Source organism: Aegilops tauschii, chromosome 6 (assembly GCF_002575655.3).
Source record: "Aegilops tauschii subsp. strangulata cultivar AL8/78 chromosome 6, Aet v6.0, whole genome shotgun sequence".
NCBI classification, from domain to species: domain Eukaryota; kingdom Viridiplantae; phylum Streptophyta; class Magnoliopsida; order Poales; family Poaceae; genus Aegilops; species Aegilops tauschii.
Window position 1 is genome coordinate 163,408,630 of NC_053040.3, and position 72,089 is coordinate 163,480,718.

At 46.7% G+C, this 72,089-nt stretch overlaps 1 protein-coding gene and 1 long non-coding RNA gene across 2 annotated transcripts; one reads left to right on the plus strand and one right to left on the minus strand.

Annotated features, from left to right (window-relative positions):
* Positions 1–3,280: 3,280 nt before the first annotated feature.
* On the plus strand, positions 3,281–6,607 carry LOC141025918 (uncharacterized). The gene is made up of 2 exons (XM_073501854.1): positions 3,281–3,968; positions 6,405–6,607. Exons 1-2 carry the CDS (start codon positions 3,281–3,283, stop codon positions 6,605–6,607), a joined length of 891 nt encoding a protein of 296 aa, XP_073357955.1.
* A 5,599-nt stretch (positions 6,608–12,206) lies between these two features.
* On the minus strand, positions 12,207–29,433 carry LOC141025585 (uncharacterized). The gene is made up of 3 exons (XR_012187478.1): positions 29,138–29,433; positions 28,008–28,076; positions 12,207–12,483 (listed from the first exon to the last, which is right to left on the minus strand). It is a non-coding gene; the product is annotated as an uncharacterized lncRNA (long non-coding RNA).
* Between the last annotated feature and the right edge of the window lie 42,656 nt (positions 29,434–72,089).

Here is a 72,089-nt window from a genome sequence, read left to right on the forward strand (position 1 = left end):
GAACAGTCAAAGCCAAGCTCATCCTTGAGGGCAGTCAACGAGTCATCATGGCCGCTGGCAGCAGGCATGGGTGCAGTGTGACGTCCCATGGGTAAACCAAAAATGTGATGAACTGCATCACGATTGATTCGAAGAACCCTGCCATTCCCAAAGTCCATTATCATGGTGGCAGGGTCAATCACTCCCATCAGATAGCACATAAGAATGCGCGACACATTTTTCTTTACTGTCAGTTCAAAGACAACACCAAATCCAGCATCCCGAACACGACTACAGTGTGCCTCTTTCAACAAAGCAGCAGCCTTGCAAACAGTGGGAAGCGACAAACGTACGGTCTTGTTAAATCGAGAATCATCTCCCTCAGCATCATGTCCAGCTGCATTGCTCTTACTAGACTTCTTCCTCTGTGTAAAGGGAAATGCAATCCACATTAGAAGACTAGCCATAAAAAAAGAGACAGATAAAACACAGATAGAATAACAATGAAGCAAACAAATGCAGTCCACTTCAACAAACCTTTGGAACAACATCCACCTCCTCGCCAGAGTCACCACCAACATCTTCATCGACATCATCACGGGCACGCTTGGGTAAACTCTTAGATGAACCACAGTCTTTGCGTTTACCACTATGAACATCCCTCACAAAATCAGCAAGCACAAAGTCGTCATCATCAGAGTTGGGACCTTCAGTGACATGTAGTCGCTTGCGCTGAGGATCATCCTTTCCACCAGCTTCAGCAGTTCTCTTGCCAAGATTATTGTTCATGCCAGAAACACGTGGACTCCGCCGTGGTGTACCACCTTCCTCAGCAACAGTACTCAGCCTCTACTTCTGCAAAGAAGGCTTCTTCACCTTGGCAAATTTGGCACCCTTGACACCATCTGCAGCTCGCCTCTACTTCTTCTCCGCAAACTCTTTTGAGATACTTTCAAACCTCAACTTCTTATTGCTTTGCTTCAACTCATATTCACGAAGCTGTTTTGAGACCATCCAATCCTGTGTAACTTCCTCTGTACCATCAACAGACTGTGATTGTGTTTCAGAAAAAAGGGACGTCTCTGGTCAAAGCTCACACCAACATTACCCTCTGCAAAATAATGGTCAATCAATTGAGTAACCTCCTCAAACCCAGGCGCCCCGGCATGGAAAACAAACACTACGTCAAAATGAAGTTTGACTATGGTCGTTAAAAAGTGCACAAAAAGAACAAATGCGGTACACTTAGACATATAAAATGCAGTGCTCCAACCATAAGCTAAAAATAAAAAATAATGCATTGCACAAAAAAGTTGAATAAAACAACAATGAAGTTCACACATACATATAGTGGACTTCACATATACAAAATAAATGCAGTGCTGCATACACTAACTTCACGTTTGTTCCCAACAAAATGCCGGACTAGATACAGCAAGGCAACACCAATTGGTACAACATCAAAGTAACCAGCATACACAAAATAAACAAATCAATCACATACCAGAAGGAGGGGCCACACTTATGGGAGAAGATTCAATCGGCGAATTCAATTGATGTCCTCCCTCGACACCATGATCCTTACCACCAGGACAACGAGAGCCAATTGGTGTATCATTATGAGTACTGCAATCACCTACTGGATTCAAAAAGAACCAGAAACAGAAATTACAAAACATCACATGACAAAATAATGCAAACGAACGCTGACAACTAACAGAGCATAAACCAAATATGCAGGATGATTTAGGAAACTAGATAAACATCAAACAAAATAAAACAAAAGCCTAAAATAAGCACTCCACATACCCTGAACTCCTCCTCCCACTCTGCTCGGCGAAGACATGGCGTTTGCCTGCAGCACAAGGATGAACTGACAGATATAAGCAACAAAATCGGCGAAAATCTCACGAAACCCTAGATCCACCTTGCTACACACGAGTATCGACTTAAAATTGAGATAAAATCGACTGCCTACGGAAAAATTACACAAGGAAAAATAGCAACAGCAACTACGAGAATCACAAAACAAGACGAGGGGACGATCAAGACCGAGGACAAGCGGAACGTACCACAAAAAGGTGTGGCGACGGCGACGGCGGCGATGGCGGGGAGGGGGGTGCGGCGACAGGAACGGACAGGAGAGGGCTGCGGCAGCGCAGCGGCAAGAGCTCGCGGAGCGGACGATGACGCGGAATGCAGGAATAAGAACCTCTTGAGGGCGGCGGTTCCTCGGGCGATGGCGGTTGCTGCGGGTGACGGCGGTTTTGCTCGAGGGAGAGATGCCTCGGGCGAAACTGCAAGAGAGGAGAGGGCATTGTTCTCGGTCTCTCTCCCTGTCAGCGGAGCGGTGGGATCGCCTGGAAGGAACAGGTAGGAGGCCCGCGTGTGGCAAAGGGTAACATAAAACGGGCCGGCCCAAAAACGACCCGGCTAAAATATGACAGACTACATCAAAACGCACATGATGCAGTTCTCTGTGAAGAACAATGAAGTTCCAATGGTAAAACAAAATAAAATACATGCAGTTCATAAAAAAAGTTAAAATCAAAAACAACACGCATGTTAAGAAAAAGCATCCGAAAAGAAAAAGTCTACCTTCAAATAAGTGCCACACAAAAAAAGGGGGGCCAAGCCCCCTACCCCTCCCGTACCAGGGACTGCAGTAAGTACACGCAAAAATAGATGCAGTACGCAGCACTAGAAAAATGCAGTGCATTTCGTTACATGAAGCAGTACGGTATAGCAATCCAGTTCCGGATTACCTACATGAATAAATACACAGTATAGAACACAGCGAAAAACTCGTAAAATTGCGGAATACATTGTACTTTATTCAGGGGCTACAGCAAGGACACGGAAAAAACGGTGAAGTACGCACCTGTAGACAAAATGCAGTTCTCTATTGTAGACGATGCAGTGCAGAACTCTAACCAATGCAGTTTCATTATCATGCAGGATACATATAAACGTGACAAATGCCCGTTCGCACAGAAAGTGGTGGTTAAAAAAATTAACTGTTAAAAAAACCATGTTCGCATACAACCACCCAATCGGAGTGGTTCCAATGCCACAAGCCCACGATCACAGACGCAACACCAACCCACGATCTGCACAACCGCATCGTCAGCGAGATCGTGCAGTTCATCCGATGCAGCCATCCCACCCCGCGTCCTCCCCTTAAATTTAGACCCCTGCCAAAGGCCTTCTCATCCACAACAACACAAGTATCCATTGCGCTGCCACCAAATCGCTCCATCACATCCATCTCCACGCAAAACACCAAGCCCTACTACCGGCCATGGCGTTTGCCGACGAGTACAAGGGCGTGGAGGCCCACGGCAACACCAAGTTGCATGTCATCCACACCAACGACAAGAAGCAGATGGCGATCACCCTCACGCAGTACGAGCGCCACCTCAGCCTCCAGCGCCACAAGATCGTCGGCATTGATCTCGAGTACAACAACGAGCCTGAAGCGACGCAGAAACCCGCCCTCTGCCAACTCTCCATCGGCAAGAAACACCCGGTGCTGCTCTTCCAACTGAGCACCGCTGAAAGGTGCACCATCTTCGACAACTTCCTCGCCGACCCCAGGTACACCTTTGCAGGCTTCTCCATCGACGGCGACAAAAAAAGGCTAGAGCGCGTCAATCTGGAGGTCGCCAACTTCGTCGACATCCAGAAGGAGTGGAGGGTGCCCGAGGCAACCAAGGAGTTGGACTCCCTTGGAGACGTCTCCGGCATGCTCATCGATGACTACTACAACAACATGAAGAAGAAGATCACCGACGACGGACACAAGCACTGGGCCACCCTACCTCTGTCCATGAGGCACATCGAGTATGCGGCAAAGGACGCCTACGCAGCATACGAGATATGGAACCGCATCACCCTCACCCAGGACGGGCTTCGCCGTGCAAAGCTGGAGAAGGAGGAGCCCCCAAGAAGCGCGCCAGGAGCAGCTGGGGATGGGGAGACGCTACCTGGTGAAGAAGAAGATGGTTCCGGCCAAAGCGCCAACAATGCCAGCGTCGTTTTAGAATTATCATCAAATTTGCTTTATGTTGTTTGCTTATGTATCGTTAGTTTGCTTGTGATCATTTGCTTTTGCTGAACTTAGTTTGCTTGCCATGCAGAATCGCTTGTAATGATGAACTTTGATTATGCTAGATTGTTTTCTGTCGAAATTAGTTTGCTGATGATGAACTTGTCGTACAGAATGCCTGTGATAATTTGTTTTCTGTTGTTTGCTTATGTATCGTTAGATTCGAGCAGTGCACAAAACGAAATAAGATGCAGTGTGCAAATAGGACGCATGCAGTGCAAGTTGTGTACCAATGCAGTACAGACTCTGTCGACTGAAGTTTACACATACCCAACAAAGCAGTGCACGCCTCTAAATTTGAAAAAATGAATACATAAGAGAAAAAACACAAAAAGAAAAACGATCTGTATATGTAGTGCGGAAATATATGAACGTGCAGTACAGAAACATAATCAATGCAGTACACGTATGATTTACTAAGCAGTGCACTCCCCTACATTGGAAAAAAGATTACATAAGAGCAAAAACACGAAAACAAAAATGAGAACTGTGCATGTAGTACGGACTGCGTGCACATGTAGTACAGAACCCTGATCAATGCAATGGATGGATGATTTACTAAGCAGTGCACGCCCCTAAATTTGAAAAAACGAATACATAAGAGAAAAAACACAAAAAGAAAAATGCGATCTATATATGTAGTGTGGAAATATATGAACGTGTAGTACAGAAACATAATCAATGCAGTACACGTATGATTTACTAAGCAGTGCACTCCCCTACATTGGAAAAAGATTACATAAGAGCAAAAACACGAAAACAATAATGAGAAATGTGCATGTAGTATGGACTGCGTGCACATGTAGTACAGAACCCTGATCAATGCAGTGCATGGATGATTTACTAAGCAGTGCACGCCCCTACATTGAAAAAAATACATGACAGAAAATACAAAGAAAAAATTGACCACCCAGGTGCAGCCGGCCCAAGCCAGTCTCGTAGTAGATCTACGCCCACAGCAGGCGAGTCGTTCTGAGCCACGATGCATGGGGCCGGGCTCACATGGGCCCACAGGTCATAGAGCATAGAGCAGCGAGCGCCGTGTATAAGTGCCCAAATAAGTAACCAGAGGAGTTTGACACGGTTGCCTCGCCAACGCTTATAAACAGGTCGGGCGCGCCTTCCGCGGGCGAGGTGGGACTAAACATTAGGCCGCACACAACGCACCGGGAACCAACCGTACTCACAGGCCAACTTGGGCCCAATGCGTCTTCACTCCCCGAACACAGGCCCAACACACAAAAGAGAGACCACTAAAAATAAAAAAAATCCCACATACCATACACAAACGCAGGCCCAACCACGCGTTCCGCAGTTCGTCTTGATATGACAATGCAGTTCGCTATGTTGAACTAAGCAGTCCTCTTGGTACTCAAATGTATACGCAGACACTGAATCAGAACCAAGCCACCACCTAACACCAACCACAAACATTTATTACTTTCGTTCCTCGATTGGTTGCATAAAAACGTATCCATTCGTGCTCCAGACTAACAAAACTCCTCCCCCCGTTCCTCTTTTTCTTCAAATCGTAGATCTAGGGTTCATCCCATCCCTAGCTCTTCTCTGGAATTCCACTGAACCCGCCATGGACTATAAGTGCGGGTGTTTGGCAAGGATGGCGCCGGTAGCGGACACATGCGTGTACGCAGAAGGTCTAGAGCTCACCAACATCGAGTGGCGCAGCATGCTCGGGTGCCTGATGATACCCAATAGGGGGTTTCGGGCGCCATTTCTTCATCACCTCACAACCGCAGATCTACAGGAAAGTTGGGTATGTTTTTCCCCTCACAATTTTGGACATAATCTAGCCTGCAAATCCACATCTGAATATATATTTCAATCAATTTGTTCAGTAGTGTCAACAAAATACAAAACATAATTTGTATTGTTGTTCAGATTTGTTAGCTATTAAGACTAGATGCTTCCACCTATTTTTCTTCAGTACCACACCAGGAATCGACACTAGTTAGATCAGAATCCCAACACAAGAACAAAAAAAGGGTCAGTAGATCAGCGTTGCAGTTCTCTTAACATGCTGGCGAAGTACACTGTAACTGACCTTGCAGTACAAGCATGTTGCAGTATAATATATATCCTAGTAAAACTAGAGGTCAATTCCGTATATAAGTTTTTTCATACATTGCAACTACTTTAGAAAATAGCAGTCATATATATGTAAGTATTTAAGTCAACATAAACAGATCATCCTAAGTATAAAGAAAAACTTTTGCTGTTTACTTATAAAATTCTTTTTCCACCCATTCCAATATGCACAAACTGCCATCCACAATAAATTTTCCTGCTCCGAGTTCAGGGAAGGTTACTTTGGAGACACAACACAAGAATGGGTATGCAGACATGCAAGCTGACTACCACATCGACTCTAAAGACTGCATCAACATAACTACTGGTTGGAAAGATTTTGTCTCCCAGAATGGCTTTGAGGTCGGAGAAGTGGCCATGGTGTTTTTGTACAAAGAAGAAGACTCCCTCAAGTTTACAATATCTGCACTCTAGGCTATCTAATATGAAGCAACCAATATTTCTAATGCTTTGCTTATGATGTATGCTTTTAAAATTGTGTCCATCAGATACTTTGAACAATGCCTATTTAAAGTATGCAACCTCAACTGCATCATTTTATCATCCTTTTTAGACAAATTGCTGTTGGCAGTAATGCAGTTCTCTCAAACACATAGTGTGGTACTAATAATAAAAAAAGTAGTCCTCTGAAAAGTAACAAGGAAATGCGAATGGTCGAAACTTTGCAGTTAACATATGATGTTCAAAAACAATTCTCATAGTATGCAGTTCAAAAAAATCCTTATAATAACTATTCAGCTAACACAAGCATATAATGGACCATCCATTCTAATAGCAGAATAGAACATTAACCACACTGCTAATGCAGTACGGAAGTGCATATTATGCAGTCCTCTAGAACACAGAATTCAGTTTAAGAAAACAGAAATCTCATAAGCTGCCATAACCACTGTAATGCAGCTACAACGAAGTACACTACTAACGAAAATGCAGTGCACTACAACGTATGCCACAACTACAACAAATAAAATTAAAGCACTAGAACTCCAGACATGTGGTAGACTAACAGAGGTGTCAATTTCACTCGCACTTCCATAACTCGCCTAAAAATTGTCCAACCACAAAACTATCGAAAAATACCCCCCGCAAAAAGTTACATGGAAGTCACGGCAACTGGACAAACAGCATCAGCTTTCATTTAAAAAATGCAATTCAAAAAATGACAATTATACCCGCAATACAATGAATTCAAACCTATACCAACAGTAATTACAATATTCAAACACACATGGACGCGCAAAATCCAAAAAATCAAGAAGAACAGAGGAGCGGACGAAGCTCACCCGCCCGCACAATCAAATTAACAGGAATTGAAAACTAACTCCTACTAATTAACAAATTATAAAGTGAACGGACCGATTAAAAATAATGCAATCAAAGAATTCCTACTAAAAACAACATTCGAGCACACAAAAATCGCATCTGAAGCGAACACGGACAAACAGAGAAAGCTCGCCCGCCAAATCCCTCGATTTGCAAGCACTGTAGTAGATTTTCCTGTAAATTAGAAAGAATAAAGGTAAAATGAGATACAGAGACAAACTAAATCATCCCGCAACACCCGATTCCACACAGAAAACGCGGGCGGAACACCAGAAAATGAAGCAGTTCTCCCGTGAAGCATTGCAGTGCCCAACGTAAAGATGATGCAGTTCGCTTCTGTTCAGAGTACAGTGCGGAAGTGTTATCAGAATAACTATTCTGCTAATATATATGTAAGATTAAAGAGGAGTTGGATATCTTCATACCTCATATTTCTCTTCATAAGCTGGACTAACCCGGACTCCATGTCCCGGCTTGTGTGAAGGCGGCTCAAATAGCCCGCGTACACATCACCTGCACTAAATGAAGAATAGCTATCTAGATCCAATTTGGCCTTGCCTTTGTCCAATGAAGGTTATTCTTCTTTGGTATTATGCTTGGTGAGAATAGTGGAGGCTTCTGGCGCTGTATAAGCCGTCCCGGTGATAGTAACATCATCAGAGTTCTTCTCAGGAGGGATCTCTTAAGTTGATTGAGTAGGAGAGGTAGGCTTAGGACTTGGCGGGTCATGGATGGTTGCCAGCTTAACCTCAGTATCCATAGGCTCAAGGGTTGTAGTGTCAGTGTGGAGGCGGGTTATCTTGCTGGTTAATAGGATCTTCATGATTCTGAATCGGGACCTCAGGGGTCTCTAGCATCTGCTTTTCCGGATCAGACGTCTCGGGGGCCTTGGAACAGCCGCCCAACTTTTGTTTTTACTCGCCTTCGCTTTGCCCCTGTGACAGGAATAAAAGAGTTTATGAGTATATAGCCACAAAGTTTTTATCAACAAATGAAAAGACTTACCCTTGGGCAACAACGAAGGCAGGAAGCTGTGTTCCAGTTGAGTCGCCGGATGATGGTGGCATTCCCTGATAACTTGAATCAGAAGGATTAAGAGGTGGATGCATGAGACCAGCTTTCGGAAGGGATAAGGTTGGGCTATGAGGCACCTTGTTGCGATGTTTCCGAGGAGCCGGTGTGTTTGATAAGCCGGCTACAAGGTCTTCAGTGCCACCGCTCCGGCTCAGGCGCCTTGATTTGTGATGCTGCTTCTTCAAAAGAAAGTCGGGGTCCAAATGATCAAGAGGGTGAGAAAATCTTACTTTTCGGATGACCTGCCGTGTTTTCTTTCTTGGCAAACATTCCGAGTCGGAGGAGATCGGAATTAGCTCTGCTGCATTGGCATGGCTTGTCTCCTCTTCTTCCTGAGAGGAGTCAACATCAATAAGTTGCATAAAGAAAAGACCAAGGGAGTCAAGTTCTACTTCCGACTCATCTAGCTCAAGAAGTTCTTCTACTGTTTGCTTCTTACGGCGGCCCGTAGCACGAGTCTTTGCTTTAGGATTTTTAGCGGGCGGGGCGGCTTGCAGTTTCTTCTTCCAGAAGGGAGAGTCAGCCTGTATATACAAGAGCAATAAGTTAAAATGATGTGAAAATGCAAGAGATAGACAAACATGATAAAGATTTGTTCAAAATACTTACAGGAGGATCCAGGTTAAGAGTGCAGAACGGGTTCAGTCCCACTTTGCTGCAGTTCTCTAAAGATTCCCCAAGCAGCGTCTTAACTGAGTCGTTGATTTCTTTAGCAGTTAAGCATGTTTGGTTGTAACGCTGTTGATCCTTGTATCACCAGTATACTGGCACATTAAGCTGGGGCGCCGGCTTAGTGGTAAAATCCTCCATGCGACCCAGCAGCGGACTAGATTAACTCCAGTTAAGCCATTGGCTAGTAGAGCCCTTATCTTCGAAAATGTGGAGCCGTACTGGGCGCGCTCTCAGCAGTCAATCGACCTGGAAGCATGCCGCTGGTGGTGAGCCGGTAAGGGCGGTAACCCGGCAAGGGATTTTCTCTAGTCGGGGAGGTGTCCTTGCAATAGAACCAGGTATAGTTCTAGTCTTTGGGATGACTGGGCAGTGCGGCTGAGTGAAAAGTTACATCTCTCCGCCTCTGGATGGAAACACCTCCAAGCTCAAGCCTGGGCCCATCTGATATTTCGGTCTGGCGGTTGATATAAAAATAATCTCGGAAGTGGTCAAAGTGGGATCTTCTTGAAGGTACACCTCACAGAATACTTTAAAGTTCCATATGTTGGAGACGGAGTTGGGGCCAATGTCTTGAGGATGAATATTATAGAAGTGCAGAACGTCTCGGAAGAATTGTGATCCATGCGGTGAGAAGCCCTGGAGGAGGTGGTCCGTGAAAACCATAACTTCACCCTCTCCGGGTTGAGGGGGAGATTTGGAACCAGGAACCCGCCAGTGGATGACCTCCTTAGCAGGTAAGACCCCCATGGCCACATAATCATTGAGTGTGCCCTCTGAGACTTTGGAAGCAATCCAGTCACAAGTGGTGGGAGTCTTAGTCATTATTGCCCGGGTTAAAAAAGAGTCGTGACCAAGGAGTAAAGATATGGCGGGTTAATATTACAATGCTAACCGCCTAAAGTGATTGCAATGATATTTCAGCAGCAGCAAGTCGTTTATGGTTACAAGATTATTATGACGAATCATGGAGATATTATAAGCCGCCCTAGTCAAAAGGGTAAGGCAACTCTCAGTTTGATTGAGGTATATCAGGTTAAATTGTGACAACCTAAGACGACAGCATGCTGGCGGGTTATAAGTTAATTGTTAAGCCGCCCATAAAGTGATGGGCGGGTCAATTGTTTATGGATCTAAAGTTGCGGAATTTTGCTGAGTGCGGGATAAACAGATCTCACAATTTGCAGCTATGTCTTCGGATCTACGGCAGCTCAAAAAAGGAGAATAAACACTAAACCTAACACGCGGCAGTGAAAGAACTAACATATTGTATATTGATTCTGAGGAAAAAAGGGATCTATCCAAGATGCAAACTAAGGATTGAAACTGCTACCACCCTGGCCCTACCTTGTTTTTGGATTGAAATACCATTTCTAAACAGGGGATAGATGAACTTGGATGAACCTGGATGAACAACGATGAACGATATGAACTTGAGTACCTAATGTGGATCTGGGAAAGAAGAAGAATAGTACCTGATGGTGTTGATGAAGAGCGGAGGAGTGATGTAGATCTCTGGTCCGAATAGGTCGATGCAGCGGCCTTGATGGAGTGGTCGGAGAGGATCGACTGGCGCGGCGGAGCTTCGGTCGCAGCTGAGGTCGCGAGGAAGAAGAAGAGGCAGAGGCGATGGGGGTAAACAGTGAAAAGGCAGCCCCCCCCTGCCTATTTATAAGGGAAAGTGAAACAGTGAAAAGCAGGCCCGAAGATCGAGGAGGTGTTATAATTATCTCAACAAAAGAGGCGCCTTGACTTTTGGAACGGCTGTTTAATGCAAAGATCCGTTGTGACATCATGAAGTTATTTCTGAAATTATGAGGATGGCGTCATCTGGCGGGTTAAGAAGATTTGTTCGAAAGTTAAAACATTTGAGCAGAACCAAAGAAGACTTGCCAACTGGAGAGTGAAGATTGACATGAACATGTTCAAATCAATCTGGGCCTAATGTTGGGGATATAACACCATGGTGTGACCCACCCAGAAGGGGCTGGGTTACATTGTTGGCGACTCATGAAGAAGGCCTTGATAGGCCTAAGAAGCCAAGATAGGGAACCCAAAGGGCGACTTACATGGAGAGCCAGACGGGGCCCAAGCCCAGAAGATGGCGCGAGACCCGGCAGTGTAAGCCGCCCAATGACAGCTTGCCTAGCAAGGCAATGCGACTTAGAACCAGAGTCGGTTATGTTGTATAACCCGAACTGGACTCTTGTAAGCCCAGGGCCTCGACGTGTGTATATAAAGGCGAAACCCTGCGGCGGGTAAACTCAAGAAACAATCAATCGATAGCTAGGTCAAGCGATTTCGCTCCCTTGTAATCGATACTCAAGCAATATTAACGAGAGCAGGAGTAGGCTTTTACCTCAACCGTGAGGGGCCGAACCTGGGTAAACCTTGTGTCTTTCGTCCCGCTCAACCCCTTCAAGCTAATCACCAAAGTGATGGCTCCACACCTAAGTCCTTTCACAAGGGCATCTGCCGTGACAAAACCATGACACCATATCTGTACATGCTAGGCTCGTCAAGTTTAACCCAAGTATTCTGCACGTGTAAAAACTGGCTTATACCTGTTGTATGTGAACTTAGAGTCTATCACACCCAGTCATCACGAGGTGCTTCCAAACAACAAACTTTGGCAACGGTGCATACTCAGGGAGAACACTTTCCTCTTGAAATTAAGTGAAGGGATCATCTTATAATGCTACCGTCGTTCTAAGCAAAATAAGATGCTGATACATCTCCAACGTATCTATAATTTTTGATTGTTCCATGCTATTATATTACCCGTTTTGGATATTTACGGGCTTTACTAAACACTTTTATATTATTTTTTGGGACTAACCTATTTACCGGAGGCTGTGACGCCCTCGATTCAATCGTACACTAATCATACACGCAAATGTGTACGATCAAGATCAAGGACTCACGGGAAGATATCACAACACAACTCTAGACACAAAATAAAATAATACAAGCTTTATATTACAAGCCATGGGCCTCGAGGGCTCGAATACATAAGCTCGAAAACACAAGAGTCAGCGGAAGCAACATTATCTGAGTACAGACATGAGTTAAAAAAGTTTGCCTTAAGAAGGCTAGCACAAAAGCACCATCGATCGAAAAGGCAAGGCCTCCTGCCTGGGAGCCTCCTAACTACTCCTGGTCGTCGGCGGTCTCCATGTAGTAGTAGGCATCGGCGGTGGCATCTGGCTCCTGGGCTCCGACATCTGGTTGCATCAACCGGAAAGAAGAAGAAAGGGGGAAAAGGGGGAGCAAAGCAACTGTGAGTACTCATCCAAAGTACTCGCAAGCAAGGATCTACACTACATATGCATCGGTATCAATGAAAAGGGTTGTATCTATGGAGTGGACTGCAGAATGCCAGAAGAGAAGGGGAAAGCCTAGCCTATCGAAGACTACCATCTTCTGGAAACCACCATCTTGCAGCAACAGGAGGGAGTAGAGTAGCATAAAGTAAAGTAGTAGAAGTGTTATCAACCTCGGCCAGAGATCCTTTCTCGACTCCCTGCGAGAAAGCAATCCCAGAGCCATACTATCCATTTCTCATATCCAAGTCTCATCTCAAGTATCCAGTTCTAGTTGTATCGATCGGGATACAACTCCAAGTGTCCATTACCGTAGGACAGGCTATTGATAGATGTTTTCTTCCCTGCAGGGGTGCACCAACTTACCCACCACGCTCGATTAACTCCAGCCGGACACACTTTCCTGGGTCATGTCCGGCCTTGGCCAAACAATACGTCGCAACCCGACCTAGGCTTAATAGAGAGGTCAGCACGCTGGACTAAACCTATGCCCCCAGGGGTCATGGTCCATCGCCCCGGGAACTCCTACACGTTGCGTGGGCGACCGGTGAGCAGACCTAGCTACCTCCTTAAAAAAAGGCAGGAGCTTACCAGTCCAACCTGGCGCGCGCCGCTCAGTCGCTAACGTCTAATAAGCTTCGGCTGATGCATACGACGCAGAACGCCCATACAATGCCCACGTGATGGTTAGTGCTATCAGGCCAGAGGCCCCTCGGATCAAATATCCAAATCATAGTGGATTAGGAGCACGCGGTAACAAGCAGAGACTCACGAAAGATGTGACCCCATTGCCCCGTCTCGAGGACTTGCGGCAAGGGCTAGGAATGCCCGGCCACGCCTCGTAATTATCTCGCGGGCACCCTCCAGGTCAACCCGTCTCCACATCACTCGCGGCTACCCCGCAGGGTCGACTCGCCCTTCCAAGTAACAGTTGTGTCGGGTGGTAGGTGCGACATATGCCAACGGGTGGCTTATCATTGTGGGAGCCAGTAAGACGTCGCCGGTGCCTGGAAATGGGATGAGGCAAAGACATGCACGCCGGCGAATCTTACCCAGGTTCGGGGCTCTTCGTGGAGATAACACCCCTAGTCCTGCTCTGCGGGGTCTCCGCATGATCACTAGATCGAAATGAGTAACTACAAACGCTCCTTGAGCTATCGGGTTAGAGGGAGAAGAAGGGCAAGGCTAGATCTCCTTTTCTCTCTATGTGGTGTGTGAAATTCTATGAGACCAACCCTTTGCATGGGTCCCCCGGGGGGTTTATATAGGCCTACCCCCGGGGGGTACAATAGTAATCCGGCTGGGCGCGGGTCCCAGCCGTCAGTGTCTGGGTTCGCCGGCTTCTCCGCCGGCCATTGGGGCCCGCCGACTGGTGGGTCCCGCCGGCTGCCGGCTTCTTGGTCGACAGGCCGGCCCCACCGCTTGGGGGTCTTGTCGGCGGCGGGTTACTGTTGCCTCGCCCCTGATGACGAGGGCTTTGTCGAGGTAAGCATGGCTACAGCGTAGCCGCCTTGCGAGCTCTCACTGTAGCCTTACCTCGTCTTGTCTCCTTAATGTGGCACATGTTTCTAGGTAGGGGACAGCCGGCTCCTGGGGGCCGGCTACGCCCCTGGCCGACTAGGGGAAGCCGGGCCGCCTTCGTGCGTCTCTCTGGCTAAAGGGGCCCGCCGCCCGCGGGCCGTACTGGTGTCTGTCATGGATGACGTTGAGGCCAACATGGCTACAGTGCCGTGTCGGACGGGAGATGGCTGACCCGTACGGCGTCCTGTGGCCATGCCTGCTCTGGGATTCGGGGGTAGTGGGCCGTACTGCGACCACGCCCCGTCTTATCACCGTTATGTGGACACAGTCTTGGTGGGTGCAGTCTTGGCCGGCTTCTGGGAGTCGGCGCTCTTCATGGCCGGCTTCCTGGAGTCGGCCACCTCGTAGCTTTCTTGGGGAAGGTTTCTGGGGCTGGGTCGCCTTCTGGGAGTCGGCCCTGGGGATAGCCGGCCGGGGGAAGGCGGCCCTATACTTCGTTTGCTCGAAGGCTTAAATGCCCTGATAATTTCTTGAGGAGCCAGGGGGAGTCGGTTAGGCTACCCGTGGCCATTTACTCCGACAGTAGTCCCCGAAGCTGATTGGGCTTCGAGGTTGGGTGGAAGTCGAGAAGTTCGGTCAGCTTCCTATCTTGACAATCCGGCAGTTGGGAGCCGGCTTCGGCTGGGCGCGCCGTCTTGGCGAAAAAATTTGAAGTCGGAGGGCGGGAGTTTGCTGGCGCGCGCACTGGGCTGCGGGCCGGCCTCTCGCCGCCTGCGAACCACGTGGCATCCCTTGGCTAAAAAGCCTGCCAGCCCACGCGCGCGACGAGACGTCGCTGCAGGTCGGGGCCCACCACTCCTACGCCCGGGCCCAGGCGCGGATTCTCTGCGGCCCAAAGCCGCCCGCACGCCTTCCTTCGGCGGTTTTGGCACGCCCTTAGGGCGCAGTAATCGCTGGGCGTGGGGGGAGTGGGTGCAGTTAATCCCACGTCCCACCCCACGCCTCGCCTCCTCGGCTTCGCCGTGTGAAGCTATAAGTAGGGGCAGGGGGAAGCGGCAGGCGCTCGCACGCCCCTCTCCTCTCCTCCATCTTCTTCCTTCTGCTCTTCCTCACAAGAGCGTCTCGCCGCCGCACCGTTCCACCACTCTTTTCCCCGCCGTCGCGCTCGTTCTCGCCAGCCTTACGCTGCGATGCAGTACAGCGGGGACTGGGACGACTCCAACATCCATGAGGATCACGTCGAGTTCCTCCGCAAGACGCAGCGGCTGCCCGGCGCGGACAAGGTGCGGGTCCGTCTCGCGCCGGAGAAGGAGATCACGCCGGAGCCGGAGGAAGGCGAGCGGGTGGTCTTCCGCTCGCATTTCTTGCGCGGCATCGGCCTGCCGGCGAGCGCCTTCTTCCGCTCCGTTCTTGAATTCTACCAACTCCAGCCGCACCACCTCACCCCGAACACGGTGGTGCTGTTGTCCGCCTTCGTCACCTTGTGCGAAGGCTACCTCGGCGTCCTCCCCACCCTCGAGCTCTGGGGGGAGTTCTTCCAGTCCAAGCTGGGCACGCGTATGTAGGGCGTGCCGGCTCAGAGTGGTGCCTTCATCGCGATGCGGAGGGTGACAGCCGACAACCCCTTCCCCGTCATCACGCTGATCCAGTCGGTGAAGCTCTGGCAGAAGTCATACTTCTATGTGAAGAACGTCGCCCCACAAGGCGACTACGTCAATTTGCCGGCTTACGAAGCTGGCCCGCCGGCGGGCAGGCGGCCCCAGTGGTCCTATCGGGCCGTGACGCTGACGCCGGCTGGAGCCGCGGCTGTCGCCCGACTACGGGTGATGATCCAGTCGGAGGGCCTATCGGGGCCCGACCTGCTGGCCGCCTTCGTCACACGCTGGGTGCTTCCGCTCCAGAGACGCCCTCATCTGATCTGTCAGATGAGCGGCCAGCTCGATCCGAGTCGGGTGTGCACCAAAGACATGCTGCACGACGAAGTAGCCCACATGGTGAACTACCTTGCGAACTGCAAGCTCTCCGCAGAGTGGCAGTTTGGCAAGGAGCCATATTGCCGAGCTCACCCGCCGCCCACGGTATGTTCTCTTTTTCCCTTTCTCCTCTCTCAGTTTTGTCGCCGAGTTCCTTTTGGCGGACTCTGACTAGTCGGCTTGTCTCGACAGAGCCCTCTTCTTCGGCCTGCAGGCGGGTCGGACGTGGAGCGCCGATTCGTCCCCGACCGGGCGGAGCATGATCTGGAGGACCCTGACTTGGGGGCGGCCGCCATGGATGACAACACCGAGGCGGGCGGTGGCCAAGCCGGCGGCGAGGCAGGCGGCTCCGGGCTTGGAGTCAGCTTCGACGACTGGCCGGATGATGACGAGGCGGAAGTCGTCCCATGCCGCCAGCCGGCGCCTGGCCACGGCACGGGTTCCTCCGCCGCGCCGCCTACTCGGGGCGGCGGGCAAAAGCGTCGTGCCGCGCCGGGCTTGTTCGGCAGTCGGCCGAAGAAGCCCAGAGGCGGGGCAACGGCGACCAGGCGGGAGGAGGCGGCCGCGAAGGCGGCCCGCTTCCGCAAGGCGGTGAAGCAGCCGCAGACGGTGTCGGCGTAAGTATATACTCCTTCGTGTATTCTATTTTTTCTTTTCTCTGGTAGTTCCTGAATCCTTGTCCTTTCTCAAAAAACCAGGGCTCCATTGTCGCTTGAGCGGGTTGCTGCCGCCTCCGTCGTTGGGTCGCCGGGAGGATCCGGGAGCACCACTCCCCGCGTGGACCCCCGTGCCGATCTTCAGGCGGCGACGGAGCGGAATGCGCGGGAGGCGCGGGAGGAGCGGGGGGCGCGGGAGGCGGAGGCATTGAGGGCGGCCGCTGCCAAGGCGGCGCAGGAGGAGGAGGAGGCGAAGGCGTGCGCCGACGCCGCGGCCAAGGCCCAAGCGGAGGCTGCGGCGATGGCAGAGGGGGCCTTGCTAGTCACCCCACTGCGCATCGCGGCGCCTGGGGCCCCAGAGCCCTCGCCAGAAGAAGCCGGCGGTGACCAGCCGGGGCTGGAGAGGGAGGACGACGTCGTCATCCTGGAGAGGGTCGCGGCACCGGCCCCGCCGACTAGGGCGACTCAAGGCGGCTGGCCTAACCTGCCGCATGTGCAATCGGGGGAGCGAGCCGGCCGCGAGGACTGATCTGGTGGTCCGGACGCCGTCGCGCCAGCGCGCGGGGAAGGCCGCATCAGAGCCGCAGAAGGCTGCATCGAGCCGCAGCCGGCCGCGGGCTCCAGCTCGTCGGCCCAGGATATGGAGGCGGCCAGCGCCAGCTCGGGGTGGACGCGAGGCGGAGGGACGGCCGTGATGAATGTGGTCGCGCAGGACGTCCGGACCCGGCTTCATGCCCAGGCTACGGTGCTGAGGAAGTACAACGACGAGTTCTTTGCGACGCGGGCGGCCATCCGGGTTAGTCTTCTTGTCTTTGCTTTTTTTATCTTGGTTTTTTCCGTTGGGGCGCGTGAGCGCACCCACTGGGTGTAGTCCCCGAGTTTCGAGTCGGCTGCTGAGCAGGCGGCTTGGAACTTCCTAGCGGATCTTGTTTTGCTATTCTTGCTCTTATTTCGCTCTTCTGCCTGACTTGCAGGACTACCACAACCTCCGCGCGGCTGCCTTCAACTCCCAGGCTCGGGAGCTGACCTAGAAGACTGCTGACCTATCTGAGAGCCGGGGTAAGTGCTTCATCTTTTATCTCACGTGGGGGCGCGTAAGCGCACCCACTGGGTGTAGTCCCCGAGATTCGGGCCGACTACTGAGGAGTCGGGTCGGATCTTCCTTGACGACTTCTTCTTATTGCTTCCTTTTTCTCTGCCATCCCTGCAGCGGCCAACGCCAGTCTAAGGGAGCAGCTGGGAGGGTCTCAGGCCGCCCTCCGTGCTAAGGAGGCCGAGTTTGCCGCCTTGGCGCAGGAGCGTGACCGCCTGGCCAAGAGGTTGGCAGACCAGGAGGAGAGCCACAAGGCGGCCCTGAAGGCGGTGCAGGACAGCGAGGCCGCCCTCCAGGCCGAGTACGAGATAGAGGCGGCTAGCTGGGCCGAAGCGAAGCAGAAGCTGATCAGTGGCTATGGCCAGATCGAAGATTTGGTTGACGGTAAGCCGCCTTCTTCTTCGTCCTTGCTTGCCGCTTGCCGTTTTGGCTCGTTTTCTGACTTGGTGTTTTTCTCTTCTTTCTCTTTCTTTCTTGCGCAGAGTACTTCCCTGGCTACTCTACCGCCGCCAACCAGATCTTCGAGGCCCGCCGCGAGGCACAGAGGCAGGCTGGCGCCAAGATTGCGCCAAACGCTCACCGGTCGCTGGAGGAGCAGCTCTTGGCGATCCAGGCCCGCCTCCAGCCGGCTCATCGCCTGCTCCGCCGGCTTCTACGTCTCGGGGCGCAGGTGTTGGCCGCTCTCTGGCCTGGTGAAGTGATTCCCCGCACCCCCAGTCGGACTGCCGACTGGCTGGAGGTGGCGGTCGGCCGCTTCGAGGCCTGGAAGGCTTCGGCGGCTCGGTCCGGTGCCAGGCGGGCGCTGGAGTTCGTCAAGGCCTGGTATCCCGGGCTGAGTCTGGACAAGCTGGCCCCCTGGCGGCAGCAGGCCGACACGGAGCTGGAGCCGGCGCGGCCGGCTATCATCCGGCGGGCTTCAGCGATCGCCGACTACACCGACACCAGCACCTTCGCTCCTGAGGTGGACGACAACAATGTTGCCCAGCCGGAGGAATGGTTCGGGCTGAACCCGGCAGACGGCGAAGACTCGGCGGAGGAGATCGACTCCAGCGACAAGGGCGAAGAGGAGGAGGAGGAGGGTGAAGATGCCGGGCCAGATGGTGGAGTGGCCGGTCAGCCTCAGCTTGACCGTGCCTCCAGCAACACGGCACGCGCGGGTGCACCGCCTGCAGCCGGCGATGATCAAGCCGAGACCCGCTAGCCGGCCACTCCTCCAGCTGGTGGCGCCGTCTCCACCGACTAACCCGGCTCCCACACCGCGCCTTTAGTCTAGTCTGCTATCTTTATTTTCCTGTCTCGTCACTTTTGGAACAATATTTTGTTAAGTTTGCACAATTCCACCCACTGGGGTGTATTCGAACTATGTTGATTGCCGGCCTGTTGGGGGCTTTATATGTAGATATGATTATGCATGCGTTTGGCTTTCCCTTGTTCTTTGCTTTTCATCCTTCTGCTGTTTCCTTTGCCGCACTCCCTTGGTTGCCGCCTCCCCAGTCGGACAGTTGCTCTGCAATCTATGGCTGGAGAAGTGCTTGGCCAGTTGGGAGGGCAAGTACTCTAGCTTTGTTGGATTATAGCGAAGTGTTTGGGAAGCCGGCCAGCCGGCTGTTCTGACAGCCGGCAAGCGTGGTTGGGGGTCGTCTTTTCGCTATACAAGTTCATTAGTCCTTAGCCGTTTTTCGTGTGGGCATCCTTTCTGCCTTGGCTCTTGCTAGTCGGACAGTCGGTTCTTCAAGCTGCGACTTTCAACAAGAGAGGACTCGGGAGCCGGCACACTACTTGTCTGACTTCGGGTAGAACTTTAATATAACTTAAGGCGGCCAGTCCCCGGGCCGACTAGTCGAACCCGGTGCCAGACAGAAAATCAAATGTAATAATACATTCATGGATATGACACTCGTCATTCATAGATAAATGAAGGCAGTCCCCGAGTGCCCCTCGGGGGGCCTGTTGTTTCGTACTTAATACAAAAGGGTAGCATGATACATACTGCTTTTAACTGTAAAATCTTCTCAGGAGGTTCGCGTTCCATGGTCGCTCCGACTCCTTGCTAGAATCATCCCTCTTGCGTGCTCTTGGTTTTTGCGCGTCGATCAGGTAGTAGGAGTCGTTGCCTAGTGCCTTGCTGACGACGAAAGGGCCTTCCCAAGGGGCCGAGAGCTTGTGCTGGCCGGCTGTTCGCTGGATCAGCCGGAGCACAAGGTCGCCCTCTTGGAAAGATCTTGGCTTGACCTTGCGGTTGTGGTAACGACGCAACCCCTGCTGGTAGATGGCGGACCGGCTGAGTGCCAACAGCCGGCCTTCTTCCAGCAGGTCGACGCCATCTTCTCGCGCTTCCTTGGCCTCCGCCTCCGTGTACATGGTGACCCAAGGCAAGTCGAACTCGATGTCGGTTGGGATGACAGCCTCGGCGCCATATACAAGGAAGAACGGAGTGAAGCCGGTTGACTTGTTAGGGGTAGTACGCAGACTCCAGAGGATAGCCGGCAGCTCATCGAGCCAGCAGCCGGCCAATCGCTCCAGTGGTACGACCAGTCGGGGCTTGATGCCGGAGAGGATGAGTCCATTTGCTCGCTCGACCTGGCCATTTGACTGCGGGTGGGCAACGGACGCTAAGTCCAGTCGGATACCCTGCGTCGCGCAGAAACGTGCCAGTGCTCCTTTGGCAAAGTTTGTGCCGTTGTCGGTGATGATGCTGTGTGGCACGCCATACCGAGTAGTGATGTCGGTGATGAACATCACGGCAGTCGGCCCGTTCAGTTTCTTGATCGGATTTGCTTCGATCCACTTGGTAAATTTGTCCACGGCGACAAGCAAATGTGTCAAGCCGCCGCGGGCTGTCTTGAATGGGCCCACCATGTCCAGTCCCCAGACGGCAAAGGGCCAGGTGAGGGGGATGGTCTTGAGTGCAGAAGCCGGCAGGTGTTGCTTGGAACTGAAGACTTGGCATCCTTTGCAGCTCTTGACTATCTCTTTGGCATCTGCCAATGCAGTCGGCCAAAAGAAACCGTGGCGGAAAGCTTTGTCCACAAGTGATCTTGAGGCTGCGTGGTGGCCGCATTCGCCTTGATGGATATCCTTGAGGATTGCCACACCTTTCTCTGGCTTGACGCAGCGCTGGAAGACTCCAGTGACCCTGCGCTTAACAAGTTCTTTGTTTATTAGTGCATATGCTCCGGCTCGTCGTTGCACTAGTCTTGCTGAGATCTCATCAGCTGGAAGCTCTCTGTTGACTAGGAATTTAAGGATGGGCTGGGCCCATGATGGAGCTGTGACTTCTTCTACTGTCAGTACAGCCACCATGACTCAGGTGGGTGGGTCGGGTGGCGTGGAATTGGAGTCGGCCACCGCTTCTTGTGTTGTTGCAGTCCCCGGGCCGACTGCTAGAGTCCCCGGGCCGGGTTCTGAAGTCCCCGAGCCGGGTGTGACTACGGCAGTCCCCGGGCCGGTTGTCAAAGTCCCCGTGCCGCCTGCTGGGTTCCTCCAGTCGGATACGGCTGCATCGGGGGCAGGCGCTATGAAGATAGAGTCCGACTCTGGAGACGGCTTGATGGACGGCTTGAGGAGGCGCTGGAGAGAGACACCGATCAGTATAGCCTGTCGGGTGGAGCCGATCCGCGCCAGGGCATCTGCTTGGTCATTGTCGGCCCGTGGTACGTGAAGGAACTCGCACCCTTCGAAGCACCCACTGATCTGCTGGACGAGGAATCGATAGCTCGCCATGTTTGCATCCTTGGCGTCCCAGTCGCCAGATGACTGCTGGACCACCAAGTCTGAGTCGCCATAGCACAGGATCCGGTGTATGCCGAGCTCTTTGGCCAGCCGGAGCCCGTGTATGAGTGCCTCGTACTCGGCCACGTTGTTGGAGGCGGCGAAGTGGATTTGCAGCGTGTATCTGAGTTTGTCGCCTTTGGGAGAGGTGAGGATGATGCCGGCTCCCAAGCCGGTGCGCATCTTGGACCCGTCGAAGTGCATCCGCCAATGGGTAGAGTCGGGAGCTGGCGGTAAGTACTGGGTCTCGGCCCAGTCGACGAGGAAGTCGGCCAATGCTTGGGACTTGATGGCGGTGCGGGGTTGGTAGAAGATTGTGTAGGGTGCCAGCGCAATGGCCCATTTAGCCACCTGGCCGGATGCATCCCGGCTGCCTATGATCTCGGCAAGCGGGGCGGTGCACACGACCGTGATGGGATGCTCTTGGAAGTAGGGCTTCAGCTTCTTGGCGGCGAAGTACACCCCATAGCACATCTTCTGGTAGTGCGGGTAGTTTTGCTTTGAGCTGGATAGTACTTCGCTTAGATAATACACCGGCCTCTGGACTAGCTGGGCTCGGCCTTCTTCCGGGTGCTGGACCAGGACAACTGTACTGACCACTCGGCTAGTCGCGGCAATGTAGAGGAGCATGGGCTCCTTCTCAGTCGGCGCCGCCAGGATAGGTGGAGTGGTTAGCATCTTCTTCAACTCATGGAAGGCTTGGTCGGCCTGGTCATTCCACTCGAAATGAGTGGATTTCTTCATGAGTCGGTATAGGGGGAGAGCCTTCTCTCCTAGTCGGCTGATAAAGCGGTTTAAGGAGGCCAGGCACCCAGTGAACTTCTGCACATCTCGCAATCTGGTGGGAATCTCCATCTTCTCAATGGCCTTGATCTTCACAGGGTTGCACTCGATGCCACGTTCGGAGACCAGAAAGCCTAGCAGCTGGCCGGCTGGTACTCCGAACACGCATTTCTCGGGGTTGAGCTTGATCTGGAATCGGCGCAAGTTGGCAAATGTTTCTTTGAGGTCCTCCAGCAGGGTGCCGCGCTTCTCTGTCTTCACCACAATGTCGTCTACGTAGACGTGGGCATTTCTGCCGAGTTGCTTGAGGAGGCATTTCTGCATGCAACGCTGAAAGGTGGCACCGGCATTCCTTAAGCCGAATGTCATAGTCAGGTAACAGAAAGCTCCGAATGGTGTGATGAAGGCAGTCTTCAGGCGGTCTGCTGGGTCCAACTTGATCTGATGGTACCCTGAGTAGGCATCCAAAAAACTCAACAGCTCGCATCCGGCCGTGGAGTCTATAACTTGGTCAATCCGTGGCAAAGCAAACGGATCTTTGGGGCAGGCCTTGTTGAGGCTGGTGTAGTCTATACACATGCGCCACTTGTTGTTCTTCTTCAATACCAAGACTGGGTTGGCAAGCCACTCTAGGAAAAATACTTCCATAATAAAGCCGGCGGCAAGGAGCCGGGCTATCTCTTCTCCTACGATTCTTTGCTTCTCTTCTGACAGTCGGCGGAGGGGCTACTTGACCGGCTTCGCGTCGGCTCGGACGTGTAATTTGTGGTCGGCGAAATCCTTCGGGACACCCGGCATGTCTTTGGGGACCATGCAAAGACATCTCGATTCTCACAGAGGAAGTCGACGAGCTCGCCTTCCTATTTACTGTCCAGGTTTGCCCCAATGACAGCAAACCTTTCCGGGTTCTCCGGGTCCAGAGGTATCTTCTTCGTCTCCTTAGCCGGCTGGAAGGAGCCCTGTGCATCATAATCTTTGGGGTTGGGGATAAGGCTGGCTGCTTGCCGGCCATGGCCACAACTCGCTCTAGCCTCTTCTTCTCTTCCGCTACTACGAGGGACTCGGCCAGCCGACTGCTGGCTGCAGCGCATTCGATGGACTTCCTGTAGTCGCCGGCTACGGTGATGATCCCCTTCGAGCTCGGCATCTTCATCTTCAGGTAGGCGTAGTGGGGCACAGGCATGAACTTGGCCAGAGCAGGTCGGCCAAGCAAGGCATGGTAAGGCTCTTCAGATCCACTACCTCGAACCAGATTGCTTCTCGGCGAAAGTGATCTTTGTCTCCGTAGAACATCCATCTTGATCTTGCCGATCGGGGAACAGGACAAGCCGGGTACGATGCCATGGAACACGGTCCGGCTTGGCATGAGCTGCTTCGCCTTGATGTTCAGCTTCTCCATGGTATCGCGGTACAGTATGTTGATACTGCTTCCGCCATCAATCAGAACGCGGGAGAATCGGGCAGCTCGCCTCTCCGTCGCGAGAGTGACATCCAATACTAATGCGTAGGAGCCAGGGGACGGCATCACCTCTGGGTGGTCGGCCTGGCTCCAGTTGATGGGCTTCTCAGACCAGTGCATGAACTCGGGGTTGCTGGAGGCGACTGCGTTGACCTCTTGGTGCTGTCGGCGCCGACTGCGCTTGTCTTCAACTTGGCTTGTGAAGACAACGTAGGCGGCGTCCTCTTCAGGGAACTCATCTTGAATGGCTCCGACCGCTGGTCGAGCCCCCGGCTGCTGGGGGGCTGGAGGCGGCGGGCCGGGAGGCGGAGGCGGCACCAGCCCCTCGCCCTTGGAGATCCGCGTGAGCCAGTGGCACTTTTGGGTCGTGTGGTTGGACGGCTTCGCGCCGCTGTGGAACTTGCAGGGGGCATCGAGAGTCTGCACGTAGGAGAAAGCCGGCTGCCAAGCCGGCCTGCCGCCCTTCTTCTTGGGAGCGGGCCGCTCTTCGGGTTGCTCATCTTCAACCGTGGCCACCTGCTGACTGGTGGAAGGCGGCATAGGGGCCTTGCGCCTGTGATCGTTCTGGTAGGGGCGCCGATTGGAGTCGCTAGCCGGCGTCTTGGGAGTCGGAGCGATCACCTTCCCAGAGGCGTCCACTCGAAGCTCGGTCTTCATCAAGGAGTCGGCCGTGGCGTACTTGTCCGCGATGATCAGCAGTTCGTCGAGGGTAGCCGGCTCGTCGCAGAGGAGTCGGTGCTTGAGGAGGGTGCCCTCTCGGCACCCGGCAGTGAAGTACTCGATGGCCTGAACCTCGTGCACCCCCTCGCAGGAGTTGCGGAGCTCGGCCCACCGTGTGAGGTAGTCGCGGGTCGACTCGTTGGGCCCTTGGACGCATAGGGAGAGTTGGCGCGGCTTGGGAGGCCGCTTGTACGTGCTGGTGAAGTTGCGGACAAAGACTTCCGTGAAGTCCAGCCAGCTGTTGACGCTGTAGGGCTTGAGGCTGTTGAGCCAGGTGCACGCCATACCTTGCAGCATGAGGGGGACGTACTTCACGGCTACGCGCCGGTTGCCGTTGGCTATACTGACAACAGTAGAGTAGTCGATAAGCCAATCTTCCGGCTTCACAGAGCCGTTGTACTTGGGCGTGTCTTTGGGGAGCGAGAACCCTTTGGGGAAGGGCTCGTCGCGGATGTGGGGGCCAAAGCATGGCGGACCGACATCGTCTTCTTCTTCTAGTACCAGGGATCGAGCTAGGCGGTCGATCCGGTGGCGGGCGTCGTTCTCGCCGACTCCTTCGCGGTGGCCTAGTCGGCCACCAAGGGTCGGGTGCGTGACAGGCGGTGGGGTGGGATATCTCTCTCCTCGAGGCGGGGGAGGAGGCGGATTTCCTTGGCGCTCCACTGCTCAAGGGCGGCCTTCCACGTCGCGCTCGATGGTGATCCGAGTCTGGCTGCGGCTAGCAGCCGGCTCCTTGTCTTTCCTCACGCGGGCACCGCCTGCAGTCGGCGACCGGGATGTCGCGGCGTGCTCTCGGCGCGGGGGAGGACTCTCAGTGCGGGCGCCGGCTTCGTGCCATTCTGCAGCCGCGTCGATCAGCTGTTGGATTCACCTTGTCATGTAGGGGAGCTCATCGGCTCCCAGCCCATTTAGCTCTTCAGCGGCCGCCTGAGCGGCTCGCAGATTCTCGAGCGGGGTGGCGTAGACGGGGCGGTCTGCCCCCAGCATGCTGGCGATAGCCGCGCCGCGCTTCTGGACGAAGTCGGCTCGGCTCGGCCCGCCATGAGGCAGCATGCCAAAGGCGGCACGGTCGACTCGCGCTGGTGAGCCTCGGTGAGGTGTCTCATGGAGGCTATCTTCTGGCCTTCCGTGATGAGGGCGAGGCGGCGCGCCTCCAGGGTCTCTGCATCGGCGTCGGCCGGGATGGGGACGGATAAGTCGTGCATCGCCGCTTGCAGGGCGTCGTGGGCGTTCTCGCCCGAGTTGGCGGCGTGGCTGATGACCAGCACCTCCGTGACAGCACTGTTGCCGCTGTCAGCTCGGGGGAGAGGGTCATCGAAGACTACCACATCGGAGGGGTAGGCATCGTGCGATGCCATGTCGGAGTCGACAAGCATCGGGTCGGTGGAGCCAACCGACTCCAAGTCTACAGCAGGCTCGCAGGAGACGTGAAGTTGGTCGAGGAGGCTGACGAGGCGGCTCTCGGGGTAGTCCATGCCCGCGTCGGACGCGGGCTCATCGGAGATGCGAGTCTCGCCGAGCAGATCGGCGAGGCGGCTCGCTGCGCAGGCGTCATCGACGCCTTGCAGCGCGTCGGGGCAAACATCGTCGGGCGTAGCAGGCTGGTTGCGCTCGCGAGGGAGGAAAAGGGTTCCCGTCCAGAATAGGTCTCCGGACAACGGTGGACCTGGCCCCACGGTGGGCGCCAAATGTCAGGTGGTAGGTGTGACATATGCCAATGGGTGGCTTATCATTGTGGGAGCCAGTAAGACGTCGCCGGTGCCTGGAAACGGGGTGAGGCGAAGACATGCACGCCGGCGAATCTTACCCAGGTTCGGGGCTCTCCGTGGAGATAACACCCCTAGTCCTACTCTGCGGGGTCTCCGCATGATCACTAGATCGAAATGAGTAACTACAAATGCTCCTTGAGTTGTCGGGTTAGAGGGAGAAGAAGGAAAAGGCTAGCTCTCCTTTTCTCTCTATGTGGTGTGTGAAATTCTATGAGACCAACCCTTTGCATGGGTTCCCCGGGGGGTTTATATAGGCCTACCCCCCGGGGGTACAATAGTAATCCGGTTGGGCGCGGGTCCCAGCCGTCAGTGTATGGGTTCGCCGGCTTCTCCGCCGGCCATTGGGGCCCGCCGACTGGTGGGTCCCGCCGGCTGCCGGCTTCTTGGTCGACAGGCCAGCCCCACCGCTTGGGGGTCTTGTCGGCGGTGGATTACTGTTGCCTCGCCCTGATGACGAGGGCTTTGTCGAGGTAAGCATGGCTACAGCGTAGCCGCCTTGCGAGCTCTCACTGTATCCTTACCTCGTCTTGTCTCCTTAATGTGGCACATGTTTCGAGGTAGGGGGGCAGCCGGCTCCTGGGGGCCGGCTACGCCCCTGGCCGACTACGGGAGGCCGGGCCGCCTTCGTGCATCTCTCTGGCTAAAGGGGCCCGCCGCCCGCGGGCCGTACTGGCGTCTGTCGTGGATGACGTTGAGGCCAACATGGCTACAGTGTCGTGCCGGACGGGAGATGGCTGACCCGTACGGCGTCCTGTGGCCATGCCTGCTCCGGGATTCGAGGGTAGTGGGCCGTACTGCGACCACGCCCCGTCTTATCACCGTTATGTGGACACAGTCTTGGTGGGTGCAGTCTTGGCCGGCTTCTGGGAGTCGGCGCTCTTCATGGCCGGCTTCGGGGAGTCGGTCCTCTTGGGGCCGGCTTCCTGGAGTCGGCCACCTCGTAGCTTTCTTGGGGAAGGTTTCTGGGGCTGGGTCGCCTTCTGGGAGTCGGCCCTGGGGATAGCCGGCCGGGGGAAGGCGGCCCTATACTTCGTTTGCTCGAAGGCTTAAATGCCCTGATATTTTCTTGAGGAGCCAGAGGGAGTCGGTTAGGCTACCCGTGGCCATTTACTCCGACAAGTTGTAAAGTTCAAGTATCCGTGTGTCCAAACATCAAGGGGAAAACCCGAGGAATCGCCCCCGGTGAATTCCACTCGATGTAATCATCAAGGTGAACGTAAGAGGAACCACCCCCGAGGTTCACACTTGAGGGGTTGCATGACAGAGTTGTATCGGAAGTGGTTAAGGAGGAAATCACCCTCGATGACCACGACCGAATAGCTACACTACAGAGATCTCATCAGGAGTGATGTATAGGTTCCACCCTCGGCACTCGATGGTAACTCTGCAGAGTCGAGCAACAAAAGGGGAAAGTGATGTGCGGTGTCGGGGCCTGGTCTTCGATCCCGTTGATCGGGTCTTCGATGATGAAGCAGGGGCAACAAGGAGAAGGTGGGGGTCACTGATGGATCACTAACCAACCTATACTAAGCAGTTTAGGATAAGCAGGTAGGTAACAATAAGCAGGTTACAAAAGCAGGATATGCATTAGAATAGGATCAATCAATTACAGTAGCAAAATCTAATGCAAGCATGAGGGAATGGAATGGGCGATATCGAGATGATCAAAGGGGGGCTTGCCTGGTTGCTCTGGCAAGAAGGGGTAATCGTCGACGTAGTCGATCACAGTGGCACCAACAGCCTCGGGGTCTACCGGAGAGAAGAGAGGGAAGAAACAATAATATAAAGCAAACAAAGCATCATAAAGCATGACATGGCGAAAAGCAGAACTAGGGTCGACCTAACGAAGTGCTGCACGATAAAGGTGAAGGGGGAATTCAACTGGGAATGTTTTCCCGGTTCCGGACCTGTGTCAGACAGATGACCGGAGGGGGAATGTTCCATGTTCAGATAGTTAGAGGCATCTGACAGGTAAACGGATCGCATATTCGGATTCGCCTCGTCGTTCTGAGCAACTTTCATGTATAAAACTTTTTCATCCGAGCTACAGATTGTTTTATATTAATTTCTATAGTTTTAACAATATTTTGGAATTTCTTTAATTATTAAAATTCGAATTAGTAAATAGCTAAACTGCTATGGGCACACATAAGTGTACCCAGCGTTGCAACAAAGAAGCTATCAGGTGCTGAGTCAACTTCTGACTCAGCATTGACTATTGACTTGGTCAAATGGTGAACAGTGTATGTGTGACCCGCATATCATTCTCACTGGTACATTTTAACACTGATTTAGCATTTAAACTTAGCGGTGGACCCCATCTGTCATTGCCACATATTGCATTAGGATTATTTTAAACTAGTTATTTAACAAGGGGGCCATACGTCAGTGTCTAAGTTAATCCTAATTAACCCTAAACACTAATTAAGTTGGTTGCTAGATAACGCACAGGGCCAGCAGAGGCCATCACCATGGCGCATGCCGGGCACAAGGCGCCGGCGGCCAGGCCCAGCAGCTCACACGGGGGCGGGTGACGGACGCTGGAGGTAAGGCGCAGGGCGAGACCGACAGGGCCGCACGCGCACTAGGGCGCGGCGAGCAAGTAGGAGCAGCAGCGGTGTCAGGGCGGTCGCGGGCGGAGCGTGGTGGCAAGGCGGCGAGCGACAGCAGTGGGGTGCGGCGAGCACGCGCTCATGCAGGTGAGGCCAGGGCGCAGCCGGGGCATGAGGAGCGCAACGCTCGGACGTGGTCACGCGAACACGGCGGCGGGCAGAGGAGGGTTCGAGGGGAAACGGACATGGGGGGCTCACCGGCCCTGTAGATGTGCGAAGGCATGCTCGGGGCGGGGCCGGAGTTGCGGTTCCGGCGACGGAGCGGCGGGCGGCGAGTGGCGCCGTCGGGGGCCCTTCCAGACCCAGGAAGGTGGAGGGGGACGGGGACGGCGAGGCGGCCTCTGCGAGGTGCGGGCGACCCGAGGAACGGGAGCAAGGGGCGACGGGGTCGGGCATCGGGTGGCGTTGGGGGCGCCGAATGCTGGGCGTCATGGTCCAGCCCCGATCCAGATTGAGGGGGCGAGAGGGAGAGGTGGATCGGGGAAGTGGGGAGAGTGGGGACCGGGCCGAGGGTTTGTCGGTGGTGGTGGTGGGGGGGGTTATGCGGGGAGAGGTGGGCCGGCCGGGATGGGCTGGCCGACTGGACCGGCCAGTTGGTTAGCTGGGCCGGTACCCTGTGGGGGAGGGGGTCTCTCTCCTTTTCCTTTTATTTTCTGATTTCCCTTTTATTTTTATTTTTTTTATTTTAGCATCCTCCATTTGCATTTAAGCCACGAAATGACTTTGCAAAAAAATGTGGAGGTGGACAGAACAAATACTAGGAAATATTGAGCGCTGCCACAAGAAGTTTGGGAGGCTTTTGAAATGTTTTGGATTTTTTCATAAATTAGAAAAGCATTTTATTTATTGCCTTGGTCACTGTTTTATTAGTTTAGGGCATTAAAACATACTATGAAATATAGGTTTCAACATGAAAAATAACCAAAGATTATTTGCCACACTTCGAACATTTTAACTTTCATGTTTGACAAATATGAATTTTTGACTTTAGATTGGATTTGAATTTGAATTGAGATTTGGATCAAGTGAAGATTAGCAACAGTATCATGATGACATTGCACCATTAACAGGGGATTACTGTAGCATGACACCGGGGGTGTTACAAATCTCCTCCACTACAAGAAATTTCGTCCCGAGATTTAAGTGGGGAAGTAAAGAGTAACTCCGGGAGAACTGACCCTTATAGGGTTAATTATCTGGTGAACAATTCAGGGAATGAGGCGGAAGTATCTCTCGAGTTGAAACTTAATAAAACATCGAGAGCAAAGTATGAAGGTACCATGAGAAGTTTTAACGGGCAGGCAATCATTCGATGCCTAATCAAAAGGTGAAAGGGGTTCAGAGCAACAACAACAACAAAAATATTACGTCTGATACTAGAATGGATCACGAGGAAGGTGGCTCATGAATTACATATGAAGGCAAGTGAAAAAGGATACTTCGGAATCAAGGATGTACAGGAGTCAGGCTTCGATCGTGTGGAACTATGCATTATGGGCCCACCATGTGGGTTAAAAGCAAGAAGGCGCTAACATTTTGCATGGTCATGATAGCAAGGCGGGTCAGAGGATAGCCTGCCAATTATGTTGCAACAACGTTGGTACCAAGGGCGAGGGACGAAGAGAACCATTTTCCTGCTCGTTGCACGAGGCAGACCATTAGGCAAAGTTCTCGTCCATCGGTGGCTACCAGAATGTCGTCAACTATAGTAACAGGGTCTTGCTGACAAAATTGTACACCGAGGTGTTTACATAAGCAGGAGAATATTACTGTTTAGATCATATAGACATCAAGATAGGTTAAACCAAACAATGGAAATGATAATATGGTTATCAAATTAAACAGAACAATGGAAAGGAAAAATCTGTTTAAACACATATTTCAGGGGTATATCCTTCCCAAGGACAAACAGAGCAGGATATCCATGGCAGGATAGAAGTAGAAAACCATTTAGGTAAGGGAAGAGGAATTTCATGACATTACCCAAACAACAGTGTTTGAAGTGATCAAGAAACTGTTAGTATTGCGCCTCCAATGTTCTTAATGAAGTTCGGAGTACCACAATCAAGCTTCGGGATAGCATTGACATGGTGTTTCTAGCAAGATTGAATCTGAAGGTCACAAGAAGTACAAAGGAACAATTCCAAGAATGTCAAGGAATGTAAGATATAACCAAAACATGACCAAGTCTGTATTGGCAGGAAGTCAAGGATGGTGTCGATGTCAACACGAATCATCGACGGGCAAGGATGGTATTTCTCCTCAAGAATTTGATTGATGTCGTAGAACAAGGTAGTATATTGATGGTGATCACGACAAATTTTGTCGAGAGGCTCTATGAAGATGCCATCGAGCAGCAACGACATCAAGCAAAATGAATGATGAAGCAAAGGCTATTGGAACCATGGATACGACACAAGCTCGGATTCAAGCTTGTTGTTCAAGGTGGAATGATAAGATGAGGAAGATTGACGTAAGCTTCGCTCATCGTCGAAAAGTTGTGCTCCAGGAATAAGGACCAGGTAGCACAGTTAAAAATTTAGTACGATAATGATATTAGCCGATCAGGCTAGGAATGATGTGACGGAGTATCACTCCAATTAAGAATTTACAAGAGGTAGTGCAAAGACACAATATCCTCGAGATAACAGGGGGCAATACTCGAGGTAGATCAGAATAGAGGTTGGACAGATGAAATGATCTGCAGAAGACAAGTATTTTAACTTGTCCGGGAAATGGAATCAAGGAGAAAATATGACCGGAACCACGATTGCAAAGAATCAATTTACAGATGCAAGATGAGCTTATACCAAGGGAACATTTGATTATAAGAGAAGCTTCCATGATAAGGTCTACATCGTGTCTATGGGCATGAACACAAAGTTCAAGGTCGACTCCCACTTCTTCAATGCATAACCTTTCATTTACTCCTCGTTTTCAAAGAAATTGTAGTGTTGAAATTATATCTGGCAAAACACCAGAAGAGTATGACTCGTGAAAACTCTCAGGTTCACACGGATTAGGAAAGGCATAGGTTCAACCCATAGGGGCATCTTAGGAACCTATTCCACAAACTTCAGAAGTAAACAACACAAGCTCGAAAGCAGAGCATGGTTGACAAAAGGAGAGCATACAATTACCAAAGGCATTATGTATCTGGGAAAGAACTTCACGAGGTTCTTTGAATATGAAGGACACTGACGGATGATAATCCAATAATGGATCCGGCGATCCACAACGGAGCTGATGTGAGTATCGGTACTCAATCAGAGGAAGAAAGAATGCAAGGGCATCGGATTATAGAACATCTGAATAATTTGATGCTTAGATAACAAAGGAATTATGATTTCCAAAACGAAAGATCAGAAGCATATGCTCTGATCAAGGAAGGATAAAGTTGAATAGACCAGGGGCACAATCAACGACAAATAGATTGGTCGAGAACCAACTCATGTTCAAAATGATGTCTGAGTCGGAAGGATGAATTCTAGGATTCAACTGATGATCACGAACATTGGCAGCATATTGATTCAAGGGATTCAAAATAGTAGTATTAAGGAATGTCAACGAGGATTACTTGACATATGGAACTATCCATAATGCCAGCAGGCATGAATTTCAAGAGCAAAAAGGGTGCAGAGAAATTTCGGAAGATCGATTAGTATTTTGAAGACTTTTGTGAAACACATGAACAACTCGGGATGAACAAATCCCCGGTAAGGGTGAGTAATTATCCGTAGGGTATTCATAATTGTAACCAGGCGACAAGGAACTGTAAGGCAGTAGGCACAAAGTATTCTCGGAACAACGAAGAGTATTTCGGGGCATCTGGTAATAACAAGAGCAACTGGGGATGAAGGTATGAACGCCAAGGATATGTAGTTATCAATAGGTATATAACAGTGGTAGGGAATTTGCAAAGGCGGTGGGTACGAGTGTCTCGGGAGAACATTGTAGAGTAACTTTGAAGTCTTCTGGTGAAGCAGACGATCATCTGGAATGAAGGGGCTCTCCGGGAGAAACTAGTTACGAGAACCTAAAGTCAAAGTTAGTAAAAGTTTTAACCCGAATGGGAGAGAGCTCAGAATCCCAGAGTATAGACGAGGAGTAAAAGATCCTAATACCACCCAATGGCGAAGTGGGACCATAAGCCACACAGCCAAGTTAGTAAAACAGTTTTGGACGACTAGACTCAACTTCGGCCAAGGAGTTGGAAAGTGGGCTACCTACAGGCAGTCGGCTCTGATACCAACTTGTGACGCCCTCGATTCAATCATACACTAATCATACACGCAAACGTGTACGATCAAGATCAAGGACTCACGTGAAGATATCACAACACAACTCTAGACACAAAATAAAATAATACAAGCTTTATATTATAAGCCATGGGCCTCAAGGGCTCGAATACATAAGCTCGAAAACACAAGAGTCAGCGGAAGCAACATTATCTGAGTACAGACATGAGTTAAACAAGTTTGCCTTAAGAAGGCTAGCACAAAAGCAACATCGATTGAAAAGGCAAGGCCTCCTGCCTGGGAGCCTCCTAACTACTCCTGGTTGTCGGCGGTCTCCACGTAGTAGTAGGCATCGGCGGTGGCATCTGGCTCCTGGGCTCCGACATCTGGTTGCATCAACCGGAAAGAAGAAGAAAGGGGGAAAAGGGGGAGCAAAGCAACCGTGAGTACTCATCCAAAGTACTCGCAAGCAAGGATCTACACTACATATGCATCGGTATCAATGAAAAAGGTTGTATCTGTGGACTGGACTGCAGAATGCCAGAATAGAAGGGGAAAGCCTAGCCTATCGAAGACTACCATCTTCTGGAAACCACCATCTTGCAGCAACAGGAGGGAGTAGAGTAGCATAAATTAAAGTAGTAGAAGTGTTATCAACCTCGGCCAGAGATCCTTTCTCGACTCCCTGCGAGAAAGCAATCCCAGAGCCATACTATCCATTTCTCATATCCATGTCTCATCTCAAGTATCCAGTTCTAGTTGTATCGATCGGGATACAACTCCAAGTGTCTGTTACCGTAGGACAGGCTATCGATAGATGTTTTCTTCCCTGCAAGGGTGCACCAACTTACCCACCATGCTCGATTAACTCCGGCCGAACACACTTTCCTGGGTCATGCCCGGCCTCGGCCAAACAATACGCCGCAACCCGACCTAGGCTTAATAGAGAGGTCAGCACGCCGGACTAAACCTATGATCCCAGTGGTCATGGGCCATCGCCCCGGGAACTCCTGCACGTTGCGTGGGCGGCCGGTGAGCAGACCTAGCTACCTCCTTAAAAAAAGGCAGGAGCTTACCAGTCCAACCCGGCACGCGCCGCTCAGTTGCTGACGTCTAATAAGCTTCGGCTGATGCATACGACGTAGAACGCCCATACAATGCCCACGTGATGGTTAGTGCTATCAGGCCAGTGGCCCCTAGGATCAAATATCCAAATCGTAGTGGATTAGGAGCACGCGGTAACAAGCGGAGACTCACGAAAGATGTGACCCCATTGCCCCGTCTCGAGGACTTGCGGCAAGGGCTAGGAATGCCCGGCCACGCCTCGTAATTATCTCGCGGGCACCCTCCAGGTCAACCCGTCTCCACATCACTCGCAGCTACCCCTCAGGGTCGACCCCCCTTTCAAGTAATAGTTGTAAAGTCCAAGTATCCGTGTGTCCAAACATCAAGGGGAAAACCCGAGGAATCACCCCGGGTGAATTCCACTCGATGTAATCATCAAGGTGAATATAAGAGGAACCACCCCCGAGGTTCACACTTGAGGGGTTGCACGACAGAGTCGTATCGGAAGTGGTTAAGGAGGAAATCACCCTCGATGACCACGACCGAATAGCTACACTACAGAGATCTCATCAGGAGTGATGTATAGGTTCCACCCTCGGCACTCGATGGTAACTCTGCAGAGTCGAGCAACAAAAGGGGAAAGTGATGTGCGGTGTCGGGGCCTGGTCTTCGATCCCGTTGATCGGGTCTTCGATGATGAAGCAGGGGCAACAAGGACAAGGTGGGGGTCACTGATGGATCACTAACCAACCTATACTAAGCAGTTTAGGATAAGCAGGTAGGTAACAATAAGCAGGTTACAAAAGCAGGCTATGCATCAGAATAGGAGCAATCAATTACAGTAGCAAAATCTAATGCAAGCATGAGAGAATGGAATGGGCGATATCGGGATGATCAAAGGGGGGGCTTGCCTGGTTGCTCTGGCAAGAAGGGGTCGTCGTCGACATAGTCGATCACAGCGGCACCAACAGCCTCGGGGTCTACCGGAGAGAAGAGAGGGAAGAAACAATAATATAAAGCAAACAAAGCATCATAAAGCATGACATGGCGAAAAGCAGAACTAGGGTCGACCTAACGAAGTGCTGCACGATAAAGGTGAAGGGGGAATTCAACTGGGAATGTTTTCCCGGTTCCGGACCTGTGTCAGACAGATGACCGGAGGGGGAATGTTCCATGTTCAGATAGTTAGAGGCATCTGACAGGTAAACGGATCACATATTCGGATTCGCCTCGTCGTTCTGAGCAACTTTCATGTATAAAACTTTTTCATCCGAGCTACGGATTATTTTATATTAATTTCTAAAGTTTTAACAATATTCTGGAATTTCTTTAATTATTAAAATTCGAATTAGTAAATAGCTAAACTACTATGGGCACACATAAGTGTACCCAGCGTTGCAACAAAGAGGCTGTCAGGTGCTAAGTCAACTGCTGACTCAGCATTGACTGTTGACTTGGTCAAATGGTGAACAGTGTATGTGGGACCCGCATGTCATTCTCACTGGTACATTTTAACACTGATTTAGCATTTAAACTTAGCGGTGGACCCCATCTGTCATTGCCACATATTGCATTAGGATTATTTTAAACTAGTTATTTAACAGGGGGGCCATACGTTAGTGTCTAAGGTTAATCCTAATTAACCCTAAACACTAATTAAGCTGGCCGCTAGACAACGCACAGGGCCAGCAGAGGCCATCACCATGGCGCACGCCGGGCACAAGGCGCCGGCGGCCAGGCCCAGCAGCTCGCACGGGGGCGGGTGACCGACGCTGGAGGTAAGGCGCAGGGCGAGACCGACAGGGCCGCACGCGCACTAGGGCGCGGCGAGCGAGTAGGAGCAGCAGCGGTGTCAGGGCGGTCGCGGGCGGAGCGTGGTGGCAAGGCGGCGAGCGACAGCAGCGGGGTGCGGCGAGCACGCGCGCATGCAGGTGAGGCCAGGGCACAGCCGGGGCATGAGGAGCGCAACGCTCGGACGTGGTCACGCGAACACGGCGGCGGGCAGAGGAGGGTTCGAGGGGAAACGAACGTGGGGGGCTCACCGGCCCTGTAGATGTGCAAAGGCATGCTCGGGGAGGGGCCGGAGTTGCGGTTCCGGCGACGGGGCGGCGGGCGTCGGGGCGGTGAGTGGCACCGTCGGGGGCCCTTCCAGACCCAGGAACGTGGAGGGGGACGACGAGGCGGCCTCTGCGAGGTGCGGGCGACCCGACGAACGGCAGCATGGGGCATCGGGTGGCGGTGGGGGCACCGAATGCTGGGCGTCGTGGTCCAGCCCCGATCCAGATTGAGGGGCCGAGAGGGAGAGGTAGATCGGGGAAGTGGGGAGAGTGGGGATCGGGCCTAGGGTTTGCGGGTGGTGGTGGGGGGGGGGGTTATGCGGGGAGAGGTGGGCCGGCCGGGATGGGCTGGCCGACTGGATCGGCCAGTCGGTTAGCTGGGCCGGTGCCTTGTGGGGGGGGAGGGGGGTCTCTCTCCTTTTCCTTTTATTTTCTGATTTCCCTTTTATTTTATTTTGTTTTCTTTTAGCATCCTCCATTTGCATTTAAGCCACGAAATGACTTTGCAAAAAAATGTGGAGGTGGACAGAACAAATACTATGAAATATTGAGCGCTGCCACAAAAAGTTTGGGAGGCTTTTGAAATGTTTTGGATTTTTTTCATAAATTAGAAAAGCATTTTATTTATTGCCTTGGTCACTGTTTTATTAGTTTACGGCATTAAAACATACTATGAAATATAGGTTTCAACATGACAAATAACCAAAGATTATTTGCCACACTTCGACCATTTTAGCTTTCATGTTTGACAAATATGAATTTTTGACTTGAGATTGGATTTGAATTTGAATTGAGATTTGAATCAAGTGAAGATTAGCAATAGTATCATGATGACGTTGCACCATTAACAGGGGATTACTATAGCATGACACCGGGGGTGTTATAGTGGCCCAGCCCAAATTGCTGTTTTCTTTCCTATTTCAGTGTTTCGAAGAAAAGGAATATCAAACGGAATGAAACCTTCGAGAGAGTTATTTTTGGAACGGAAGCAATCCAGGAGACTTGGAGTAGACGCCAGGGAAGCTTCGAGGTGGCCACGAGGCAGGGAGGCGCGCCTGCCCGCCCTGGGCGCGCCCCCACCCTCGTGGCTCCCGTGACCGACTTCTTTCGCCTATATATATCCATATACCCTAAAAACATAGGGGAACACAATAGATCGGGACTTCCGCCGCCGCAAGCCTCTGTAGCCACCAAAAACCAATTGGGACCCTGTTCCGGCACCCTGCCAAAGGGGGGATCCCTCACCGGTGGCCATCTTCACCATCCCGGTGCTTTCCATGACGAGGAGGGAGTAGTTCACCCTCGGGGCTGAGGGTTTGTACCAGTAGCTATGTGTTTGATCTCTCTTTCTCGTGTTCTTGATTCGGCACGATCTTGATGTATCGCCAGCTTTGCTATTATAGTTGGATCTTATGATGCTTCTCCCCCTCTACTCTCTTGTAGTGGATTGAGTTTTCCCTTTGAAGTGATCTTATCAGATTGAGTCTTTAAGGATTTGAGAACACTTGATGTATGTCTTGCATGTGCTTATCTGTGGTGACAATGGGATATTCACGTGATCCACTTGATGTATGTTTTGGTGATCAACTTGCGGGTTCTGTTTGTGAACTTATGCATAGGGGTTGGCACACATTTTCATCTTGACTCTCCGGTAGAAACTTTGGGGCACTCTTTGAAGTTCTTTGTGTTGGTTGAATAGATGAATCTGAGATTGTGTGATGCATATCGTATAATCATACCCGCAGATACTTGAGGTGACATTGGAGTATCTAGGTGACATTAGGGTTTTGGTTGATTTGTGTCTTAAGGTGTTATTCTAGTACGAACTCTATGATAGATCGAACGGAAAGAATAGCTTCGTGTTATTTTACTAGAGACTCTTGAATAGATCGATCAGAAAGAATAACTTTGAGGTGGTTTAGTACCCTACAATTATCTCTTCGTTTGTTCTCCGCTATTAGTGACTTTGGAGTGACTCTTTGTTGCATGTTGAGGGATAGTTATATGATCCAATTATGTTATTATTGTTGAGAGAACTTGCACTAGTGAAAGTATGAACCCTAGGCCTTGTTTCCTAGCATTGCAATACTGTTCACGCTCACTTTTGTTACTTGTTACCTTGCTGTTTTTATATTTTCAGATTACAAAAACCTATATCTACCATCCATATTGCACTTGTATCACCATCTCTTCGCCGAACTAGTGCACCTATACAATTTACCATTGTATTGGGTGTGTTGGGGACACAAGGGACTCTTTGTTATTTGGTTACAGGGTTGTTTGAGAGAGACCATCTTCAACCTACGCCTCCCACGAATTGATAAACCTTAGGTCATCCACTTGAGGGAAATTTGCTACTGCCCTACAAACCTCTGCACTTGGAGGCCCAACAACTTCTACAAGAAGAAGGTTGTGTAGTAGATATCAAGCTCTTTTCTGGCGCCGTTGCGGGGGAGGTGAGTGCTTGAAGGTATATCTTTAGATCTTGCAATCAAATCTTTTAGTTTCTTGTTTTATCACTAGTTTAGTTTACAAAAGAAAACTACAAAAAAAAGGAATTAAGGGTGCCTCATATGCTTCATCTTTTTAATGTCTTTCGTGAAAATGACGGGAAGGAAAATTGTGCTCAAGTACTAGAAGAAGAATTACATAGAATGCTTGGCATAAAATATGTGAATGATGAGCATGATTGCAATGTTGTTAGTATGAATTCTTTGAATACCCATGATGCTAATGATATGCAAAGCCACAATCTTGGGGAAGCTATGTTTGATGAAGATGATATTTTTTGTCCCCCAAGTTTTGATGAGCAAATTTATTATGATGATAGCATGCCTCCTACTTATGATGATTATATTGATGAAAGTGGGTTTGGAAGAGTGTCAACTTTAGGAAGTAATGATCCCACTATTTTGGAGGATGTTGAATCTTATTGTGATGAATATGAAAGTGGATTTGGAGAGATCATGACTTTATTTAGTGATGAATCCACTATTTCGGAAGAGGTTTCAATTGATTATGATGAGAACAAAATTGCTACTTATGATGATTATTGTGATGAAAATTATGCTATAAAAAGTAGTGATTATTATATTTATAAAACTTGTCATGATTATGATTACCCTTTTTCTGAACATTACTCTTTTAACATGGAAACAATTTATAGCATTCGAGTCTCTTATGATACTCCCACTATTCTGAAAGAGAAGAATTTTGCTTATGTGGAGAGTAGTAAAATTTCTCTGCAATTAGATCATGAAAATAATGCTTTAGGTGCTGGTTATATTGTTGAATTCATTCATGATGCTACTGAAAATTATTATGAGGGAGGAATATATGCTTGCAGGAATTGCAATAATATCAAGTTTCCTCTCTATGTGCTTAAAGTTTTGAAGTTATGCTTGTTTTGCCTTCCTATGCTAGTTGATTATTGTTCCCATAAGTTGTTTGCTCACAAAATCCCTATGCATAGGAAGTGGGTTAGACTTAAATGTGCTAGTCATATTCTTCATGATGCTCTCTTTATGTTTCAATTCTTATGTTTTATGTGAGCATCATTGAAATCATCATGCCTAGCTAGGGGCGTTAAATGTTAGCGCTTGTTGGAAGGCAACTCAATTTTATTTTAGTTTCTTGATTTTTGGTTCTGTTTAGTAATAAATAATCCATCTAGCCTCTGGTTTGATGTGGTTTTATGTTTTAATTAGTGTTTGTGCCAAGTAAGACCTATAGGATCTTCTTGGATGATAATTATTTGATCTTGCTGAAAAGGACAGAAACTTTTTGCTCACGAAAACAATTGTTAAAAATCACCAGAAAGTGATAAAATACTGATTCCAATTGCAGTAGATCAATAATCAAATTATCTAGGTCTTCCTATTTTTTCGGATTTTTCTGAGGTCCAGAAGTTTGCGTTTGATGCAGATTACTACAGACTGTTCTGTTTTTGACAGATTCTGTTTTCTATGTGTTGTTTGCTTATTTTGATGAATCTATGAGTAGTATCGGAGGGTATGAACCATAGAGAAGTTGGAATACAGTAGATATTACACCAATATAAATAAATAATGGATTCACAACAGTACCTAAGTGGTGATTTATTTTCTTATACTAACGGAGCTTACGAGTTTTCTGTTAAGTTTTGTGTTGTGAAGTTTTCAAGTTTTGGGTAAAGATTCGATGGACTATGGAATAAGGAGTGACAAGATCCTAAGCTTGGGGATGCCCAAGGCACCCCAAGGTAATATTCAAGGATAACCAAGAGCCTAAGCTTGGGGATGCCCCGGATGGCATCCCCTCTTTCGTCTTAGTTCATCGGTAACTTTACTTGGAGCTATATTTTTATTCACCACATGATATGTGTTTTGCTTGGAGCGTCATTTTATTTTCTTTTGTTTTTCTTGCTGTTTGAATAAAATACCAAGATCTGAAATTTTTAAATGTTAAAGAGTCTTCACATAGTTACATAATTATTCAACTACTCATTGATCTTCACTTATATCTTTCGGAGTAGTTTGTCGTTTGCTCTAGTGCTTCACTTATATCTTTTTAGAGCACGGTGGTGGTTTTATTTTATAGAAATTATTGATCTCTCATGCTTCACTTATATTATTTTGAGAGTCTTAAACAGCATGGTAATTTGCTTGGGTTATAAAACTAGTCCTAATATGATGGGTATCCAAGATGGGTATAATAAAAACTTTCATATAAAGTGCATTGAATACTATGAGAAGTTTGATACTTGATGATTGTTTTGAGATATGAAGATGGTGATATTAGTCATGCTAGTGGAGCAGTTGTGAATTTGAGAAATACTTGTGTTAAAGTTTGTGATTCCCGTAGCATGCACGTATGGTGAACCGTTATGTGATGAAGTCGGAGGATGATTTATTTATTGATTGTCTTCCTTATGAGTGGCAGTCGGGGACGAGCAATGGTCTTTTCCTACCAATCTATCCCCCTAGGAGCATGCGCGTAGTACTTCGTTTCGATAACTAATAGATTTTTGCAATAAGTATGTGAGTTCTTTATGACTAATGTTGAGTCCATGGATTATACGCACTCTCACCCTTCCACCATTGCTAGCTTCTCTAATACCGCACACCTTTTGCCGGTATCATACACCCACCATATACCTTCCTCAAAACAGCCACCATACCTACCTATTATGGCATTTCCATAGCCATTCCGAGATATATTGCCATGCAACTTACCACCATTCCGTTTATTATGACACGCTTCATCATTTTCATATTGCTTTGCATGATCATGTAGTTGACATCGTATTTGTGGAAAAGCCACCTTTCATAATTCTTTCATACATGTCACTCATGAGTCATTGCATATCCCGGTACACTGCCGGAGGCATTCACATAGAGTCATATCTTGTTCTAAGTATTGAGTTGTAAGTAAATAAAAGTGCGATGATCATCATTATTAGAGCATTGTCCCAGTGAGGAAACGATGATGGAGACTATGATTCCCCCACAAGTCGGGATGAGACTCCGGACGAAAAATTAAAAAAAGAGAAAAAAGAGGCCAAAAAAAAGAGAAGGCCCAAAAAAACAAAAAAAAGAGAAAAAGAGAGAAGGGGCAATGCTACTATCCTTTTACCACACTTGTGCTTCAAAGTAGCACCATGATCTTCATGATAGAGAGTCTCCTATGTTCTCACTTTCATATACTAGTGGGAATCTTTCATTATAGAACTTGGCTTGCATATTCCAATGATGGGCTTCCTTAAAATGCCCTAGGTCTTCGTGAGCAAGCGAGTTGGATGCACACCCACTTAGTTTCTTTTTGAGCTTTCATACACGTATAGCTCTAGTGCATCCGTTGCATGGCAATCCCTACTCACTCACATTGATATCTATTGATGGGCATCTCCATAGCCCGTTGATACGCCTAGTTGATGTGAGACTATCTTCTCCTTTTTGTCTTCTCCACAACCACCATTCTATTCACCTATAGTGCTATGTCCATGGCTCACGCTCATGTATTGCGTGAAAGTTGAAAAAGTTTAAGAACATCAAAAGTATGAAACAATTGCTTGGCTTGTCATCGGGGTTGTGCATGATTTAAATATTTTGTGTGATGAAGATAGAGCATAGCCAGACTATATGATTTTGTAGGGATAGCTTTCTTTGGCCATGTTATTTTGAGAAGACATGATTACTTTGTTAGTATGCTTGAAGTATTATTATTTTTATGTCAATATTAAACTTTTGTCTTGAATCTTATGGATCTGAATATTCTTGCCACAATAAAGAGATTACATTGATAAATATGTTAGGTAGCATTCCACATCAAAAATTCTGTTTTTATCATTTACCTACTCGAGGACGAGCAGGAATTAAGCTTGGGGATGCTGATACGTCTCCAATGTATCTATAATTTTTGATTGTACCATGCTATTATATTACCCGTTTTGGATGTTTATGGGCTTTACTAAACACTTTTATATTATTTTTTGGGACTAACCTATTTACCGGAGGCCCAGCCCAAATTGCAGTTTTCTTGCCTATTTCAGTGTTTCGAAGAAAAGGAATATCAAACGGAGTCCAAACGGAATGAAACCTTCGGGAGAGTTATTTTTGGAACGGAAGCAATCCTGGAGACTTGAGTAGACGCCAAGGAAGCTTCGAGGTGGCCACGAGGCAGGGAGGCGTGCCTGCCCCCCTGGGCGCGCCCCCACCCTCGTGGGCCCCTCGTGGCTCCCCTGACCGACTTCTTTCGCCTATATATGTCCATATACCCTAAAAACATCGGGGAACACAATAGATCGGGAGTTCCGCCGCCGCAAGCCTCTGTAGCCACCAAAAACCAAGCGGGGCCCTGTTCCGGCACCCTGCCGAAGGGGGGATCCCTCACCGATGGCCATCTTCACCATCCCATCGCTCTCCATGACAAGGAGGGAGTAGTTCACCCTCGGGGCTGAGGGTATGTACCAGTAGCTATGTGTTTGATCTCTCTTTCTCGTGTTCTTGATTCGGCACGATCTTGATGTATCGCCAGCTTTGCTATTATAGTTGGATCTTATGATGCTTCTCCCCCTCTACTCTCTTGTAATGGATTGAGTTTTCCTTTGAAGTGATCTTATTGGATTGAGTCTTTAAGGATTTGAGAACACTTGATGTATATCTTGCATGTGCTTATCTGTGGTGACAATGGGATATTCACGTGATCCACTTGATGTATGTTTTGGTGATCAACTTGCGGGTTCTGTTTGTGAACTTATGCATAGGGGTTGGCACATGTTTTCATATTGACTCTCCGATAGAAACTTTGGGGCACTCTTTGAAGTTCTTTGTGTTGGTTGAATAGATGAATCTGAGATTGTGTGATGCATATCGTATAATCATACCCACAGATACTTGAGGTGACATTGGAGTATCCAGGTGACATTAGGGTTTTGGTTGATTTGTGTCTTAAGGTGTTATTCTAGTACGAACTCTATGATAGATCGAACGGAAATAATAGCTTCGTGTTATTTTACTACAGACTCTTGAATAGATCGATCAGAAAGAATAACTTTGAGGTGGTTTCGTACCCTACAATAATCTCTTCGTTTGTTCTCCGCTATTAGTGACTTTGGAGTGACTCTTTGTTGCATGTTGAGGGATAGTTATATGATCCAATTATGTTATTATTGTTGAGAGAACTTGCACTAGTGAAAGTATGAACCCTAGGCCTTGTTTCCTAGCATTGCAATACCGTTCACGCTCACTTTTATTACTTGTTACCTTGCTGTTTTTATATTTCCAGATTACAAAAACCTATATCTACCATCCATATTGCACTTGTATCACCATCTCTTCGCCGAACTAGTGCACCTATTCAATTTACCATTGTATTGGGTGTGTTGGGGACACAATAGACTCTTTGTTATTTGGTTGCAGGGTTGTTTGAGAGAGACCATCTTCAACCTACGCCTCCCACGGATTGATAAACCTTAGGTCATCCACTTGAGGGAAATTTTCTACTGTCCTACAAACATCTGCACTTGGAGGCCCAACAACGTCTACAAGAAGAAGGTTGTGTAGTAGACATCAGATGCATAAAGGATAAACATCACATGCAATCAAAATATGTGACATGATATGGCCATCATCATCTTGTGCTTTTGATCTCCATCTCCAAAGCATCGGCATGATCTCCATCATCACCGGCACGACACCTTGATCTCCATTGCAGCGTCGGGGTCGTCTCGCCAACTATTGCTTCTACAACTATTGCTAACGCATAGCGATAAAGTAAAGCAATTACATGGCGCTTCAGTGATTGACACGCAGGTTATAATAATTAAAGACAAGCATAAGGCTCTGATGACCCACAAGTATAGGGGATCAATTTTAGCTCTTCTCGATAAGTAAGAGTGTCGAACCCAATGAGGAGCAGAAGGAAATGACAAGTGGTTTTCAGCAAGGTAATGTCTGCAAGTGCTGAAATTGTAAGTAGCAGAGTAGTTTGATAGCAAGATAATTTGTAACGAGCAAGTAACGATAGTAATAGCAAAAGTGCAGCAAGGTAGCCCAATCCTTTTGAGGCAAAGGACAGGCCAAAACGGTCTCTTATGATAAGCAAAGCGTTCTTGAGGGTACACAGGAATTTCATCTAGTCACTTTCACCATGTTGGTTCGATTTGTGTTCGCTACTTTGATAATTTGATATGTGGGTGGACCGGTTCTTAGGTGCTATTCTTACTTGAACAAACCTCCTACTTATGATTAACCCTCCCGCAAGCATCCGCAACTACGAGAAAAGTATTAAGAATAAATTCTAACCATAGCATTAAACTTTTGGATCCAATCGGTCCCTTACGGAATAGCGCATAAACTGGGGTTTAAGCTTCTGTCACTCTCGCAACCCAGCATCTAATTGCTACTCCACAATGCATTCCCTTAGGCCCAAATATGGTGAAGTGTCATGTAGTCGACGTTCACATGACACCACTAAGGGAATCACAACATACATACTATCAAAATATCGAACACATATCAAGTTCACATGATTACTTGCAACATGATTTCTCTCGTGACCTCAAGAAAAAAAGTAACTACTCACAAATGATAATCACGCTCAAGATCAGAGGGGTATTAAATAGCATATTAGATCTGAACATATAATCTTCCACCAAATAAACCATATAGTAATCAACTACAAGATGTAATCAACACTACTAGTCACCCACAAGCACCAATCTATAGTTCCGGTAACAAGGTTGAACACAAGAGATGAACTAGGGTTTGAGATGAGATGGTGTTTTTGAGGATGTTGATGAAGATGGCCCTCCCCAAGATGGGGGAGTTGTTGGTGATGATGACGACAATGATTTCCCCCTCCGGGAGGGAAGTTCCCCCGGCGGAATCGCTCCATCGGAGGGCAAAAGTGCTCCTTCCCAAGTTCCGCCTCGAGACGGCGGCGCTCTATCCCGAAAGTCCTCTCTTTATTTTTTCTAGGTCAAAATGACTTATATACCAGAAGATGGGCACCGGAGGTGGGCCTGGGTGAGCACAACCTACCAGGGTGCGTCTGGGCTCCCTGGCGTGCCCAGGTGGGTTGTGCCCACTTGGTGGGCCCCCTCTGGTAGTTATTTGCTCCAATATTCATCATATATTTGATAAAAAATCTCCGTGAAGTTTCATCTTGTTTGGAGTTGTGTAGAATAGGTGGCTTGACGTAGCTTTTCCAGGTCCAGATTTCCAGCTGCCGGAATTCTCCCTCTTTGTGTATACCTTGCATATTATCAGAGAAAAGGCATTAGAATTACTCTAAAAAGCATTATTATGGATAAAACATCATAAGTAACAGTAGGAAAACATGATGCAAAATGGACGTATCAACTCCCCCAAGCTTAGACCTCACTTGTCCTAATCGAAAAACATGTCCACATGCTTAGAGAGAGAGGTGTCGATAAAAACAAAATACGGACATAGAAGCATCATGTTCATTATTATAACAGCAACAAAATTAAACATAAGGCTTTTGTCGTAGAACTTTTATCATATACTTCTCATGAATAAGTAACAGTTCATCACACAATCAAAGTATATAGCAAAAACTCTATTAGAAACCAAGAAACAATGTTTTCAGTCAACTTTGCAACTACAATTCATCATCTTTTCAGGAAGAGTCATGTATCGGAGCCTTTAGGCAAGTCCACATACTCAACCATCATATAGTCTTCCATGATTACTAACACTCACCGCATACACATGAGCAAAACATTTCAACCGTACACATAAGAAGATAGGGGCTTATAGTTTCGCCTCCCAACGTATTCACCTCAAGGGTGATGTCAACAATAGTAACTCATGCTACCCATATTCAACTGGGCATATGTGCCTAGATCTTTCCTCACCACATGATGCTTGCCAAAGGAGAAATAAAAAGGAATGGAGAGAAAACTTTGACTCTTTGCATAAAAGTAAATACATAAAAGTAAAAGATAGGCCCTTCGCAGAGGGAAGCAGAGGTTGCCATGCGCTTATTTGTTTGTATGCTCAACCCCTTGGTGCAAAAGAACGTCACGTTGCATTGCCCCTTGTGGTAGCGACCTTTATTACGCAGTCTGTCGCTTTTATTCTTCACCATCACAAGTTCGTGCAACGCTCAATTTTCTCTTACACTAAATGATCTCACACATTTAGAAGCAATTTTTATTGCCTTTTTGCACCGACGACAACTTACTTGAAGGATCTTGCTCAATCCCTAGGTAGGTATGGTGGACACTTGAAAATAAGATTTGGGTTTAAGGGTTTTTGGATGCACAAGTAGTATCTCTACTTAGTGCGAAATTTTTGGCTAGCAAAGATAGGGGGAAAGAACCACATGTTAAAGGATCTATGACAATATGACTTCTATGTGAATATGAACAAACATAAATCATTAAGTTGTCTTCCTTGTCCAACGTCAACAATTTTGGCATATAATATTTTGATGGGGCCTCACAATCATAAAAGATTTCTAGGATAGTATATTTATATGTGAATCTTCTCTTCCCTTATTAATTCTTTCATGAGTTGCATCATTGACTAATGCTATGTTTGTCAATCTCTAATAAAATTCTCTACTTATAATTTTCCTTATGTGGTGCCATCACCTACCATAAGATTAGTATATGATCTTCTTGATTTATTTCCTTTCTTTTGTTTATTTCCTTTCCTTTTATTTATTTCTTTTCTTTTAGTTGCAACAAGAAAGTAAAGAAAGCAAAAACTCAAACTAAACTTTATTGTATATCTTGCACACGATTACAAGGATAGATCACTAAGCAAACTCTCAAAGAAGAAAGGATCGAACTAAACTTTTATTCATCTAAAGCAAAAGATCGAACTAAAATAAGTAAAGGCAAAAAGATAGTGGGGATGATACGATGCCGGGGCACCTCCCTCAAGCTTGGCGGAAGCCAAGGGGAGTGCCCATACCCGATACTCAATTTTCCTTTGGTGGTGAAGAAGAAGGAGGTGGTGGTGGAGACGAAGAGGTAGAGGGTTTGCCCTTCTTTTCCTCCAACTTACTCTGGAGGATAAAGTTATCTACCCTCAACTCATCGTTCTCCATCTCGAGCTTTATCATCCTCTTGCATAATGCCTCCATGCTTTCGTTTTTGAAATGGGGAGGAATTGATTCATTTTCATCCTCTTCGGAGGTCCATCTATAGTGCTCCACATCCCTATAAGACTTGGGGTTTGCGATGAAATCAGCAGCATAGCTCTCACCCTCGGAGTCTTGGGATGACATATTTTTAGATCTGTCAGGAGAACAGCAAGGAAAATAGAACAGAAGATTTCTCCATGATACGGTGATCAACAGGTTCAGGGAGTATATATAGATTTTTTATCTTGGGGAACAAGCAAACTGTAGCAAAACAGAGTCCGGAAGGTGTCCCAGGTGGGCACAACCCACCTGGGCACGCCTGGCTTGTGCCCACCAAGGTACGCTTCCTGGAATTTTCTTATTTCCTATTTTTCTATATATTCCAAAACTGACAAAAAAGATTTTTGCGGATTTTTTGGAGTCCGTTTACTTACCGTATCACGTACCTCCTTATTTTCACGATTCTGGGGTGTTCCGGAAGGACTCTTTTATGTGTTCTTCCGGTGTCAAAGTTTGGATAATATTACTTTCAACATTAATGGGCGTACCTGAGATATAATGTTTTATTCGTTGCCCATTGACAACCTTCGGGTTAGTACCTTCGGCATTATTTATTTTGATGGCTCCTGACAGATAAACTTCCTCGATAACATAAGGGCCTTCCTATTTTGAGAGGAGTTTTCTTGCAAAGAATCTGAAACAAGAGTTGTACAAAAGAACATATTCTCCGACTTTGAACTCACGCTTTTGGATTCTCTTGTCATGCCATCTTTTAACTTCTTCTTTTAATAATTTTGCATTTTCATAAGCTTGGGTTCTCCATTCATCCAATGAGCTAATATCAAATAACCTCTTTTAACCGGCAAGTTTGAAATCATAATTGAGTTCTTTTATTTCCCAATATGCTTTATGTTCTAACTCAAGAGCCAAATGACAAGCTTTTCCATAAACCATTTTATAAGGAGACATACTCATAGGATTTTTATATGATGTTCTATAAGCCCAAAGTGCAGCATCTAATTTCTTAGACCAATTCTTTCGGGACCTATTGACAGTCTTTTGCAAGATTAATTTTATTTCTCTATTGCTAAGTTCAACTTGACCACTAGACTGAGGATGACAAGGTGATGCAATTCTATGGTTAACACCATACTTGGCAAGCATTTTACGGAAAGCACCATGAATAAAGTGAAGGAAATATGCCCTAGAGGCACTAGTAAAGTTATTATTTATTTCCTTATTTCATGATAAATGTTCATTATTCATGCTAGAATTGTATTAACCAGAAACTTAGTACATGTGTGAATACACAGACAAAACATAAGTGTCCCTAGTATGCCTCTACTTGACTAGCTCGGTTATCAAAGATGGTTATGTTTCCTCACCATAGACATGTGTTGTAATTTGATGAATGGGATCACATCATTTGGAGAATGATGTGATGGACAAGACCCATTCGTTAGCTTAGCATTATGATCGTTACAGTTTCATTGCTACTGCTTTCTTCATGACTTATACATGTTCCTCAGACTATGAGATTATGCAACTCCCGAATACCGGAGGAACACTTTGTGTGCTATCAAACGTCACAACATAAATGGGTGATTATAAAGATGCTCTACGAGGTTGTTTGGATAAGAAGATTATACAAAACCCGATCTCTATAAACTAGGAAACAGCTCTAACCGAATAAAATCTTGTTTGGATCTTCTAACTAACCCGTGGATATAGAAAACATGGTTCTCTATAACCCAGGATTTTGCGTTTATGGAAAAATGACAATTAGTCGTTTTTGCAAAAACGCGATTAACACATACCTGCTCCTCGGTATCGTCGACCTCAGGTTCGTCCTCCTATGCGTTGCCGGTGGTTCCACGAGACGTCGGCTAGCTCCTGCCTCTGCTACTACAAGTGCTCAGAGACGCGGACGGCGGACGCCCAGACTTGATTCGTCCACCGTGTGCTCAAAGGCTGCGGCTGGGTTAGCGGTCGCCGAGCCGGTCCTGCTGCTGCCGTAGCTACAGTGCCTCCGACTGACGAGGCCCAAGATGTTAAGGAGTCCATGAACCCGGAGGTCCCTCGATGCGGTAGTCTGGGAGTACAGTTGACACGCACGCCGACACAACCTCTTTCTGGCTCATGGACGTCGTCAACAACGACGTCGAGCTTCGCGGCATGGATGAGGGATAGCAAGAGGATGAAATTGCTTCCTCGTCATGGTGAGCTCCATCAGTGGACACTGCCAACAACGCCACCTCCTCCTTGGACTTAGTCGTGCCAGACAATGCTGCCACGGCGAGCATTGAGCTTGGCAGTACTTGACTTTCAATACGAAAATATGTGGCCGCACCATGCTCGTCCGCCATGTCCATGTGCTCAGCTTGGCTGCGTCCAGCACCGCGGCTGCCTCATACGGGCGTGCCCATGGCCCATGCATAGCTGCGACTGTAACCTGCGAACGAATCATGCCCAACCTCCGTGAGGCTCCCAACAATATACCCTGTGCTCATGTGCCCAGTCGCCACCATTGTGCTCGGAGCGGGACGGGATAAGCGCAGTCTGTAGAAGGCGATGAGCGAAGCGAGGCATCTGCGTATGAGGCGACCCAAACAAAGAATTCCTTAATCTCGTTTTTCTATTTTTCCATCCAAATAAGAAATTATATAGACCTACCGTAACTGAAAAAATAGCGAAAACCGGTTTTCCTAAAAATTCTCTAAAAACCAGTTTCCTATAATCTCACAACTAATTCTTAGTATCCAAACAAGGCCTACAGGTGTCTCCGAAGGTATTTGTTGGGTTGGCATAGATCGAGATTAGGATTTGTCACTCTGTGTTTCAGAGAGGTGTCTTTGGGCCCTCTCGGTAATGCTCATCACTATAAGCCTTGCAAGCAATGTGACTAATTAGTTAGTTGCGGGATGAAGTATTACGGATCGAGTAAAGATACTTGTCGGTAACGAGATTGAACTAGGTATGATGATACCGACGATCGAATCTCGGGCAAGTAACATACCGATGACAAAGGGAACAACGTATGTTGCTATGCGGTTTGACCGATAAAGATCTTCGTAGAATATGTAGGAACCAATATGAGCAGCTAGGTTCCGCTATTGGTTATTGACCGGAGACGTGTCTCGGTCATGTCTAAATAGTTTTCGAACCCGTAGGGTCCGCACGCTTAACGTTCGATGACGATTTGTATTATGAGTTATGTGTTTTGATGACCGAAGTTTGTTCGGAGTCCCGGATGAGATCACGGACGTGAAGAGGAGTCTTGAAATAGCTGAGACATAGAGATTGATATATTGGACCATGTTATTCGGACACCAAAAGTGTTCCGGATGGTTTCGGGTAAAAACGGAGTGCCGGAGGGGTTACCGGAACCCCCCGGGGAAGCAATGGGCCATCATGGGCCATAGGGGAGAGAGAGGACAGCCCACGTAGGGGAGGCGCCCCCCCCATGGGAAGTCCAAATAGGACTAGGGGAAGGGGCGTGGCCCCCTTTCCCTCTCCCTTCCTTCCCCCTTCCACTAAGTGGAATCCTACTAGGACTTGGAGTCCTAGTAGGACTCCCTTCTCCTGTCGCGCCCTACAGGGGCCGGCCGGCCTCCCCCTCTCCTCCTTTATATACAGGGGCAAGGGGGCACCCTAGAACACAGAAGTAGATCTTGTAGCCATGTGCGGTGCCCCCCTCCACAGTTACACACGTCGGTCATATCATCGTAGTGCTTAGACGAAGCCCTACGCCGGTAACTTCATCATAACCGTCACCACGGCGTCGTGCTGACGGAACTCTCCCTCGGCCTCAACTGGATCAAGAGCTCGAGGGACGTCATCAAGTTAAACGTGTGTTGAACGTGGAGGTGTCGTACGTTCGGTACTTGGATCGGTTGGATCGTGAAGAAGTTCGACTACATCAACCGCATTACTAAACGCTTCCGCTTTTGGTCTACGAGGGTACATGGACACACTCTCCCCTCTCATTGCTATGCATCTCCTAGATAGATCTTGCCTGATCGTAGGATTTTTTTTGAAATTCTGCGTTCCCTAACAGTGGCATCCGAGCCAGGTCTATGCGTAGATATTATCTGCACGAGTAGAACATAATGAGTTGTGGGCGATAATAGTCATACTGCTTACCAGCAACGTCTTACTTTGATTCGGCGGTATTGTTGGATGAAGTGGCCCGGACCGACATTACATGACCGTGTTCATGAGACTGGTTCTACCGACGTGCTTCGCACATAGGTGGTTAGCGGGTGTCTGTTTCTCCAACTTTAGTTTAATCGAGTTTGACTATGCCCGGTCCTTGTTGAAGGTTAAAACAGCACACTTGACGAAAAATCGTTGTGGTTTTGATGCCTAGGTAAAAACGGTTCTCGCTAGAAGCCCGTAGCACCCACGTAAAACATGCAACAACAAAGTAGAGGACGTCTAACTTGTTTTTGCAGGGCTTGCTGTGATGTGATATGGTCAAGACATGATGTGATATAAATTGTTGTATGAGATGATCATGTTTTGTAACAGAGTTATCGGCAACTGGCAGGAGCCATATGGTTGTCCTTTATTATATGCAATGCAATCGCCATGTAATTGTTTTACTTTATCACTAAGCGGTAGCGATAGTCGTAGAAGCAATAGTTGGCGAGACGACAATGATGCTACGATGGAGATCAAGGTGTCGCGCCGGTGACGATGGAGATCATGACGATGCTTCGGTGATGGAGATCATGAGCACAAGATGATGATGGCCATATCATGTCACATATTTTGACTGCATGTGATGTTTATCTTTTATGCATCTTATTTTGCTTAGTACGGTGGTAGCATTATAAGATGACCCCTTATTAAATTCAAGGTATAAGCGTTCTCCCTCGGTATGCATCGTTGCTACAGTTCGTCGTGCCGAGACACCACGTGATGATCGGGTGTGATAAGCTCTACGTTCACATACAATGGGTCCAAGCCACGCAGAATACTCGGATTAAACTTGACGAGCCTAGCATATGCAGATATGGCCTTGGAACACTGAGACCGAAAGGTCGAGCGTGAATCATATAGTAGATATGATCAACATAGTGATGTTCACCATTGAAAACTACTCCATCTCACATGATGATCGGACATGGTTTAGTTGAAACAGATCATGTGATCACTTAGATGACTAGAGGGATGTCTATCTAAGTGGGAGTTCTTAAGTAATATGATTAATTGAACTTAAATTTATCATGAACTTAGCCCTGATAGTTATTTTGCATGTCTATGTTATTGTAGATCAATGGCCCGTGCTACTGTTCTTTGAATTTTAATGCGTTCCTAGAGAAAGCTAAGTCGAAATATGATGGCAGCAACTACACGGACTGGGTCCGTAACTTGAGGATTATCCTCATTGCTGCACAGAAGAATTACGTCCTGGAAGCACCGTTAGGTGTACCACCCACGCCAACAACTGCAGACATTGTGAATGCCTGGCAGACGTGAGTTGATGACTACTCGATAGTTCAGTGTGCCATGCTTTACGCCTTAGAATCGGGACTTCAAAGACGTTTTGAACGTCATGGAGCATATGAGATGTTCCTAGAGTTGAAGTTAATATTTCAAGCAAATGCCCGAGTTAAGAGATATGAAGTCTCCAACAAGTTCTATAGCTGCAAAATGGAGGAGAATAGTTCTGTCAGTGAAAACATACTCAGAATGTCTGGGTACCACAACCACTTGACTCAATTGGGAGTTAATCTTCCTGATGATAGTGTCATTGCCAGAGTTCTTCAATCACTGCCACCAAGCTATAAAGGCTTCGTGATGTACTATAATATGCAAGGGATGAACAAGACAATTCCCGAGCTCTTCGCAATGCTAAAGGCTGCGGAGGTAGAAATCAAAAAGGAGCATCAAGTGTTGATGGTCAACAAGACCACTAGTTTCAAGAAAAAGGGAAAAGGTGATAGAGACGAGGGTGTCCCGATCTTTCGATGAGATGATAACTATCGATTTGGTGGAGCCGACTTTGACGATCCAACTACAAACGTGCACGACGTTGCGCCTTAGCAATCGCTAAACCAATCTCCCGAGGTTACTGACGATGCTGGAAGCACAATCAGCCTGACCACGAAGGTCTATTCCTGCATGCAATTGAAGAACAAGCAAGAATATGATAATGCAATCTGAATATTGCGAATATAGATGAAGTATTGATAAAGGTGGGGATCCGAAAGCGGTCTTGGTCTGGTCGTTGGACACAAACGAAGTACACGAAGTTGCAATGGCTAACTTTTAACTAAACAAATCCCAAGGAAAAAGCTACTAGATGGATCTACTTATATAGGAGCAAGGGGTGGCGGCCAAGGAGGTGGGAGGACGTCCCAAGGCAGCCTAAAACCAACCCTAGGTCGTACAAGGCTCATGGGCCCAAGTGGAGGTGATGCAACACCTTTGGACTTGTTGTTTGACTCAGATTCTGCTGCAGCGTCAGATTGTTTCGTCCATATCTCAACGCTCCGGACGAATTTAAAGGTGAATCCAATTGGGTTGGAAAGAGGACGAAATCTAATTTCCAACAAAAAAATCACCCAATTCGGAGTCCGTATGAAAAAGTTGTTGGCGTTTTGAGTCAGGTATGTATGTGCAGTCCGAATCTGAATCCAGAACGTGAGAGACTTGGACTCTATCTTCTCTTGGCCCAAAAGTGACGTGAGAGGACTTTTTGAACAGAACCTAAACTTCTCCTTTTACCCTATCTTCATATGTGGATTGTACAAATGTCCCATACACCTGCAATTAGACAAAACACAAAAGTATGTGAAGTATTTTTGTTCTGGATAACATAAATAGATTATTGAATAGTTTGCACTAGAAATCACCTGACAAATATGCATGTATGCAATATTTTTGGTCGTATCCAAGGTAGTCATGTCCTCATCATCCTCTCCTTCTTGAAAATAAAGCCATCCTCGGCGTTGCTTAATCTGAAATGTGGCTAACAAAAGAGACAAGGTGTACATGTTGTATATGTATATGTCATCCATTTTTACTTCCCGTGGATTTTGCATATATGACACATGTATACATGAGTAACTTTCATAGTTAATAAAATATAAAGCCAAAATATTATCACAAGAAGTAGAAGGCATGAAAGTATTGCAACTCAATTTGCACATATAAGTGAAGCTCTTATTCATATGAAAAGATTGACAATATTCATCATTAAATCATCCCAACATTGGTGAATAAACCTTACTTGCATCAAATTTACATGCTACAACATGCTTAAATAAGCAAACATGCAATAAGTCATTTGACACAGAATCATCACCAAGATTAGAGGTCATATCAAAATGATTAAACATTGGTTCTTTTGCATCAACAGTTAATTCATTGGGTGCACTCAAAATTGTTGGTATTTCAGTTGTTTGATCACATGACGCATTCATGACAGTAACATGATTCTCTAAAATAGGTGATGCGCTCAAATCAACAGGTAACTCAACACATGATGTATTCAAGTTAACTAGGCATGCATCATTCTCATGTGAAGTTATATCATCAATACCTTTATAGTTACCTTGTCGCAAAGATGTAGCTGATGTAGGTATGGATGATGGCAATGTACCATACTCTTGAGATGATGTCGCGCTCACAATCTGAGGTGTGGCTGCTCTAGTAGGTGCAACGGTGGAGGAACCAAGCGGTGGTGGTGAGCATGAACTAGAATAGTAGTTGTTGTAGTCACCCAATGCATCCTCCTGTAACTGTCTCTCAAAGGTACAAGCACGAACATACATACCAGTAATGCAACGAGGAATATACTGAAATCGTGCCTGAATATCATGGTTCAAACCACCAAAAAAATCTATTCATTGTATCATCCTCAGATTCTTCTATGTCACAATGATGCATATAAGATTTGAACTCTTGGTAGTAAGCATGAATGGTGTTGTTGCCTTGTTTAAATTGTTCAAATTTGCGAAGCAATTCACGACGATAGTAAGGAGAGAAAAATTGTTGTCTCATTACATCTTTCAAATCTTTCCAAGTTGTGGGTTGGTTATCAATGTTTTTCTTACAATGCACACTCCACCAAACAGAAGCAAAACCAGTAAATGCCCTAGTGGCAGCTCATACTCGCTCAAGTTCAGAAAAATCATGGTGACTAAAAACTTGTTCTACTTCATGCTCCCAAGCTAGATAAATAGCAGGATTAAATCTACCCTCAAATGACGGTAAAGAGATAACCTGACCATGTGCTTGTGTGTGTTGTCCCAACTCCCGTGATGGTGATGATGTGTCCGTCGTCCAAGAACTTCTATCTCCGGAACCTGTCATGATTAGTAGAAACAAGAAACAAAATTCGAGAATAATGTTCCGATTAACTACTAGGATGTGGTTGTAAAGTGCTCACAGTAAAGCAAATATCAACATCTTACAAGTTCTTACCATGCGGCAGGTGGTGACAAGCAACTAGCGGTGTCAAATAACTCAGAAGATTGTGTAAAGTGATTGCCAAGAGAACGTACGTATACACGGTGTAGAAATATGTGAAGCTGGGTTGGCTATATATGGTATCAAAATATTAGCAATAATCAATTCAAAGATGCAATGTTGAATAAACGCTCAACGACGGTACTGTGCTGGTCCTAGGCTAGACCGGAACTAGAGACGCGAGCCTAGAACACTAATAAGGTCACGGCATAGCACAACTAGCATCAATGAAGGATACTAAGTAGCTCTGGACAGCAAGATATAAGTGAAGATCACAATGGCAGTAAAGATAATGATGAAAAACAACTGCCAAGCAGGATATACAACAACTCTCTCTCCAACTTTCCTCTTGAAATATTTGAGCCAATTTTCTGATAACTTTTTTCAAAGAATGCTACTAACTCAAGCTTTCCAATGCAAAAAGAATCACTCAATTCCGAGTTGATATAAGGAGTCAAAAAATTCTGAAACTGGCTTGAAAAACGGGAACAAGCTGTGTTCGCGAACTTCGGAGGGCAAAAACACCTATTTAGAAGTCGATTTTGAGGTGTCAAATATTGAACTAACTTCTGCAACTATATAGATGCGGCTCGTCGCTAGCTTTCATTTGAGTACTCACGGAGCCAAAACGGACTACGTATGAGGAAGTTATGCCTGTTTTACTGATCAGTACACAAAACAGATTCCAATCCGAATTCAACTACGAGATTGAGTCTAGATAGATCCGAATTTTTTTTCTTCTCTCTTTTTTTCCACACACTTTTTTTTCTTTTTCTTTCTCTCTTTTTTTCTGACTTTTTTTCTTTTTCTCTCTCTTTTTTTCCACCGTCTTTTTTTCTCTCCCTCTTTCCAAGACAAACTAGACAAGATGCAGATTGGATCAAGCGAAGATGTGAACGATCTCAACTATGATAATGACAATGAACGGTGGGTAGCACGTGGTGGAAATTGATGGATGGGTGGTGGACAGCGGAAGGGATAATGATGCAGCGGCGGCGTGACTACTGTGAACAGAACTCGAAACTCTAAACGAACTAGACACTAAGACCAACAACTCGACACGACGATGCAACCGATAATTCAACTATGCAAGCAATGAAAGGAAAATTGCAAAGGCTCAGACTGGCTTGGACAAAGGATGAATATATCTAACTTTTTTTTGTGGCCTTTTCCTGGACAATAGGTAAGAAAATAAATCTAATCTAGGAAAAACTGGAAATTCTCACCGAGCAACCTGAAAACTGATACCACTTGATAGAGGCGAGGGTGTCCCGATCTTTCGATGAGATGATAACTATCGATTTTGGTGGAGCCGACTTTGACGATCCGACTACAAACGTGCACGACGTTGCGCCTTAGCAATCGCTAAACCAATCTCCTGAGGTTATTGAAGATGCTGGAAGCACAATCAGCCTGACCACGAAGGTCTATTCCTGCATGCAATCGAAGAACAAGTAAGAATATGATAATGCAATCTGAATATTGCGAATATAGATGAAGTATTGATAAAGGTGGGGATCCGAAAGCGGTCTTGATCTGGTCGTTGGACACAAACGAAGTACACGAAGTTGCAATGGTTAACTTTTAACTAAACAAATCCCAAGGAAAAAGCTACTAGATGGATCTACTTATATAGGAGCAAGGGGTGGCGGCCAAGGAGACGGGAGGACGTCCCAAGGCAGCCTAAAACCAACCCTAGGTCGTACAAGGCTCATGGGCCCAAGTGGAGGTGATGCAACACCTTTGGACTTGTTGTTTGACTCGGATTCTGCTGCAGCGTCAGATTGTTTCGTCCATATCTCAACGCTCTGGACGAATTTAAAGGTGAATCCAATTGGGTTGGAAAGAGGACGAAATCTACTTTCCAACAAAAAAATCACCCAATTCGGAGTCCGTATGAAAAAGTTGTTGGCGTTTTGAGTCAGGTATGTCTGTGCAGTCCGAATCTGAATCCAGAACGTGAGAGACTTGGACTCTATCTTCTCTTGGCCCAAAAGTGACATGAGAGGACTTTTTGAACAGAACCTAAACTTCTCCTTTTCCCCTATCTTCATATGTGGATTGTACAAATGTCCCATACACCTGCAATTAGACAAAACACAAAAGTGTGTGAAGTATTTTTGTTCTGGATAACATAAATAGATTATTGAATAGTTTGCACTAGAAATCACCTGACAAATATGCATGTATGCAATATTTTTGGTCGTATCCAAGGTAGTCATGTCCTCATCAAAAGGGAAGAAGGGGAACTTCAAGAAGAACGGCAAGAAAGTTGCTGCTCAGGAGAAGAAACCCAAGTCTGGACCTTAGCCTGAAACTGAGTGCTTCTATTGCAAAGGGGATGGCAAAGTGAATGGTATATTTGATATACATGTTATTGATGTGTACCTTACTAATGCTCGTAGTAGCGCCTGGGTATTTGATACTGGTTCTGTTGCTCGTATTTGCAACTCGAAACAGGGGCTACGGATTAAACGAATATTGGCTAAGGACAAGGTGACGATGCGTGTTGGAAATGGTTCCAAGGTCGATGTGATCGCCGTCAGCACGCTACCTCTACATCTACCTTCGGGATTAGTTTTAGACCTAAATAATTGTTATTTGGTGCCAGCGTTGAGCATGAACATTATATCTGGATCTTGTTTGATGCGAGACGGTTATTCGTTTAAAATCAGAGAATAATGATTGTTCTATTTATATGAGTAATATCTTTTATGGTCATGCACCCTTGATGAGTGGTCTATTTTTGTTGAATCTCGATTGTGATGATACACATGTTCATAATATTGAAGCCAAAAGATGCAAAGTTAATAATGATAGTGCAACTTATTTGTGGCACTGCCGTTTAGGTCATATCGGTATAAAGTGCATAAAGAAACTCCATGCTGATGGGCTTTTGGAATCACTTGATTATGAATCACTTGGTGCTTGTGAACCGTGCCTCATGCGCAAGATGACTAAAACTCCGTTCTCCGGAACAATGGAACGAGCTACTGACTTATTGGAAATAATACATACCGATGTATGTGGTCCAATGAGTGTTGAGGCTCGTGGCGGGTATCATTATTTTCTTACCTTCACAGATGATTTGAGCAGATATGGTTATATCTACGTAATGAAGCATAAGTCTGAAACATTTGAAAAGTTCAAAGAATTTCAGAGTGAAGTGGAAAATCATCGTAACAAGAAAATAAAGTTTCTACAATCTGATCGTGGAGGTGAATATTTGAGTTACGAGTTTGGTCTTCATTTGAAACAATGTGGAATAGTTTCACAACTTACGCCACCTGGAACACCACAGCGAAATGGTGTGTCCGAACGTCGTAACCGTACTTTATTAGATATGGTGCGATCTATGATGTCTCTTACTGATTTACCGCTATCATTTTGGGGTTATGCTTTAGAGACGGTTGCATTCACTTTAAATAGGGCACCATCAAAATCCGTTGAGACGACGCCTTATGAACTGTGGTTTGGCAAGAAACCAAAGTTGTCGTTTCTTAAAGTTTGGGGCTGCGATGCTTATGTGAAAAAGCTTCAACTTGATAAGCTCGAACCCAAACCGGAGAAGTGCGTCTTCATAGGATACCCAAAGGAAACTGTTGGGTACACCTTCTATCACATATCCGAAGGCAAAATATTCGTTGCTAAGAATGGATCCTTTCTAGAGAAGGAGTTTCTCTCAAAAGAAGTGAGTGGGAGGAAAGTAGAACTTGATGAGGTAATTGTACCTTCTCCCGAATTGGAAAGTAGTTTATCACGGAAATCAGTTCCAGTGATTCCTACACCAATTAGTGAGGAAGCTAATGATGATGATCATGAAACTTCATATCAAGTTACTACAGAACCTCGTAGGTCTTCCAGAGTGGTTCAGTAATCCTGTTCTGGAAGTCATGTTACTAGACCATGGCGAACCTACGAACTACGAGGAAGCGATGCTGAGACCAGATTCCGTGAAATGGCTTGAGGCCATGAAATCTGAGATGGGATCCATGTATGAGAACAAAGTGTGGGCTTTGGTGGATTTGCCCGATGATCGGCAAGCCATAGAAAATAAACGGATCTTCAAGAAGAAGACTAACGCTGACGGTAATGTTACTGTCTACAAAGCTCGACTTGTTGCAAAAGGTTTTCGACAAGTTCAAGGAGTTGACTAAGATGAGACTTTCTCACCCGTAGCGATGCTTAAGTCTGTCCGAATCATGTTAGCAATTTCCGCATTTTATGATTATGAAATTTGGCAAATGGACGTCAAAACTGCATTCCTGAATGGATTTCTAGAAGAAGAGTTGTATATGATGCAACCAGAAGGTTTTGTCGATCCGAAGGGTGCTAACAAAGTGTCCAAGCTCTAGCGATCCATTTATGGACTGGTGCAAGCCTCTCGGAGTTGGAATAAACGTTTTGATAGTGTGATCAAAGCATATGGTTTTATACAGACTTTTGGAGAAGCCTGTATTTACAAGAAAGTGAGTGGGAGCTCTGTAGCATTTCTAATATTATATGTGGATGACATATTGTTGATTGGAAATGATATAGAATTTCTGGATAGCATAAAAGGATACTTGAATAAGAGTTTTTCTATGAAAGACCTCGGTGTAGCTGCTTACATATTGGGCATCAAGATCTATAGAGATAGATCAAGACGCTTAATTGGACTTTCACAAAGCACGTACCTTGATAAAGTTTTGAAGAAGTTCAAAATGGATCAGTCAAAGAAAGGGTTCTTACCTGTGTTACAAGGTGTGAAATTGAGTCAGACTCAATGCCTGACCACTGCAGAAGATAGATAGAAAATGAAAGTCATTCCCTATGCTTCAGCTATAGGTTCTATCATGTATGCAATGTTGTGTACCAGACCTGATGTGTGCCTTGCTATATGTATAGCAGGGAGGTACCAAAGTAATCCCGGAGTGGAGCACTGGACAGCGATCAAGAACATCCTAAAATACCTGAAAAGGACTAAGGATATGTTTCTCGTTTATGGAGGTGACAAAGAGGTCGTCGTAAACGGTTACGTCGATGCAAGCTTTGATAGTGATCCGGATGACTCTAAGTCACAATCCGGATACGTATTTTTATTGAATGTTGGAGCTGTCAGTTGGTGCAGTTCCAAGCAAAGCGTCGTGGCGGGATCTACGTGTGAAGCGGAGTACATAGCTGCGTCGGAAGCAGCAAATGAAGGAGTTCATATCCAATCTAGGTGTCATACCTAGTGCACCAGGTCCAATGAAAATCTTTTGTGACAATACTGGTGCAATTGCCTTGGCAAAGGAATCCAGATTTCACAAGAGAACCAAGCACATCAAGAGACGCTGCAATTCCATCCGTCATCAAGTGTCGGAAGGGGACATAGAGATTTGCAAGATACATACGGATCTGAATGTTGCAGACCCGTTGACTAAGCCTCTTCCACGAGCAAAACATGATCAGCACCAAAACTCCAAGGGTGTTAGAATCATTACTTTGTAATCTAGATTATTGACTCTAGTGCAAGTGGGAGACTAAAGGAAATATGCCCTAGAGGCAATAATAAAGTTATTATTTATTTCCTTATTTCATGATAAATGTTTATTATTCATGCTAGAATTGTATTAACCAGAAACTTAGTACATGTGTGAATACGTAGACAAAACATAAGTGTCCCTAGTATGCCTCTACTTGACTAGCTCGTTTATCAAAGATGGTTATGTTTCCTAACCATAGACATGTGTTGTCATTTGATGAACGGGGTCACATTATTAGGAGAATGATGTGATGGACAAGACCCATTCGTTAGCTTAGCATTATGATCGTTATAGTTTCATTGCTACCGCTTTCTTCATGACTTATACATGTTCCTCAGACTATGGGATTATGCAACTCCCGAATACCGGAGGAACACTTTGTGTGCTATCAAACGTCACAACATAAATGGGTGATTATAAAGATGCTCTACAGGTGTCTCCGAAGGTATTTGTTGGGTTGGCATAGATCGAGATTAGGATTTGTCACTCCGTGTTTAGGAGAGGTATCTCTGGGCCCTCTCGGTAATGCTCATCACTATAAGCCCTGCAAGCAATGTGACTAATGAGTTAGTTGCGGGATGAAGTATTACGGAACGAGTAAAGAGACTTGCCGGTAACGAGATTGAACTAGGTATGATGATATCGACGATCGAATCTCGGGTAAGTAACATACCAATGACAAAGGAACAACGTATGTTGTTATGCGGTTTGACCGATAAAGATCTTCGTAGAATATGTAGGAACCAATATGAGCATCTAGGTTCCACTATTGGTTATTGGCCGGAGATGTGTCTCGGTCATGTCTACATAGTTCTCGAACCCGTAGGGTCCGCACGCTTAATGTTTGATGACGATTTGTATTATGAGTTATGTGTTTTGATGACCGAAGTTTGTTCGGAGTCCCGGGTGATATCACAGACGTGACGAGGAGTCTCGAAATGGTCAAGACATAAAGATTGATATATTGGACCATGTTATTCGGACACCAGAAGTGTTCCCGATGGTTTTGGGTAAAAACGGAGTGCCGGAGGGGTTACTGGAACCCCCCGGGGAAGCAATGGGCCATCATGGGCCATAGGGGAGAGAGAGGACAGCCCACATAGGGGAGGTGCGCCCCCCCCCCATGGGGAGTCCGAATAGGACTAGGGGAAGGGGCGCGGCCCCCCTTTCCCTCTCCCTCTCCCTCTCCCTTCCTTCCCCCTTCCACCAAGTGGAATCCTACTAGGACTTGGAGTCCTAGTAGGACTCCCTTCTCCTGGCGTGCCCTACAGGGGCCGGTCGGCCTCCCCCTCTCCTCCTTTATATACGGGGGCAAGGGGGCACCCTAGAACACACAAGTTGATCTTTTAGCCGTTTGTGGTGCCCCCCTCCACAGTTGCACACCTCGATCATATCATCGTAGTGCTTAGGCGAAGCCCTGCGCCGGTAACTTCATCATAACCGTCACCACGCTGTCGTGCTGACGGAACTCTCCCTCGGCCTCAACCGGATCAAGAGCTCGAGGGACATCATCGAGCTGAACGTGTGCTGAACGCGGAGGTACCATACATTCGGTACTTGGATCGGTTGGATCGCGAAGAAGTTCGACTACATCAACCACATTACTAAACGCTTCTGCTTTCGGTCTACGAGGGTACGTGGACACACTCTCCCCTCTCGTTGCTATGCATCTCCTAGATAGATCTTGCGTGATCGTAGGATTTTTTTTGAAATTACTGTGTTCCCTAACATAAAGTGTGAACCACCATCAGTCATTAAATATCTAGGGACTCCAAACCTTAGGAAAATAACTTCCTTAAGCATTTTAATAGAGGTGTTGTGATCCGCAGTACTAGTTGGAATAGCTTCTACCCATTTAGTAACATAATCAACAGCAAGCAAAATATGTGTATACCCATTAGAGGAAGGGAAAGGTCCCATGTAATCAAATCCCCAAACATCAAATGGTTCAACAACAAGTGAATAATTCATAGGCATTTCTTGACGCTTACCGATATTACCTATTCTTTGGCATTCGTCACAAGATAAGACAAACTTACGGGCATCCTTGAAGAGAGTAGGCCAATAAAATCCAGACTGCAATACCTTGTGAGCAGTTCTATCTCCAGCATGATGCCCTCCGTAAGCTTCGGAGTGACAATTCTGTAGGGTTTGTCTCTGTTCATGCTCAGGTACACAACGTCTAATAATACCATCTACTCCTTCTTTATAAAGATGTGGGTCATCCCAAAAGTAGTGTCTTAAATCATAGAAGAATTTTTTCTTTTGTTGGTAAGTAAAGCTAGGTGGTAAATATTTAGCAACAATGTAATTAGCATAGTCATCATACCAAGGAGTATTATGAGAAACATTTATTGCAGCTAACTGCTCATCAGGAAAACTATCATCAATAGGTAGTGGGTCATCAGGCATATTTTCAAGCCTAGACAAGTTATCAGCTACGGGGTTCTCAGCTCCTTTTCTATCAGTGATATATAAATCAAATTCTTGTAGCAAGAGAACCCATCGAATAAGTCTAGGTTTAGCATCCTTCTTTTCCATAAGATATTTAATAGCAGCATGATCGATGTGAACAATTACTTTTGAATCAATAATATAAGGTCTAAACTTATCACAAGCAAACACCACTGCTAAGAATTCTTTTTGAGTAGTTGCATAGTTTCTTTGAGCACTGTCTAGAGTTTTACAAGCATAATGAATAACATTCAGGTTCTTATCAACTCTTTGTCCTAGAACAGCACCAACAGCATAATCACAAGCATCACACATAATTTCAAAAGGCAAGTTCCAATCAGGTGGTTGAACAATAGGTGCATAAATTAAGGCTTTCTTGAGTGTTTCAAAGGCTTCTAAAAAACATCATAAAAACAAAAGGAATATCCTATTGCAAAAGACTCGTAAGAGGCCTAGAAATTTTAGAAAAGTCTTTGATAAATCTCCTATAGAAACCAGCATGACCTAGGAAACTACGAATACCTTTGATATCTTTAGTACATGGCATTTTCTCAATTGCATCAACCTTAGCTTTGTCCACTTCAATACCTCTTTCAGAAATTTTATGACCCAAGACAATACCTTCATTAACCATAAAGTGGCACTTCTCCCAATTCAAGACAAGATTTGTTTGCTCGCATCTCTGCAAAACTCGATCAAGATTGCTTAAACAATCATCAAAAGACTTCCCATAAACAGAGAAGTCATCCATGAAGACCTCAACAATCTTTTCACAAAAGTCAAAGAATATAGCAGTCATACATCTTTGAAAGGTAGCAAGTGCATTGCATAAACCAAAAGGCATACGTCTATAAGCATAAGTTCCAAAGGGACAAGTAAAAGTGGTCTTTTCTGGATCAGGTTGAGAAACAGGTATTTGTGAAAAACCAGAATATCCATCAAGGAAGCAAAAATGTGTGTGCTTAGATAATCTTTCTAGCATTTGATCAATAAAAGGCAGAGGGTAATGATCTTCTCTAGTTGCTTTGTTTAATTTTCTAAAATCAATTACCATTCTATAGCCTGCAACAGTTCTTTGTGGAATAACTTCATTCTTATCATTAGGAACAATAGTAATACCTCCTTTATTAAGGACACAATGAACATGACTTGCACATCTACTATCAGCTATGGGATAGATTATACCTGCTTCCAGAAGTTTTAATATTTCCGTTCTTACCACTTCTTTCATCTTTGGATTTAACCGACGTTGGTGATCAACAACGGGTTTAGCTTCAGGTTCCATATTAACTTTGTGCTGACATAGGGTGGGACTAATGCCCTTTAAATCATCAAGAGTATATCCAATAGCAGCTCGGTGCTTCCTTAGAACTTTCAATAATCTTTCTTCTTCATGTTCTGAAAGGTTAGCACTAATAATAACAGGATATATCTTCTTTTCATCAAGATAAGCATATTTCAAAGTGTCTGGCAATGGTTTTAATTCAAACAGAGGACCAACTTTAGGTGGAGGAGGACCTCCTAGAGTTTCAATAGGAAAATTGTGTTTAAGCAGAGGACGTTGTTCAAAGAAAATCTTATCTATTTAATTTCTTTCATGCATATGTAAATCATTTTCATGATCTAGCAAATATTGTTCTAAAGGATCAATAGGTGGCACAACAATAGAAGAAAGACCAATTATTTCATCCTTACTAGGCAATTCTTTTTCATGAAGCTTTCTACTAAACTTGGAAAAATTAAACTCATGAGACTCATCACCAAAACTAACACCGACAGTTTGTTTCTCACAGTCTATTCTAGCATTAACGGTGTTCAAGAAAGGTCTACCAAAGATAATGGGACAAAAGTCATCTTGTGGGGAACCAAGAACAAGAAAATCAGTAGGGTATTTTATTTCCCACACAAGACTTCAACATCTCTAACAATCCCAATTGGTGATATAGTGTCTCTATTAGCAAGTTTAATAGTAACATCTATGTTTCTATCTCTGCGGGTGCTATGTCATTCATAATTTCTTGATATAAGGTGTAAGGAATAGCACTCACACTAGCACCTATGTCACATAAACCATGATAACAGTGATCTCCTATTTTAACTAAGACAACGGGCATGCCAACAACAAGTCTATGTTTGTCCTTTTTATCAGGTTTGGCAATTCTAGCAGCTTCTTCGCAGAAGTAAATAACATGCCCATCCATATCTTCTTCCAAGAGATCTTTAACCATAGCAATACTAGGTTCTAATTTGATTTGTTCATCAGGTTTAGGTGTTCTAATATAGCTTTTGTTAACCATGGTTGAAACTTTAGCATGTTCCTTTATCCTAAGAGGGAAAGGTGGTTTCTCAATATAAGCAGAAGGAACAACTGGATCAACATTATAAATTAGGGACAAATGCATTTTTGCCCCTAGTTAGAACCTACCCACGGGTTTTGCCCTTACTTTTTGACTCTGCTCAGTTTTGCCCTTAGATTTTCCTCCTAGGTCGCTCGAATGCCCTCTGACCGTTTGAACAATACTTTGAAAATTCATAACAAATTGATATGAACTCATAAACATGCAAATAAGATATCAAAATGTTCAGATAAACATTACCTTTATGTGTATGTCATCTGCATTTAGGACAAAAGTACCGTTTAAACAACCTAAGGTTATTAATGTTATTAACATTATTAAAAATAAAAAGGTATAAACAATACTTCTTTCAAGAATAAAATTACATGCAAATGTAGGTGAAATTCTATACACATCCTGATATCTTATTTGCATTTTGTTGAGTTCATATCAACTTATTATGAAGTTTCAAAATAATGGTCAAAGTCCTGTGAACATTTATAACAAGTTGATATGAACTCAGAAAAATGCAAATAAGATATCATGATGTTCAGAAAACGTCACCTACATTTGCATGTAATATTTTTTTCCTGAAAAAAATTAGTTATACCTTTTTATTTTCAATAATGTTAATACATTAATAACCTTAGGTTGTTTAGATGGCACTTTTGTCCTAAATGCACATAGATACACATAAAGGTAATGTTTATCTGAACATTTTGATATCTTATTTGCATTTTTCTGAGTTCATATCAATTTGTTATGAATATTCAAAGTATTGGTCAAACGGTCAAAGGGCATTCGGGCGACCTGGGAGGAAAATCTAAGGGCAAAACTGAGCAGAGTCGAAAAGTAAGGGCAAAACCCGTGGCTAGGTTCCAACTAGGGGCAAAAATGCAACTGTCCCTATAAATTATGGTTTCTTCTTTAATTGGTACCGGTTCTTTAATTTCTTCTTTAATAGGTGGGTGATATTTAAACCACTTCTCTTTAGGGAGATCAACATGAGTAGCAAATGATTCACAAAAGGAGGCTACTATCTCAGAGTCAAGTCCATATTTAGTGCTAAACTTTTGAAAAGCATCAGTATTCATAAAAGATTTAACACAATCATACTTAAGTTTAATACCTGACTCTTTACCTTCATCGAGTTCCCAATCTACAGAGTTACATTTAATTCTTTCCAAAAGATCCCACCGGAATTCAATAGTCTTCTTCATAAAAGAACCAGCACAAGAAGTATCAAGCATGGTTTGATCATTACGAGAAAGCCGAGCATAAAAATTATGGATAATAATTTATCTTGAGAGCTCATGATTGGGGCATGAATAAAACATTGAATTAAGCCTCCCCCAATCTAGAGCGGTAATTTCTCCTTCACGAGGCCAAAAATTATATATGTAAATCCGATCACGATGAACTAGATGCATAGGATAATTTTTTTGGTGGAACTCCAATTTCAATCGATTCCAATTCCAAGATCCAATATCATCGCATAGCCTTTACCATGCCAATGATTTTCCCTTCAAAGATAAAGGGAAAACCTTCTTCATAACTTCATCTCCGGGTAAACCTGCAAGCTTAAACAATCCACAAATTTGTTCCACATATATCAAGTGCATATCAGGATGTTCAGTTCCATCTCCTGCATAAGGACTAGCTAGCAGTTGTTCTATCATACCCGAAGGAATTTCATATTCAATATTTTCAGTAGCTGCAGTAGGTTGAGGGGTAGCTAATTTTGGTTCTGGTCGAGGTGAAGATACCCCGAACGAACCCCTCAAAGGATTGTTTTCCATAATAACAAGTGACAATAAATTTCAGCACACTATATAAATGTTTCCTTACCAAATTCCACTTACCAAAGGTGCTTCACTCCCCGGCAACGGCACCAGAAAAATAGCCTTGATGACTCACAAGTATAGGGATCAATTGTAGCTCTTTTCGATAAGTAAGAGTGTCGAACCCAACGAGGAGCAGAAGGAAATGACAAGTGGTTTTCAGCAAGGTAATGTCTGCAAGTGCTGAAATTGTAAGTAGCAGAGTAGTTTGATAGCAAGATAATTTGTAACGAGCAAGTAACGATAGTAGTAGCAAAAGTGCAGCAAGGTAGCACAATCCTTTTGAGGCAAAGGACAGGCCAAAACGGTCTCTTATGATAAGCAAAGCGTTCTTGAGGGTACACGGAAATTTCATCTAGTCACTTTCACCATGTTGGTTCGATTTGTGTTTGCTACTTTGATAATTTGATATGTGGGTGGACCGGTTCTTAGGTGCTATTCTTACTTGAACAAACCTCCTACTTATGATTAACCCTCCCGCAAGCATCCGCAACTACGAGAAAAGTATTAAGAATAAATTCTAACCATAGCATTAAACTTTTGGATCCAATCGGTCCCTTACGGAATAGCGCATAAACTGGGGTTTAAGCTTCTGTCACTCTCGCAACCCAGCATCTAATTGCTACTCCACAATGCATTCCCTTAGGCCCAAATATGGTGAAGTGTCATGTAGTCGACGTTCACATGACACCACTAAGGGAATCACAACATACATACTATCAAAATATCGAACACATATCAAGTTCACATGATTACTTGCAACATGATTTCTCCCGTGACCTCAAGAACAAAAGTAACTAACCACAAATGATAATCATGCTCAAGATCAGAGGGGTATTAAATAGCATATGAGATCTGAACATATAATCTTCCACCAAATAAACCATATAGTAATCAATTACAAGATGTAATCAACACTACTAGTCACCCACAAGCACCAATCTATAGTTCTGGTAACAAGATTGAACACAAGAGATGAACTAGGGTTTGAGATGAGATGGTGCTGTTGATGATGTTGATGAAGATGGCCCTCCCCAAGATGGGAGAGTTGTTGGTGATGATGATGACGATGATTTCCCCCTCGGGGAGGGAAGTTCCCCCGGCGGAATCGCTCCGCCGGAGGGCAAAAGTGCTCCTGCCCAAGTTCCGCCTCGAGACAGTGACGCTCCGTCCCGAAAGTCCTCTCTTTATTTTTTCTAGGTCAAAATGACTTATATACTAGAAGATGGGCACCGGAGGTGGGCCTGGGTGAGCACAACCCACCAGGGCGCGCCTGGGCTCCCCGGCACACCCAGGTGGGTTGTGCCCACCTGGTGGGCCCCCTCTGGTAGTTATTTGCTCCAATATTCATCATATATTTGATAAAAAATCTCCGTGAAGTTTCAGCTTGTCTGGAGTTGTGCAGAATAGGTGGCCTGACGTAGCTTTTCCAGGTCCATATTTCCAGCTGTCGGAATTCTCCCTCTTTGTGTATACCTTGCATATTATGAGATAAAAGGCATTAGAATTACTCTAAAAAGCATTATTATGGGTAAAAACATCATAAATAACAGTAGGAAAACATGATGCAAAATGGACGTATCAGGCTCCTGCCGGTTGTCATACTCATCGACATGCAAGTTGTGAACTTATTAAACATGATCATCTCATACATCAACATATATCGCATCATATCTTGACCATATCACATCACAACATGCCCTGCAAAAACAAGTTAGACGTCATATACTTTGTTGTTATGGAATGGGGGCCGACTGCCCTAGGGCGCCTCACAACATGGAAGGGGGAGAGAATCTACCAAGGGGGCCGGCAGCCACCCTAGGCACCTGCCTAGGCGCGCCCCCTTTCCTTCTTTGGTGTGTGGGGGAAAGGAACAGGGGGCGACTACCCTAGGGCGCCTCCCCTTCCCTTTCTCCCTTGCGTGGGAAAGGCGGGAGGGTGCCAGTCCCTCCCTTTCCTTTACAAGGCCGACGATCATGTTGGGGGCACGCCAACCCCTTGTGGGCTAGTGTGCTCCCCTTCCCTTGGCCCATTAGGCCCAGTAACTTCCCGTAGCCTCCCCGGAACCCCTTCCGGTGATCCGATAAATACCCAGTGCATTCCGAAACCTTTTCGGAGACCAAATAGTATCGTACTATATATCAATCTTTACCTCCGGACCATTCCAGAGCTCCTCGTCATGTCCGTGATCTCATCCGGGACTCCGAACAACATTCGTTCACTATTCAACATAACTCATATAATAATATATCATCAACGAACGTTAAGTGTGCGGACCCTACGGGTTCGAGAATGATGTAGACATGACCGAGACGCTTCTTCGGTCAATAACCAATAGCGGGACCTGGATGCCCATATTGGTTCCTACATATTCTACGAAGATCTTTATTGGTCGAACCTTTATGACAACATACGTAGTTCCCTTTGTCTGTTGGTATGTTACTTGCCCGAGATTCGATCGTCGGTATCTCCATACCTAGTTCAATCTCGTTACCGGCAAGTCTCTTTAATCGTTCTGTAATACATCATCTCGTAACTAAACTCCTTAGTCATTTTGCTTGCAAGCTTCTTGTGATGCTGTATTACCGAGAGGGCCTAGAGATACCTCTCTGTCATATGGAGTGATAAATCCCAATCCCGATTCACGCCAACTCAGCAGACACCTTCGGAGATACCTGTAGATCATCTTTATGATCACCTAGTTACATTGTGACGTTTGATAGCACACAAGGTATTCCTCCAGTATCCGGGAGTTGCATGATCTCATGGTTGAAGGAATATGTATGTGACATTAAGAAAGCAGTAGCAATAAACTGAACGATCATATGCTAAGCTAACGGACGGGTCTTGTCCATCACATCTTTCACCTAATGATGTGATCCTGTTGTCAAGTGACAACACATGTCTATGGTTAGGAAACCTTAACCATCTTTTGATCAACGAGCTAGTCTAGTAGAGGCTCACTAGGGACACGGTATTTGTTTATGTATCCACACATGTATTTAAGTTTCTGGTCAATACAATTCTAGCATGAATAATAACCTTGATCATGATTAAGGATATATAATAATAACCACTTTATTATTGCCTCTAGGGCATATTTCCAACACCATACCCACCTAGGGTTTAGTTCGTCCGATCTCATGGTAGATCAACTCTGTAATTGTCATACACATACAACAATACAACCAAGAAGGACATAGGGTTTTACCTCCTCGATAGGGTCCGAACCTGGGTAAATTGTGTCTCCATGTTCCCTGTTACCCATCGATCCAAGATCCATAGTTTGGGACCCCCTACCTGAGATCTGCCAGTTTTGAGACCGACACTCTCTCCAACACTTGATGGCGATGCAGGCGTCTTCCGCCGGGTGGCGAGTGTCCTGGCGGAGCGCTCCGCCATGATCAGGTGTGGAAGCCGCCGCCGAATGACGTGCTTCCTCTACGGGCACACGCTGTTTGCGGCGCTGTAGCTTCTCGTCATCCTGCCGGTGCGTGGGAAGCAGTGAAGGCATAGACTAGTGCGCATGCCCCGCGGTTTGGCAGCGAGGGTGCAATGGAATGCGCCGGTAGG

Excerpts from the sequence above, each read along its gene's own strand:
- LOC141025918 (XM_073501854.1), top strand. The coding sequence starts at position 3,281 with ATGGCGTTTGCCGACGAGTACAAGGGCGTGGAGGCCCACGGCAACACC. Across the intron at positions 3,969-6,404 it reads GGATGGGGAGACGCTACCTG|GGAAGGTTACTTTGGAGACA; the intron begins GTGAAGAAGAAG and ends CTCCGAGTTCAG.